The sequence below is a fragment of the Sipha flava genome, unplaced genomic scaffold (assembly GCF_003268045.1).
Source record: "Sipha flava isolate LNK unplaced genomic scaffold, YSA_version1 124_pilon_pilon, whole genome shotgun sequence".
Taxonomy (NCBI): Eukaryota; Metazoa; Arthropoda; class Insecta; order Hemiptera; family Aphididae; genus Sipha; species Sipha flava.
Genome location: NW_020271750.1, coordinates 1,798,892 through 1,866,534, shown reverse-complemented (window position 1 = coordinate 1,866,534; position 67,643 = coordinate 1,798,892). Strand labels below are relative to the sequence as shown.

At 29.1% G+C, this 67,643-nt stretch overlaps 7 protein-coding genes and 1 pseudogene across 12 annotated transcripts; 3 read left to right on the top strand and 5 right to left on the bottom strand.

Moving 5' to 3' along the window:
• Positions 1-3,276: 3,276 nt before the first annotated feature.
• On the top strand, positions 3,277-4,656 carry LOC112694201 (glycoprotein 3-alpha-L-fucosyltransferase A-like; the record flags this gene model as incomplete). Its single annotated transcript, XM_025569604.1, is given in 2 exon segments — positions 3,277-3,698; positions 4,024-4,656. Coding segments are annotated over 2 exon segments (729 nt in total), but the record flags the coding sequence as incomplete, so codon positions are not given.
• Positions 4,657-10,582: 5,926 nt separating this feature from the next.
• LOC112694179 lies at positions 10,583-12,102 on the bottom strand (annotated as a pseudogene).
• A 675-nt stretch (positions 12,103-12,777) lies between these two features.
• LOC112694199 (glycoprotein 3-alpha-L-fucosyltransferase A-like) lies at positions 12,778-20,162 on the top strand. Its single transcript, XM_025569598.1, has 4 exons — positions 12,778-13,314; positions 13,437-13,741; positions 18,652-19,082; positions 19,253-20,162. The coding sequence occupies exons 1-4, from the start codon at positions 12,939-12,941 to the stop codon at positions 19,557-19,559; spliced, it is 1,419 nt and encodes a 472-aa protein (XP_025425383.1). The 5' UTR covers positions 12,778-12,938; the 3' UTR covers positions 19,560-20,162.
• A 573-nt stretch (positions 20,163-20,735) lies between these two features.
• On the bottom strand, positions 20,736-26,741 carry LOC112694200 (probable vesicular glutamate transporter eat-4). 4 transcript variants are annotated; one of them, XM_025569601.1, is made up of 10 exons: positions 26,408-26,441; positions 26,013-26,065; positions 25,510-25,591; positions 24,430-24,533; positions 24,218-24,341; positions 23,906-24,080; positions 22,010-22,224; positions 21,657-21,903; positions 21,256-21,383; positions 20,737-21,181 (listed from the first exon to the last, which is right to left on the bottom strand). In XM_025569601.1, the coding sequence occupies exons 3-10, from the start codon at positions 25,534-25,536 to the stop codon at positions 21,023-21,025; spliced, it is 1,179 nt and encodes a 392-aa protein (XP_025425386.1). In that variant the 5' UTR covers positions 25,537-25,591; positions 26,013-26,065; positions 26,408-26,441; the 3' UTR covers positions 20,737-21,022. The 4 variants fall into 4 exon arrangements, with proteins under 4 accessions (XP_025425384.1, XP_025425385.1, XP_025425386.1 ...); XM_025569599.1 differs by lacking the exon at positions 25,510-25,591 and having other exon boundaries at positions 20,736-21,181; positions 26,408-26,741; XM_025569600.1 differs by lacking the exon at positions 25,510-25,591 and having other exon boundaries at positions 20,736-21,181; positions 21,657-21,897; positions 26,408-26,741.
• Positions 26,742-29,527: 2,786 nt separating this feature from the next.
• On the bottom strand, positions 29,528-36,838 carry LOC112694158 (zinc finger protein on ecdysone puffs-like). 3 transcript variants are annotated; one of them, XM_025569547.1, is made up of 9 exons: positions 36,634-36,838; positions 35,205-35,520; positions 35,060-35,128; positions 34,529-34,632; positions 31,649-31,688; positions 31,484-31,561; positions 31,141-31,392; positions 30,351-30,992; positions 29,528-30,028 (listed from the first exon to the last, which is right to left on the bottom strand). In XM_025569547.1, the coding sequence occupies exons 2-9, from the start codon at positions 35,514-35,516 to the stop codon at positions 29,615-29,617; spliced, it is 1,911 nt and encodes a 636-aa protein (XP_025425332.1). In that variant the 5' UTR covers positions 35,517-35,520; positions 36,634-36,838; the 3' UTR covers positions 29,528-29,614. The 3 variants fall into 3 exon arrangements, with proteins under 3 accessions (XP_025425332.1, XP_025425334.1, XP_025425333.1); XM_025569549.1 differs by lacking the exon at positions 36,634-36,838 and adding an exon at positions 36,377-36,540 and having other exon boundaries at positions 29,615-30,028; XM_025569548.1 differs by lacking the exon at positions 36,634-36,838 and adding an exon at positions 35,624-35,868 and having other exon boundaries at positions 29,615-30,028.
• Positions 36,839-37,838: 1,000 nt separating this feature from the next.
• On the bottom strand, positions 37,839-39,880 carry LOC112694178 (tigger transposable element-derived protein 1-like). The gene is made up of 2 exons (XM_025569569.1): positions 38,294-39,880; positions 37,839-37,874 (listed from the first exon to the last, which is right to left on the bottom strand). The coding sequence occupies exons 1-2, from the start codon at positions 39,878-39,880 to the stop codon at positions 37,839-37,841; spliced, it is 1,623 nt and encodes a 540-aa protein (XP_025425354.1).
• Positions 39,881-44,004: 4,124 nt separating this feature from the next.
• On the bottom strand, positions 44,005-64,093 carry LOC112694146 (TATA-binding protein-associated factor 172). The gene is made up of 33 exons (XM_025569532.1): positions 63,729-64,093; positions 62,565-62,619; positions 62,196-62,440; positions 61,960-62,109; positions 56,355-56,485; positions 55,648-55,839; positions 55,094-55,255; positions 54,903-55,038; positions 54,699-54,835; positions 54,051-54,316; positions 53,424-53,652; positions 53,210-53,365; positions 52,989-53,124; positions 52,542-52,885; positions 52,071-52,237; positions 51,868-51,985; positions 51,631-51,759; positions 51,389-51,445; positions 49,197-49,301; positions 48,745-48,904; positions 48,562-48,668; positions 48,202-48,469; positions 47,760-48,133; positions 47,550-47,701; positions 47,096-47,445; positions 45,628-45,728; positions 45,422-45,556; positions 45,179-45,327; positions 44,990-45,115; positions 44,768-44,930; positions 44,572-44,708; positions 44,427-44,508; positions 44,005-44,363 (listed from the first exon to the last, which is right to left on the bottom strand). The coding sequence occupies exons 2-33, from the start codon at positions 62,573-62,575 to the stop codon at positions 44,193-44,195; spliced, it is 5,346 nt and encodes a 1,781-aa protein (XP_025425317.1). The 5' UTR covers positions 62,576-62,619; positions 63,729-64,093; the 3' UTR covers positions 44,005-44,192.
• Positions 49,312-51,212, top strand: LOC112694147 (tigger transposable element-derived protein 4-like). Its single transcript, XM_025569533.1, has one exon. It carries the CDS (start codon positions 49,718-49,720, stop codon positions 50,453-50,455), a length of 738 nt encoding a protein of 245 aa, XP_025425318.1. The 5' UTR covers positions 49,312-49,717; the 3' UTR covers positions 50,456-51,212.
• Positions 64,094-67,643: the final 3,550 nt, after the last annotated feature.

The window sequence follows — 67,643 nt, the reverse complement described above, 5'->3', positions numbered from 1 at the left end:
TTTTTAAACATAACCTAACCAGCAAAGCTGCCAGTCCTAAGCCTGGAGAAAATGTAAAGGAAAATATTACTGCTAATTATATCATAGTTACAGGTAGTAGGACGGCATTCGGTTTTTAGTTATGGAACCATAGGGGGCCCGGGACGGAATTCGGTACCAGCCAATTTCTCAATTCTATAATAATTAAAAATAAACACGTTTCATAACAACCTGAATAATATGAGACCTTTTTTTATTTTACATATTTTCAGACATTTTGATATAAATACATATTTTTAAATATTTCATTAATATTTACATATTTTGTAAATATTTCACATTTTCCTACCATTTCAATACAGTTTTTATTTAATTTACAATTATTATATTGGAATTAAATGAAAGAAAATATTTCAAATCTTGATTCAGATATTGTAATTGCTATTACTTCTGATATTATGTAAATTAATAACTTGCAAAATAATTTAGCATATATTTCCAAACGATTTTTTTTCTTGGTTAAAATAATAAAATATTAGAAACATTAAATCTAACAATAGTTGAAAGTCTTGCGATAGTGGAAAATGCAGAAATTCAATGAAATTAAGTTCAAGGAGAATCCGGAGTTATAATAAAAATTAATTAAACTTCGTACTGGATAATACGTTGGTTTACAAAAAAATTTAAATTATTAGATATAATCTTATTAATATAAATAAAAATATGTCAAATTATATTGAAGTAACACCATCCGATATATTTGGTATGAAATATGCCCTATTAACCTCGGTTGACATTGAATACAGCTTCAACCGCTACGAGTTCACTATGAAATCTAACCGCCGTACATTAAAATTTGAAAATTTTTAAACGTACGTCTTACTCAAATATTCCGAAGAAGACAACAATGAAAAAGATTAAATGAATAATTAATAATTAAAAATTAATGGAAAATACCAGTTTTTTTTGTTAAATATTTTACGTTTTTTAATACATATTTTAGTAAAAATAAGAGTATAAATATTTAAATATTTTGACTTTTTTATTACATAAAAATCTATACCTACAAATAGCATACCATATTATTTGCCCTTATCTCACTCAATTACCCATCAGTATTCCCGTGTACCAACCATTTATAATCACTATATAAATGCTAAACTGTTTATCAATTACTATTATTTAATATTAGCCTTAATGGATTTATCACCATATTCATATCGATCCCAAAATTACAAAGTACATTTATCCAGCTTATATTGCATTCTCTCAAATCATTATATGAACGACATCGCTATCTAAATAACAAATTTTATATTATACCCTACAGTGTAGGGTATAGGGCCTATACCAATGGTCTTCAACCTTTTTTTGACCTGTGACCCACTTTTCTTACCAGACATTTTTCGCGACCCATGTAAATTTCGTTAGCCATGAAAACCAAATAAAAATGTTAAAATTGTTTAATGTATACCATTTTAGAAGTGCTTTTATAATTGAATAAATCAAAATTTATATATTTTAGGTTTTTAGGAAATATTTAATTTTTAATATAAATAATGAAACAAAAAAAAAATCCATGTAATGATACCGAAAAATGTATATGTTTTGATACACAAAAGAAATGACTGCAATATTTGTCCCGGACTGTTTTCACACGAAATACCTCCACCTCAGCTCAATTTAACACAATACAGTTTGTAGATTTATGAAATGTAAATAAGATTTATAAATTAAGTCGGGTAACTAAAGTGATGTTCCATGCTGAAGGCCGTCTCGGGTGACTGGATGACGTGCGGTTACCGCAACAAAAACGCAATGGTGTGTATTCAAGAACTGTGGCGGCGCAGGGGCGAAAAACGTACGTGTGCATCGGGCCTAAATTTAAGCCAAATAAACCATTTGTATAGATTATAAAATATAGAGGTCCTAACACTGTACATTGTGGGACTCCATAGTTAATTGGTAAAAATTACTCAAAATATTATCAACTCTTACAGCTTGATATCTTCCAACTAAAAATTACGAGAATAGATCAAGTGCTTTACCACGGATACCAGCATTTTAATTAAAATACTATGGTTTACCGAATCAAATGTTTTTTTCAGATCAAGAAAGATACCCATTACTTTATTATTTTTATCTAAGTTTTCCCTGATATATTTATCTGCTTGGACTAAAGCATCAAGTGTTGATTTACCTGACTGAAAACCATATTGATTATTTGGAAAAAAATTATTTTTTATTAAAAAGTTATACAAACGTTTTTTTAAAAATTTCTCAAAAATTTTACTAATAGATAATGAAAGTGAAATTGGTCTATAGTTGCCACAATCGTTCTTATCACCTGTTTTAAATAAAGTAATAATAATAAATTTTTTAAAACAAACGGGATAAACCCCACATTTTATTATTATTAAATATTAAAAAGAGAGGTAATGATACAAGTTTGGATAATCTTTTTAAAAAATAATTTGTCATTCCATATTCATAATATGAACATTCGTCTTTTAATAAGTTTAAATAGTTCTCAACTTCTTCGATTGAAATCGAATTTAGAAATAGTGAATCACTCACATGACATTTATTATTTAAAAACTCTCAATCTAATTTATGATAGTTATTTTTTTTATATTTTTTTGATATATCCTCACCAACATTAGTAAAGTAATCATTAAGAATATTACAGATTTTAAATTTATCGTCAACTATTTTATCATTTTTACTATAAAGCGAGGTAATAGGGATTTTGGGTTTATTTTTATTTTCAGTTATTTCATTAATAATACGACAAGTAGATTTTGTATTTGAATTTGCTTGAAAGATTTCATTTTGATAGTGTAGAATACGTGCTTTTTTGATTATAGTTTGAAGTAGATTTTTGTATTTTGAGAATTTAGTATCAAAGTTTAAATCAAAAGGCCTTTTTCGTTTTTTTTTGTACATTTTTTTTTTTTATTTATTGAAATTAAGATACCCCTTGTTATCCATTTCTTTAGTTAAATAAATGGTTTAGTTTATTATAATTTATTTTTAATTTTAATATTTATTTTTATTCCATATGCATCTGGATGATGTTAATGTTGGTGGATAAAGACCGAAATTTAGATATTAGCCAAACGCAATGGCTAAACTTGTGATTAATCGACTAAACTTGAGTTTAGCCATACTCCTAACACTAGCCGTAACATATAAATAAGTTAACTTATAGGTAGTAGTTTCTATCGTTGTTTGTAAATGAACTCGTATGTACCGCATCTGATAAAAATAATAATTCGAGTGTAACATTTGCTTCAGATATGGATTATGCATCATACCGAAGCTCCTTATTTGACATCAATTATGACAGATAGTAACGTATTCAATTGGACTTCAGATTATCGCAGGGACAGTGATATACCGAATCCGTACGGGTACTTTGTGGAATACAAACCTCCCCTACCACGGATAGAAAGAAATTATGCGGAGGGAAAAACCAAGAAAGTCGCGTGGTTAGTTTCGAATTGTAATCCGCACAGCAATCGTACGCTCTACGCCAACGAACTAGCGAATTACATTTCGGTCGACATATATGGTTACTGCGGAGTTCTCAAATGTCCTCGAGACAAAGATAACAGTTGCTTGAAAATGTTTCGAAAGTATTACAAATTTTATTTGGCTTTCGAGAATGCGCACTGTCGTCATTATATAACCGAGAAATTGTTCCGGAACGCGCTCAGGTAACTATTATCATTACGATGCACAATTTCTACCTTTACATTTATAATGATGCCTCTATGAATAACGGTAGTAAACAACAAATCGACTAAAGATCTCTGAAGCTTCTGAAAATAAGCATTTTAATAAAATACTTTCCCTACGAATTTCTTACACGTGGGAAAATAAATATTTTGCTGCAGTTATTCAAAGCTTAGATTCTTATAAAAAAATATTTCGGCTAATTACATATTGCTTTTTTTTTTTTTTTTTTTAATAATAACATATGCTGATCAACGTGTTCATCATTTTTTGAGTAACCGTGTTTTCTGTTTCGTTCACTTATAGTCATGACATGTTGCCGATCGTTATGGGACCGAGTCGCAGCGATTACGAATTGGTGGCGCCGAAGAACTCGTTCATACACGTGGACGACTTCGAATCGCCGAAGCTGCTGGCCGAGTACCTGAATAAACTCGACGAAGACGACGAGCTGTACAACGAGTACTTCCGGTGGAAGGGCACGGGCACGGTGATCAGCGAAACTAGATATTACTGTCGGCTGTGCGCCATGCTCCATGACGAAAAACGTTCACCCAAGTACTACGAAGACATCAACAAATGGTGGAATGGTTCTGGGGTGTGCATACGTTGACACGAAAACGTAGCTGTGTCCGGAATAACTACACCGAAGAAGTGGTGTGACACAGTATATGTAGTAGAGGGTCTATTCGGTTGAAATATTTATTTGTTGAGTGGATATGAACAACACTATTAATATTAATCACTTATATTTCACTATATATATACTATCTGAACCAGTAATACTTTGCCATTGTTTGATTTCATTATAAAATATTGCCCTGTCTGTGTATATTTATTCATCTGTGTAAATATAAAAATGGATGATTTGTGTATAATCTAGAATCTATAACTTGTTGTAAAAAAATGAAAGATAGCATACTGATTTTATTCCATTAATTTTCGTCGTATAAATTGATAATGAATAATATATATTACATTCTTGTATGAAAAATATTTTTAGTATTCCAATTGCTATGCACTTGAACAAACTTACAAAAATTATAACTGATGCTAACATTTAATGTAACGCGAGAGAATAAAATATATTTATAGTATTCAGATTAATTGTAGAGACGTACAGAGTTTTTGAAATTTCTACTCTGGAATAAGCAACACATAGTTGAGAGCAAACAACAAACAGTTGCCACAAAATAAAATACTATTAAGGATTTAAAATAAAAAGAAGAAATTATTCATGCGCATACTTTGGCACATAAATATGTTTTTTACACACAGTTAAAAATGAATCAAATGAACCGATTCCGTAGACCAGTGTTTTTCGACTTATTTTACCTAAAAAACTAGGAACTTGAACATTAACCTAAACCCTGGTTTCTTTATAATAAGATTAATAGATATCAGGTTTCAATATGTCAGACGATGTCCAAAACAATTATTGCATTACTATATAACAAATAAAAAAAATTATCTCGCATTGATTTAATGCTGATTCTTATAATTACTATGGTAAAATTTTTATTTTTTTATATGGTACTGATATCTGTCATATGTTTTTTTTTTCTAAAAATACTGCTTGAGGAAATTAGATACATGTCAAATAATTGTAATATTAATTAATTACGGTTTTTTCTTCCGTGTTACCAAGGAACCGAAAATCCCTTCAGTAACTTAAAGATTCTTCTCTGTGAAACACCAACTATTTTACCAAATACCATGTAAAAATCGGTTCGGTATTATTTGAGTTTAATAATCTTGAATACACTGAAATTTTCTAAATTGATTTGCCATTTCTTTAAAGTTATTTGTTTTCATAACGGTTTTAAAGTGTAACAATATGTCTACATAGGTACCTTTATCTAGGTTAGAAATAACTATAAAGTTACCAGAAACATCCTGATAAAGTTGGTTAGATGAAAAGAAAAAAACTACTAACAGACACCTACGGTAAAAGGTGGATGGAACCATCAAATAAATTACCTCCTGGCTACAACTTAGACTGGCCGGCATAGAAAACGTTGAATGTGTGTTAGTGTAGGACAGCCGAAAGGAATTTTAAGAAAATGGTGATATGGAGATCTATATGTAACATACATTTGATACATATGTAGACAAGAGCAGAAAATGTCACTTTATGCCCATTAGGACCAGGCCTATGTATACAAGAGGATCTCTTAATAAACAACCAAAATACGGTAAATACGGCTCAAAGAAAATATATAACCGATTTACACTATTATATACATTTTCATTAGTGTGTAATAGTGTATCATTTATATTTTACAATTTTTTATTTACTTACTGTTAATTTTTTTAATATCATTCTAGTTTGTTGCATAAATTACATTTTTTTTAATTTTAATTGTTTTATACAACATATATGCTGCAACAATACACATGGTTAGTCTAGAAATTTAAGCGTTTAATCGATATTAACTACTATTCAAAATTATACTTTAGACTTTTAGTGAGAACCTATCACTCGAAAATTTAATCACACAAAAAAATAAAATACTAATTATTGTTTCCGAAGACATTCCGCATAATCAAAAATACCACCATTGTTGAATTATCGATATTACCATGAGAGTGGTTTCATTTTTACACACGGAACGGTATTACACAAGCTAAGAATTTTTATGATATCAGATGTATTTGCTATTTTTTTTTTTATTTTTTTTTTTCATGTGAAGGCATTTAGAGGGGAAAAAAATATTAAACAATTTCTGTCAATATCGGATTTATAATAATATTTTTCGGATAAAAGTCTTAACATAAATATAAATTGTTATATTTTTATTTTTAAAAATGCTTAATTGATTGATAATTGTTGTTTTTTTGTTTTTATGACAGTTTGAACCGATGAACTTTGATAAAAATTAGATTTGTAAAAAATGTTTGATAATAAACATCCGAGTTGAGGTCATTACTACAAGCAAATTGTAAATATCATAATCTATATTGTTTTTGTAGTATCAATTGTCACATACGTGCTCAATTATGTTTCTAAAAAATAAGAGTATTTTAAATAATATATTTAGTGTTTGTAGTTGCATAATTTTAATTTACTCGTAAACTTTATGTTCAAAACGTGTGATTGTAAAAAAAAATTACCAAAATTAATTTATTACCTACACTGAAATATATTTTACCTAGCATCAGCGGTCTCGTTATAATGTTGCGTAAATAGGTTGAATTAAATATTTAAAAGAGTGATTTCATCGGTTAACATATCGTAACGTACATAATATGTGACAAATGTACATCGTAGGAACGTTGGGATCCTAACTAATGTGCTTCAGAATTTGACGGGTAGAAAAATTAATTGTTATCACGATTAATACGTGCCGCAACAAGGGAGTAAAGTGATTCCGAATCCAGTGTGAACATTCGTTTTGGATGACTTAATTAGTTGCAGGGTCAGTCCAAGCAAAAATAATACACTAGACAAAATCAAATTTTGTCACCTCCCCTCCCCCTATTTTTATGTGACATATCTAAATAAAAAAAATTTTTATTTTTTATTTTATGTATAATATTATATATAAAAAGACTTTAAAATTATTGCTAAAATTATTATTCAAAACCTATCACTAACGACTATCGGAAATCGCAGAAGTGATTGTGTGGTTATTTATACTTTTGGAATAATTGATAATGCACAGCGTGGACCATAATATACAGTAATATAATAACTTTAGACAGTATTATTTTAGTATATAGGTAAATAGTTTTCATGAATGAATTAATTCAAATATTTTTTTTATAAAACACCGATGGAACCGGTTGCATCCGAAAAAGGTCGATAGACAAAAACCGCACACTTTATCGGTCACTGTATAACAAAATACCCCTAACTTATAGTGGTTAAAACCGCATAATATTCTTAGTGTTAACTAACTGATAAGATAAGTTTATAAAATATACAGCAATAATCATGCTTAGAGTTGGCGGTATGTGAAATTTGCCCAACGATATTCGGTATGTGTTTACCTACCGGTTTTTATCGGTATACCGGTATGTCGGCATATATCAATAAATACCGTGTAGACGATAAATACCGCTCGTTCGGTAATTACCGGTCACTCGGTAATTATCATTCGCTCGATATTTATCGTTCGCACAGTAATTACCGCTCACTCAGCATATACTGCTTACTCGGAATATTCTGCTCGCTCTGTATATACTGCCCACTCGGTAAATGCGATTTAAACAATAAATAACTCTAATACCGTTTTTAAGCGACAAATTAATCGAATATATAATTTTAATATTATTTATGCTCCTAAGAATAAAAGCCCCCATTATGTGTCCAATTGTGTTTTCAGTGATTTATCTTATGATAATCAGATAATGTAATTTAAAATGAGCTGGTAGAGTTTGGTGCCCTACTCTCATTCTTTATAGTAGTTTTTTCATTCCTTAGCCGGTCTACATGAATAGTTCATAATAAATACTATAAAAGTATAAAATATAATGCCGTTTAATAAACGTTTGATTCATTTTGCGCTATCGACTATACTCTAAATGTATTTTTATTATACGCCATATGCCCTTGCGGCTTGCTGTGTAATTAGTGTATTAAATTGTCATATTTATTATTTTTGTCTTTCGATAATAATTACCAATCCACTGTAAATACCGTACGTTCGGTGTATATATCATGCATTAGAAATATATCTATAGTATATATTGAATATTCAGTAAATACCGATGAAACGGTAAATACCGAAAGATCGGTATACCGGTTAGTGTAAGATGCCAATACTTATAAATACTGGTAGGTCGAAATACCGGTGACTCACCGGTATACCAAAAATACCGCCAACTCTAATCATGCTAACTCGTTTTAATATTTCAATCACCACTTTGTGGTGATTTTTTATGTTTTTACATTTGTAATCACTTACAATCAATATTCATGCCAGCGGTTGAACTAATTTTCGGCGAGGAATAAAAATGTATGCAAGATACCCACCACCCACCCAAACTCCTAATCAATCTTAACAGCATTCAATAGTTACAATTAAATTTACCCGTTGTGGATCCTATGAAATTTTGTAAGGGCATCTGTTCCCCCCGTTGGCTCGGGTTAACTAACTTAGTGAAGTTAGTGCTAACTTTCTTTTCTGTTTTATTTTATCGTTGTAAAAACTACTTTTATTATTAAGATTGTGTTATACATTTATAATATAATCTAAATCTTCTCAATATTCTCTATTTGTTATGTAAAGATAATGTTTTATTCTTATTTTTTTTTTTTGTAAAACCTGTATTTATGTTTATATATATATATATATATATATATATATATATATATATATATATAGGAATTTATGACTCTACTCAATGAGACCAATGTAGTGGCCACACTCAAAATCCAGAGATTAAAGTGGGCCGGACATGTATGAAAGGCCGAAGGCCGAATAATACGGAACATGACGAAGTGAAAATCTAATAAAAGTTGACTCAGGGGAAGGCCAAGTGAACGTTGGAAAGACTGAGATAAAGAAAATCTTAGTGGTCTGAGTGTATTGAATGGAGAAAAAATAGCATAAAATTGAGTCGCACGAAGGAGAATTTAGTTTGCTATAATTTATTTTTTTAATTGTAGTGGGATTTAAAGAGTTACATTTAGTTATAATTATTTATCAAAGAATCGATATAAGTTAAAATAGAAGTACCCCATAGTGATCAGTAGGGAACGGATTTATATATAATAAAAATACATAAATATGTACATATGTATGTAAGTATAATTTATAAAATATGTACTAAAACCATCCAAATATGTAGGAAAAAAATTGAATTAAAAAAAAAAAAAATTATAATTATCAAATTATCAAAATGATTTGTTGCATTGAATTATTACAATATATTTTAAATTATCAAATATTAAATGTCGCCTATTAGATCTGAAAATATTTTTAAAACGGTTAAATGATCGTTCCACATCAACCTACGTCGGTTGATTAAAGCATATTTGAAAGGCATAATATTAAAAGGCGATAATTCCAAATTTTTAGAAGGGTGTCTGCCACTCATTATGTCATTGATTGATTTAAAATAAATATGGCCTGAAATTTTTTTCGGTAAAAATAGGAATTTTCTTTTTTACTACTTCTCCTATTGGTCCGTTTACGAGTTTTCATTTTGCAATCCTTGATTCGACAATTTGCATACTTTCATTCAAGGACATATTTTTGTTTCTAATTTTGTAAATGTATGTGCAATAAAACTAAAATTCACTGAGATGAAAATTAAATTAGTTTTCAATGTTTCATTTTGCATAATATTTTGAGCTTTTCTAATAGATAGAAATTCTGGAAAAAAATTTGAAATAATTTCTTGTATTTTTGTACGAAGAAGACGTATGAATGATGAAATAATAAAATATGTTTAAAAATATTTACAAATTAGTGAAATATGTAAAAATATGTAATTATACCAAAATATGTAAAAATATGTAAAATAAAAGTAGCATCATATTAATAGGAATGATTTAAATCATGAACATTTCTTATCAAATTTTAAATATCTCGTTTTAATAAAAATATGTATTTACATATAAATCCGTTCCCTAGTGATCAGTAATATCAATACGTATAATATAACTAGAAATAAAATTAATGCCTATATTTTTTAAAAATATGTGATCAATATTACTATTAGAACCATTCTGGCTTCTAGTTATACCATTTATACCAGAGAAAAAATATATTTACTCATTATGTTGAGATAATTAGTTATAATAGAATTATTCGACAAAATATTAATGTCAATATCTCCACGTATATAATGTAACTCACTATTGTTATTTATATTAAGGAAAGATTCAAGGGAATCTAAAAATAAATCAACAATGTAACTTGGTGATCTGTATATTCCATTAACCCGGTAGTTAATATTATTGAATGAGATGGTAATATCTCATGAATTACAATATTTAATTACATTATAGTTTATATAGTCTATAAATCAAGAGGTTAACACCAGATATGCAGCTATTAAATTTTCCTTAGATTGACTCTCAAAAACTAGTTGCCAAAAAGTTAGGTCCGTTAAATTAGCACCACCATATTCAAAATTTAAAAAAAAAATATACCAACAATTGTTATTTCATTTGTACACATTTGTAATCCTGATATAAACATTTGTACATCCCCCCCAAATGCCCCAAAAAACCAAATTTTCTCGGTGGTGCTAATGTAACGTTACATCAACACCCCACTTTTTGTACAGTAGACTTATGGCTTCCAAAATGGTACCAATGATTGTTATTTCGCTTGTACACATTTGTAATCCTGATATAAACATTTGTACACCTCCCCAAATGCCCCAAAAAACCAAATTTCCGCGGTGGTGCTAATGTAATGTTACATCAGCACCCCACTTTTTGTACAAGTAGACTTATGGCCTCCAAAATGGTACCAACGATTTGAAAATACATTTATTTTATAAATAATTTTGTACTTAAATTATTATAAAGTATAAACTAAAAATTCTACATCTGTTTTAACTGATGTTTTTGACGGTTCGACTTTGAGCTTCGTGTCATCGTATGTTTCCCATTAACCATTTTCTCTTAGTGTGCTAGCTGTGTAATGTCCAGTACTTGAACGAAGACCACTTCTTTCTCCACCGAAAAAATTGATTACACCTCTGAGATGGTATATTTTGTTATTTACCTTTAACAACTTTTCAATATCATCTAATTTTTTCATATTTAGTTGTGCAAAGTTTTGTTTTATCAAATCCATTTGTACATGTTCAATGTTTCCGGTACTCGTTGATGCTTCTAATCCTACAAAAAAAAAAAAAAAATTATCATAATTTATTTTATTTTAGGTTATAATATAATAAATAATATTATTTACCTAAAGGTACATAATGATGCCTCTATGAATAACGGTAGTAAACAACAAATCGACTAAAGATCTCTGAAGCTTCTGAAAATAAACATTTTAATAAAATACTTTCCCTACGAATTTCTTACTCGTGGGAAAATAAATATTTTGCTGCAGTTATTCAAAGCTTAGATTCTTATAAAAAAATATTTCAGCTAATTACATATTGCTTTTTTTTTCTATAATAACATATGCTGATCAACGTGTTCATCATTTGTTGAGTAACCGTGTTTTCTGTTTCGTTCACTTATAGTCATGACATGTTGCCGATCGTTATGGGACCGAGTCGCAGCGATTACGAGTTGGTGGCGCCGAAGAACTCGTTCATACACGTGGACGACTTCGATTCGCCGAAGCTACTGGCCGAGTACCTGGATAAGCTCGACGAGGACGACGAGCTGTACAACGAGTACTTCCGGTGGAAGGGCACGGGCACGGTGATCAGCGAAACTAGATAGTACTGTCGGCTGTGCGCCATGCTCCATGACGAAAAACGTTCACCCAAGTACTACGAAGACATCAAAAAATGGTGGAATGGTTCTGGGGTGTGCATACGTTGACACGGAAACGTAGCTGTGTCCGGAATAACTACACCGAAGAAGTGGTGTGACACAGTATATGTAGTAGAGGGTCTATTCGGTTGAAATATTTATTTGTTGAGTGGTTATGAACAATACTAATAATAATAACGATGTAACTGCTGTTTAAACCGTTATTTGTTGTTACCTTGTTGAAACCTGAAACCCTGTTAATAATGCAACACAATCGGTTAATAACCCCTATCAATAGATAAGATGGTTCCAGAATAAAAAAAATAGTTGTAAACCTTTACGGGGAGGGGTGGCAAGAAGTGTTACAAAGATCAGTTTCCCATTTAAACTGCTTAAAATAATAATAAATACGTTTGTATTTTAAGATTTCCGTATTAATTAAGAGTACATTGAATACAAAGATTGTATTTCGTAGATTTGTACCGAATCCAATGCAATTCGAATCGAGCTATACATATTATAGTTGCCCGTCGTTCTAATACAAGTCGAAAAATGTCCGTTAATGTTAATATTTTTATTGATAACGCCATCGTAATATATTATCAATCACCAGTATAAGAGATGTTAAATCATATTTATTTAATTTGAAAGTCATTTCAATTACTATTAAATAAATGCTATTTAGTCATATTTTATCTGTAATGCCTATAGTGGCCTAAATAAGATAAGAAGCTACTCTCAACATACGGAACTACCTATAGGTATAATACCGTATAACCGTATAATATAGTATGCTAACCGCTATGCGTTGTATGCGCGTGGTATGCAATCAGTTTTTTTAGGGAATTTAACTCTGGTGTCTGTTCGTGTTAATATTTTAACAGTTTTTATATTTCATAAAAACTCGCATCATAAACGGTCTTATCAATTTCGGAACATTTACGTTTCTCTCTCTCTTTTTTTATTTTTATTATTTTCATATGATTTGATCGACCATTCAAATCGTATAGCGCATTACGAGCGTACCAAACAGTGCAGTTCGACACACCGATCTATAGCTGTTGTCCAGATCATTGATGACCGTTCGAAAGAGATAATCGAAATGGAGAGGAAATATTATTTAATCGTAATCATGAACATAATTATATTTTTGATCATCGCGATCGTACTGCTCGTCGAAGCATATTCTTCAAAGACACGTAAGTTTTATAGTATATGTTTTTGTTTTCATGATTTTTGAAGTCTGATTTTAATTGCTCCCATTCCCACTTTCGGTTCTGCTGCTACAACGATTGATGTCTTAACCGAAATGTTGAAATAGATAACAAACACGTGATACCTAGATCGGTGTGGCCAGAAGACTTGCCCGATGGCGACAGGATCAGAGAGCAAATGTTCTACATACCATTCGGCTACCGACATGAGAAGGCGCCAATCAAACGGATTTTAATATACAACCATCTTAACAGCGATTTGAATAGGCCCAAACTCGAACAAGAAGAGTTCGCTGGATGTCCGGTCAGCCGGTGTTCGTTGACCGTAAATACGTCTTACGGTCCAGAAGTCGATGCAGTGCTTTTTAAACACGCTTACACGCGTCCGGAGTTCAAAAGGCCACCACATCAAGTAAACCACCGTTAATAAATGTTACGATTCCGATGTTGTTTTGTTAAGAATAAATTGAAAGTAAAGAACAATAAATCGTTCGTGTCGACGAAACGGCGAGTAAATAATACGTGTCAACAATTTACAGAATATTGTATCAAACGCGTGTATACACGTATACTACTGAAATGGTGGAATCGTATTTACGGTTTAGTTCCGTTGCAGTCAATTCGGACTGTAAGTGAAAGCTAAGTTAATTAATTTCAATTCCACTCAGATTCGGCTAGGCACGTAGTCAGAAAATATTCACTAGGTGGGCCCCCTCCTTCCCGACTTTTTATATTATAAAAAGGTAGTTATCAGCGTATCGTTTCTACAAATAAATAAGTATATAACCTAAAAATACCATGTTTTATCATTTTGCTCATATCTTTGTAGTTTTAGTTTTTTTTTAGCGCATTCGCTGAGAGGTGCCATTTTAAAATTAATTGAAATATTAAATATATAAGAAAAAATGTATAAATACTATAAATTGTACAAATATTAACGACGTTAGCATAAGTGCGGCGTGCGCTGAATGTGAAAGTGCTAACCAGCGACCATAAAACGCGATTCACACTGGTAAGACATGACACGACACGACACGACAAGACATTCGAGCAAAGAATGTTTTGTCGGTCTGTCGGTGCCTGTCGAAATCAATTTAGTTGAAATATACATATTTTTATGTACTCATAATTATTATATAATTATTATTTTATTACGCGTACATTATAATTTATATTTATTTATATTTATATTTTTTATTAATAATTGAGTACCTATATAATAATTTGTTGAGAAATTTCAGAGTGAATTGCGTATAAACTCGTCGTCGAACGCTTGATTTATATATATATAAAGATTATATAATATTATACAATGATATTATAATTATTATAGACGTAGTACATAGATACAGTATTTATATAATATTACGTGTCGTACAGTACTACTGTCGTTGCCGTCTTGCCGATGTCGGTCATATGTGTAATGGACAGATTTTTGTCGTGTCGTGTCGTACCAGTGTGAATCGCGCTTAATGTAATTCTATATTTTTATATGAATCAATATAATGACTAGGACCCAGAATTGTATGCATTAGCATATTTTTATATGTTAAACAAAAAAGTAGCTAGGTAAGACAGTAATTTGAATCTTAATCTAATATGTTGGTATGCGAAATTAAATTTGACATATTTTTGCATATTTGGAACATTTCAAATTATTATGCATACTTTAGCATTTTCTTGAAATATAATGCATGTATAAAAATATATTACGAAGTTATTAATATTATTATTTATTACTTAGCGCATGTACATCGTAAATTCCGTGAATCGTGCAGTTATATAATTTGATTTTTGTGTTATAATAAGATATAAAGATTGCTAAAAGTACCATTACGATAGTAACTCTCCACGTAACTTAAAAATATTATAAAAATTCGCTTAATTTGTTTAAATTGATTTTCGTTTGTGACTTTTTGTTTAGATGAGTGAGTGTTCAAAATACAATTTAATTTCAATACAACATACATTTTCATACAGCTTAATAAAATATATAAAATACAGTTAATATATTTTAAAGTATATTTTTTGTTAAATATTTATTATTTAATGGATTGTATGCATTTTAAAATTAAATAAATTTAATAAATAATAAACATACATTTTTGTTTGCATATTTTTGTATATTTTGAGTGCATATTTAAATGATAAGTTATCATTTCAATAAATATATGTAATTACATATAAATCCACGCCCTAGTAATTACATATATTTATTGAATGTGAATTTCTCAATTCTAATCAAAAATAAGCACGTTTCATAAAACCCTGAATAATATAAGACCTTTTTTATTTTACATATTTTCAGACATTTTGATATAAATACATATTTTTAAATATTTTATTAATATTTACATATTTTGTAAATATTTCACATTTTCATACCATTTCAATACAGTATTTATTTAATTTACAATTATTATATTGGAATTAAATGAAAGAAAATATTTCAAATCTTGATTCAGATATTGTAATTGCTATTACTTCTGATATTATGTAAATTAATAACTTGCAAAATAATTTAGCATATATTTCCAAACGATTTTTTTTCTTGGTTAAAATAATAAAATATTAGAAACATTAAATCTAACAATAGTTGAAAGTCTTGCGATAGTGGAAAATGCAGAAATTCAATGAAATTAAGTTCAAGGAGAATCCGGAGTTATAATAAAAATTAATTAAACTTCGTACTGGATAATACGTTGGTTTACAAAAAAATTTAAATTATTAGATATAATCTTATTAATATAAATAAAAATATGTCAAATTATATTGAAGTAACACCATCCGATATATTTGGTATGAAATATGCCCTATTAACCTCGGTTGACATTGAATACAGCTTCAACCGCTACGAGTTCACTATGAAATCTAACCGCCGTACATTAAAATTTGAAAATTTTTAAACGTACGTCTTACTCAAATATTCCGAAGAAGACAACAATGAAAAAGATTAAATGAATAATTAATAATTAAAAATGAATGGAAAATACCAGTTTTTTTGTTAAATATTTTACGTTTTTTAATACATATTTTAGCGAAAATAAGATCATAAATATTTACATATTTTGACTTTTTTATTACATAAAAATCCGCGCCCTAATGATAAACATCGCATAAATGCATGCATATTTCGTACGTTTTTAGTGCATATAATTCCGGGCCCTAATAATGATAGTACCCTCGCTCAAAGTATTTTAAAAATAGACATACAAGTATACAGTAGTCACTGACTAGATAAGATAAGAACAATGTGACATTGTAGTATAGTACCGGTATTTTGCTATAAATAACAATTATTTCCTAATCGATGGCTTAAATTTAGTTACAAGTTACATTACTTAGATTATAATTAAAACCCGATGTATTTGGTTTAATTTGCGTCATATTTAGGTAATATTAAAAATTTAGTAAAAATTAAAAGCCAATATTTAATAATGGGCCCCTCTGAACACTAGGTGGTCCAGCCTAAGGCCGGACACATATTAGGATGGGCCAGGCACACCCTGGCCCTCCCTTAGCTACGTGCTTGGGTTCGGTTGAGAACTGATTAAACATGATGTAATGTCTACTCGTCACAGAACTCAATATATTTTATTTATTATTATTATTTTTTTTTTTAATCACACTTTTTTACCCCGCGCAAACAAACGATAAACCTAAAAACCGTCCTCATGAACAAGAAGTTGTATAAAATATATTTACCCAATAACAGAAATACAGAAAACGTAAAAATATTAAATTCAAACTACAAGATGAAGAATATAATTTTTCAAAAATAACTTATCTATCGATTACAGCTATTTGTTTATTTTATTTATCATTTGTTTCATACTCGAATACAATCAGATGGTAACCGTTCTTAAACACGAGTGCTAAATCAGAATATTATCTCATTTTTACCGAAAGTAATGCTGTTCAACTATTCCTATTTTTTATTTGACAAATTAATATTTTTATCAAATCAATATTTTTTATCGTGTTCGCCATTCGCGTACGGTATCCGAAGTTCAGGATTTCATGGTTCTAACATCACAATTAATAAGCCACCGTTTATCGACACTGTTCATATGTCTTATGTAGGAGAAATACAATAGGTAATGATGTAAAAGTACGTAAAGAGGTTTTTGCTAACACATCGAAACGTGAACATGTTACGTAACTGATTAGTATGACGATAAAGAGCGCAACACAGTATACAAAGCGGACGATAATAGCGCAAGTCAATGTATTGTTATTATTTTATTTTACATACTTTTCATGTACTTAGTTTCTAAGACATACCACGATTTTCCAACATCATATTATAAATGTATTCTAGATATCTTTGAGTTGTGATCAGGGGTAGCTCTGGTGAGGGGACCCTAGGGGCCGCGGCCTCCTCCAAGCCCGTACCGTATTTATAAAAAAAATTATATTGTTAACAAAAAATGCATATTATAATATGGACTATATATATTATATATATATAATTACGACACGCGCAAGTATATAGATAGAGCCATAGAGGTATGACAGTTGAAAGGAGTTTCTCCACACTTCGGAGACTAAAAACCTGGCTTCGTTCAAGGATGACTGAAGATAGACTATCAGTATTATGTCTAATTAATGTATATCATAAAGTGGATATTCTAGTTCAAATAGATCACATTATTGATATTTTTGATAATTTTAAAAATAGACGACTTGAATTTGTGTTGTAAAAATTGTTGTTTTCTTTTTGTTATAAGATTTTGTAAAATTATAACTTGGCTCCCCCCTAACCAAGGCTCTGGTGCCGTCCCTGGTTGTGGTTATTATTATAAAGATTGGGCAAATATTTCAATTGTTTTCTATTCGTTGAGCGAATTTAATCTAGAAAAATGTGAGTTCAGTTTAAAGTTAAAAGTTACTTCTCTTTTATATCAATTGAAAATATTAATATTATATAAAGCTGTATTTATGTGCATTATTTCGATCCTTCTTGAAGTACCGGAATAGTGCATTCAACACTTCTACGATAATTATAATTCCTATTATTTTTATTAAAAACTAGTACACTATTCTATTTTAATCTCCGACAATTAAACTAGGATAACAAATAATATAACAAGATTAGAATTAATTGATTAATAGTGGCTGCGTATCACGGAAAACAGTTTAACTCGTTAATGATCAATCCTTCATCGTTATAACATTAGTATTCGACCTGCGATAGAGCATCTCCATATTGGCTTAACTAGGATCACGCTATAAAAGGCGTTTCGAGGCCGTGGTTGGTGGTCGGAGGGAGGGCATTATGATATCGTAACATTTGATTCCTTTATTTTTTTTTTTCTATAGATATGGATCCTATCGCACTCCGAATCTCCTTTCGGCACGGACGTGTTGAGCGACGCGGACGCGTTCAACTGGACCTCCACGTACCGCAGGGACAGCGACTTGCCGCAGCCTTACGGGTACTTTTGGCAGGACGCGCGAACGGAGCTCAGACCGCGGATGGCCCAAACGAATCATGCGGCGAACAAGACCAAGCTGGTCGCGTGGTTCGTCTCCAACTGCGCCGCGCACAGCAACCGCACGGCCTACGCGGATGAGCTCGCCAAGCACGTGCCGATCGACGTGTACGGCGACTGTGGTCCGCTGAAATGTCCCCGGTCCGCGCAGGACCAATGCTTCCGGATGCTGGAAGACGATTACAAATTCTACTTGGCGTTCGAGAACGCGCGCTGCCGGCACTACATTACCGAGAAGTTTTTCGAGAACGCGCTTAGGTGAATGCACGAAAAAAATTCCTAGGTCTATTTTTAAATTCGTTAAGGATATCCGACTGGAGAAGGGCCGTTTTAGGGAACTCTCACCGAGCTCCTTGTTTCCCTTTGTGTCAATAGTATGTTTAAAACGCGCATCGACGTAATGGAAAAATATATTGTTGTTCGAACAGACACAACGTGGTGCCGATCGTCATGGGACCGAGTCGCAGCGATTACGAGTTGGTGGCGCCGAAGCGTTCGTTCATACACGTGGACGACTTCAAATCGCCGAAGCTGTTGGCCGAATACTTGAAGGTTCTCCACGATAACGACGGTCTGTACAACGAGTACTTCGAATGGAAGGCCACGGGAACGATAGTCACCGACACCAAGTATTACTGTCGACTGTGCGCGATGCTCCACGACGAGCGACATTCGCCCAAGCACTACGGAAACATCAACGAATGGTGGATGGGCCCTGGGGTGTGCGAACGTTGACGTTAAAGTTATCTGTCGGTTCTTAACGATTTGTTATTATTTATTTTATATATTTTTTAACGTTTACTCTAGGCTTTCCCGTGAAGATTTACCGATCGTAGGAATACTTCCTATGATCTGATTTGAACATACCATCTATTTCTCCGATTATATTTCAAACGTATGTCTAATAATTGGGAATTTTTTAAAGGAATCGAAATCGATAGTCCAAATATTATCAATATAAATGTAAGAGGATTCGTTAAGACAACAGTAAATCCTCATGGGACACTTGGTACATAGGTATCTGAGATAGGTTCTAGCCGCTTGAATAATTATAATTATATTGAATAATTATAAACGTTAATAAATAATAATAAATCATTCGTGTGGCTTGTAGGTATAATTAATTTTAATGAATCGTTAAAATTTTGTTCGTCTGTTGTTCTGTTGAAATAAAATAAAATCACTCTGACGAATACGCGTAAACGGTGCGTTTGATTTCCAATTTTTAATACAGTTAATGCAGGACACGTTTCAGAACGGATTACTATTGATGGATATTATTGTAACTATAATTGTAATTTAAACGGGCTAAAATCCAATAAATGTTGTGTACATACATGTAATTATGATGAATACATAATAAAAAAATAAAATAAAATAAAAATATAATATTATCAAGTTATAAAATGGGTTTTAATTGACAGTGTTATGATTTTTCTCACGACACAAGATTAAAAACGCTATAACTGCATACTCCTATGATACATATTATGTACTATTTTATAATTATTGTCTTTATTAAGATTTCAATTTAGTATTGAAAATCAAACTTTTTTATTTATGAAAGCAAATTAAATTTAATAATATTACTTTTGATATTATTTTATTTTTTTATAGCTAACCAAATAAAAACACAACTGTTATCATGCTCTAAAAAATGACTAAAAATGTACACTGTAGAGTAAAATTGAGCTATCACAGCTATCACACTAACACGTAATACTAACATAACACCACAATATCAATTGTGTACGATGCGAATTATAATTCCATACAATTATATAGGTCACATATGGTAATATATCATGTATACGATGTGTGATTGTACATTATCGATTATATATGATATTATGAACTTGATTCATCTAAATTTTACACGAAAAATAGAAGAAAAAAAATGTATTAAAACGTTTTATATAATTTATTACTATTGGTGTACATTCGGTGAATTACTTACCGTTCCGAGTTATATATGTATATATTTTTAGTTTATTTATAAAAATAATTAAAATCTATGCATACATTTGCACAATAAGTAAATTTTTTTGACAATACGAGTAACAAATGAAATCGAAATGAAAACGTAAAAGAGGAGGCAACAGAAGAATCCTGTACATGAGAAAACGTATGACCACAACAATATTATAACATTATTATGTAACATTATACAAGATACATTTGAAGTTAATTTTTTACTATTATACAAAAAGATTGTTCCACCGGTGTCTGGATGACGACATTCCGTTATTAGTTGTGGCCCATGATTGTGACACGCCCGAAGCGTAAACGGCATAAAATATCGCTGCTGCGATGTACGCGATGGACACGAGGGCACTGATTTCATATGCATGCAGTATCTGTATGAAAAATTCGGATTCGAGTTTTAAAAACGTGTTACGATGTAATGAGATCTCATGTTCCGTGCTCATACCTGTTCGTAAAGGTTCACGTGAAAGAATGTGGCGAAAAAAAGGTGGCAAATATGCTTGACGGTTTCCATAAATCCGATCAGCAAGCTGGCATACCTCGGTGAAATATCCAAATGGTTAACAACGAATCCTATATTATTACGTGCAGATATATAATTATGTGTGTATAATTCGATGAGAGAGAAGGACTGAGACAACAGGGATTTATCGGAAAATGTGGGAAACGGATAGGGCGGTTTTGGTCGGATAGGACAAGCTTAAATTTTTGCAATGTCCCATTTTATATCTTTCTCTTTCTCCCTATCATTCTTGATTTTCTTGATCGATCCAATGATCGACCATAGTTTAATATGACTCTAACGTAGTACGCGTGTTTCCACTGGCAATAAAAAATTCGGCTCACCGAAACAGTAGAGAACTCCGATTGCGTTGTATACGTCCACAAACCAGTTGAAATGCTTCTCTACGTCATAAGGGAACGAGAGATACAAAAGATGGAAAGCAGCACGTGAACTGAAAAACAGACAGCTCCAAAATTTTCTGACGCACGCGGTGGAAAAGCAATTGATTTCCGGAAAGAGTTCGACAAGGAAAACGACGAACAGTATCGAAACGCTAATTAGAACATTGACGCTCCGTCCTTTCTGTTGCTGTGCAAATACACACTATTAATAATATGTTACATACATTTTATAATAAAATCGTGTTAAAATTGTATCCATTCACGATTCGGTTAGTACAGACTTAGGTACTTACGATTTGAGTCGAAATTAAAAACATATAATCAAACGAATAACCCAAAGCTTCGCAGATGTTTGCCACTACAATGGCATGGACAGGCTTCGAGGAGCATATCGACTTCCAAGGGATGTTCAAGAGCTTTTGTGTTGCCGACAAATGGTGTGCTCTTGTATTTGTTTTGCGAACCACGTACACCCATAGAATACCCGACCACAACAACCCGATTGCTCCTAAATATATGAATATATAAAGTGTGTTGGGTAGTTTAGGCTTTTATAATACAAGTTCAGACCCATGAACATATGCTGATTAAAAACTTTAAGTTATTAGTAGGGCTCGGATTTCAATGCAAAATGCATTTTTTTTTGGACAATCTTATTCAAAGTACATAATTTTTATGTAACATATATTTCAAAACCAAAACTTTAATTTTGTAAAAATATTATATAATATACCCATATAGACGATATTTTTACATATTACAAATTTTAAATATAAAGAACAATTTTTTAAAGGGATCTTCTACCCAATCAATATTGACACGTTGAAAACTTATGTACAGTAGTTGGAGTATACTGCTGTGAATATTTTAAATTTATTAAAATAGTTATCAGTAAATTTAAAGAAAATAATGCCATAGCCATCAAAAAAGCGAAATATTTAGTGGCAGCCAAAGAAATGTAATCAAATTTAATATTTATAAAAGCTAACCGTGGAAATATACTAAGCTATATAACTTCTAAAGTTATACCTTTAGTTGGGATAATTGGTGTCGTAATTTATACCAAAACTTGTGATTCAAGTAATTATGAAAAAGCAATAAAGAAAAAATTTGAAAATATCTTAGAAAATAATTGTGGTTATACTATAATGGAAACAATTTCAAACATTTTAGAAGAAAAATAAATCTCTCTAACATACATATCAGAAGAATTAACACCAAACGATATTTACCACTTCAAATATACTTCTCAGTCAATACCATCGTCGCCAGTCACAAATCAACATTTTCAATTTTCAGTTTTTTTTTTTAGTAAAATTATATATTATCTAATAATCTATTAATATTTATTAGTCTAATAATAGAATAAATTTAAAATAAATATATTTGTCGTTTTTTAAGTGCATTTTTGGCTGTTTTTTAGTGTATTTTTATTAGATTTTTAATGTATTTAAATCCGAGCCCTAGTTATTAATTATCGAGTACTATAATTATTCAGTTAGTTGACTTTTAGGGCATGAGTAAAATGTCAACTAAACTTAATGGAAAAAAAAGAAAGGAAAATGAAGTGCAGTACATTTTGACCAGTTTACTAAACATCTATCAAAACCAGCGGCAGATTGGCCTACCGGGATACCGGGAAAGTTCCCGGTGGGCCAGTTATAAAAATAATGTATTTAAGTATATTGTATTTAATTGTAAGATTGTGATAAAAACCTAGTGTAAACGTGATGTAAACAGTTCTACAAGCATTTAATCCATGAATAAAGGAGACTTTTATGGAAAATTATTATTATTGGATGGCGGGCCGATCATGCGGTAATTTCCCGGGCCGAAATGTTTAGCCGATCCGTCGCTGATCAAAACGTTCACTTTATATATTTATAATAAACATCATATGTACACATACTACATATACTTACTTATACTTATTATAAATACTTCAACTTCTTATTATATTTAAACATTTTTATTTTTCACTTATAATATATTGAAATTAACTTAGAAAAAAATCTTAATCATAACAATATTGATATTTCAAACTACCCAAATTGTTACATATAATTATACATGGCCATCTGTTACGTTTAAAAATTGTTGAAAAACTAATAATTTAATTATTGTATCCTTTTTCGTAGATTAGATTTGCACAATAATTTGTGTGCACTGTGCGTGTGCGTTTCACTCACCTATCGCGTAACTCAGATATTTCAGGTCGTTCACGGTTTCCAAGTCGAAAAAATAACTATAACTGTTTTGATATAGCGCATAGTACAGAACTATTGGAACATGACGTATTGACCGTCTCCCGAGCGGCAGCGGCCACGTTGTCCAGATGCCGTGGAACGCCGGAAGTGCCATGGCCTATTTGGGATGGGCAACGACCAAATAATTGTAATATTCCGCCATATTTATACACTTATTTATACGAATAGGTATACAACGTTTTGGGGGGAAGAAAAATAAAATATAAAAAAAACGAGGACCGGTTGATTTCTTACAATGGTCATGAACTGACATAAAATAATCACAGAAAATGAATCGAAAACGATATGACTCGTATCGGCAATCGTCAGTCCCAACAAATGAGTGACGGACGACAGGGCGACAGAAACGGCGAACATACTGAAAACGATGGAGACAAATAATGATATTATTTTACCTACGCACGTTGCAGTTTACTAAATATTGATATTACCGTAAATCTAATTACTTGTGAGCTGGATATATGCAAGCCAAAATACCACTAGTCATACTGGCTACGGTAGATGCGAATCCAATCATGAACAGAATCACCCAATGGTTATTGATCTCCGCCTAGAAATTAAAAACACAAAGAAAAAACACATTATATTTTTTTAGAAGATTCACGTTTGATAATGCCATACTACAGAATATTACACCTGGTATGAATGACAATTTCCTTTTTTCATTGGAATACATCTATAAGTACAATATCTTGATAAATATTTTTAACCTTACTAATAGCCTATTGCAATTTGCAGTCGTTTTGGTAAATGTATACATAAATTATGGTATTTGTTTGTACGTTTTGTAACAAGTCGTACGAATAATTGTGTTTTTAATTTTTTTTTTTTTTTTTGTTAATAAATAGAGAGCGTACAAACATCGATAGTAAAAAATATCATTGCGATCGCATTCTGGATCAGTAAAGATTTGATCTATTACTCTGAGGGTTGTTCAATTTGTATTTAAGTATACAACGTACAATATTCTAGTTATTTTAAATTATTTTCTATTGTTTTTTCTTCTTTTTTTTGTCTTTGAACTATTGTACAATGTTATTGTTTCCGTGATGTTATATGTTTGGTTAAAATATTATTATAACTATTGTTGTTTTTTAGGTGGGTTAAAATAATGCAAAGTTAGTCCGTCTAAACATGTTATATAAAGAAGAACTGACAAATATCATATGACGGTTGTTGACCCTCTTAAGAGTGCTTGCAGAAGGAGCAGGATGGGCCATGCCTCCCTTCGCTGTTCTGGCTATTGTTTTCATAGGATATATTTTTATTAATATTTTTAGTATCTATATTTTTACTGATTAGGAATTGAAATTAAAACAAATCGATAATAGTGATTATAATTTGCATAGATAAAAAAAAATCTTTTATTATCTATTATATTGTAATGCACGGACGATTAGTAGTTGAGAATACGATACATCTATTACATGTTGCGTTGAAAGGTTTTTTAGGTTTATATTATAATATTATATTTTATTTTTACTACCTAAATTATTAATAATGTTTTATACTTTGTATTAACTCACTAAAAAAAACTTAAAATATGGCTTCATAGTTCTGTTACTGAAAACCACTTGAATGGGTTGGCATTGTTGAATATTTACAAAACTATTGCACAAAATAAAAAAAAAAGAAAAACAATAAAATTATTTACTATGAAGCATACACTTTTTATTTAATGTCTAATAATTTTATAAAATGAATTGATTAATACAATGTTATTAATAATTAAGTGACTTATGAGTTATAAAATGTGATTTCGGTGCTCTCACAGTTATATATAATATATTATATTATATATTGTAATATATTTTATATTTATGTACATATATAAATATATATATTATGTGTTGCCCTTGACCCCCCCCCCCCCAGATGAAATGTCCGTGGGTGCAGTTGGACCACCTATTTTACTCTAAATAGAAACTATTTTATAACATCACATAGCGTTTGAAAATATAAAATACTAAATCATTTTATACGTACAATAAACTCATAATATTTTATGTAACTGATTTAATTCACTTACTCGATCGGTCCATAAGGTCCAAAACCTATATTGTTCCATGCATACAACTAAGCCTACGACAAAATGAATGTTAAAAATTTGTTGCAACGCTTGTTGAATTCTAAATAAGATTTCACAAAAACGAAATAAAATGCAATTTAGTGTGGTTCGCGTTGATCTTGATCAGCATTCTGAGAGATGCGAAAAAAAAGGAAAGTAAGAAAGGAGTCTATAAGAACGGCGGTAATACTCATTGGAATTCACTACTAAATAATATATAAGACGAAAGTGAAAAATCATGTGCCTAGTCAATTTTCACTGGACCTAGCCACGCTACAGTATACTCGAAAAGTCACTGAATTGCGTTTAATCTTCGTAAGCATTATACGTTTTAACATAGCGTATATAATATGTACCGACGAACGAAATGAAAGCTACCGCGTATGACCCGTTCCAGTAAGTCAATTTGAAACGGATGCATCCGTCTCTAACACCGGACAAAAACGAGGTTTCGGACGACGAACACCATATTTTGTCTGACGTGGGAGAACGTCCGCTGGCCGGACTTCCGTCATCGTGTCTCGTCGACATATGATTTTTATAGATGTGGCAGAGGACGGCTAGTGGTGCGCACAGAAACGACACGCGAACACTGAACGAGGTAAGTACGGTCGCGTCCGTATTTTAAAAGATTACGTTTGAGCAAACAAATCTATTACACTCGTTTGAATCGAACGGAATAAAAAATACGGCCACGTAGATGAGGAGAAACGGAAATAATGTAAAAATTATAAAATGTATAATACTAATATTGACACAGTTGCGCGGCGAGCATATGCGACCCTAATTATTAATATCTTTACTATCCTCTCTTTCTCTCTCATTCTCTTCCGTCGTCATAATGATAATAATCAGAGTCCACAATTTGCAATGTGTTTCACTATACACTAAATTTGTAATAAATGTTAACAGCCTAAGAAGTAATCTCCAGTTAAAGATGGTCCTTATATCTTCTAAAAATTGAAAATTTTGTAATACTCAAAATAGTAGATATCATTATGGGCCTTGATACCAATATATTAAAAAACTGAAAATTAATAATTTACGATGCACACTGCAAGTTAAAACGAGCCACACGATTGTCTATAGTTGTATAGATTCTGAACGATAAACGTATAGCTTTATTATAATGATATTTAACTAAATTTTTTAAACATTTTAGACAAAAAGCTAACGCTGTAGTGACAGATTTGAACTAGTGTTGGGCATGAAATCTGATTATTTGAATTATCCAGATATCCAAATATTCAAATCTGGATAATCCTGATTTAAAGAATTGTTTTTCTGGTATGACTATTGATTATTTTTAATTGATTGAAATGAAAGTTTAAGAACGAGTTCAAATTAAATGTTGAAGAAATTAAATTTATAAGACATTATTATACACGGATCATTCGACCGCAAAATCGAGTTAGATATCCGAATTAACTGCGAAATCCGGATATCTAAAATCAGGATTTTTAAAAGCCTAATGTACCCATCAGTTCATATTATTAACTACATGATAAGCAACCAACGTGTTCATAAAAGCTGACTATAATAATCGACCGAGCAACCCCATTTTGTACGAATAACAGCAGAGATAAAAACAAGTTGTACAACTATCGCCGTGAAATTATTTATTTTCTCTTACCCTACTACCGATGAGAATTTCCACGTTTGACGCACGTACAAGTTTGGCTGCAATGAATTGTTACGTCCTATAAATGAACATTTTTAATTAGGACAAAAATTGCACGGAATCCGGAATGATTTGTAAATAATAATATCATAAAAACTATAGTTAAAAAATAGCTGTCCAATTCAACGGATCAAGGTCGTTTTCGGTGAAAAAGTAAATTCCAATGGTGTGAGAAAAAAATACTAAAAATCGTTATCATACGCTAACGGTTCGGTCCGAGTGAAACTTACGAATCACATAGAATCCGTCCGCGATCATCAGATTTGTGATGGCCGGAAAACAGTGCGACACTAAGTCCTGGGGAAGTACAAGTGCTTATTTTTTGGATTGGTGAGGGCGGAATAATCTTATTCAACATGATTAAGGCTTAAATGATGTGCAATCAAGCGCATAGAGCTACAGTACAAGTATCAAGTACATAGGGTTAATCGTACATCTTAATTCGCGGTTACAATTTTCTTTTTTTTGACTGGAGGGGCGATCATTCTTTCCGATCTCAAAATAAATTACTTGCCTGCTTCACTCGCCTAAGGTTGATCAGCCGTAAGATATTTAAGTTAACCCAAAAGAAGTAATTGATAATTTAGTAAAACTATCAAGACAATAAGTTTAAATTAAAATTAAAAAATAAATAAATATTGTAAAACTTTGAAAAATGCCATTTTTTTTTTTTATATAAATGTAACTAATAGCCCATTTTCATATTAAACTATCTCCCTCCATGAAACAATTCTACGTACACTACTGTACTTTGTCACTGGTTGAAGGTAACATTTAGTTAAATCTTATAAATGTAATGTCTACTAATAACCAAAAGCAAAGACCAAAAATAATCAGAGGTATTATTATTTGTTTATAATTGTATATAAATATATATGTATGTATACATATGTATATATACATACATATAAATACAGTATAAAAGTACAATTCCCTTAAAAACTGTTTAATTGGCTAACAGTTTAGTGAGTAAAAAAAAAATGTAGCTAAGGTTATGACAATTAGGATATAAATTAAATTATACAAAAAAATTAATTATATATTTACTAATAAGTGAAATACACTCGTTTTACTCGTTAATGTAGATTATTATTAAACATGCATTATAACACACCAGTATTTACGGTTAATACCTAGTTAAAATATACAAAATAAAGTGTTTTAATTATTATTATGTTATTAAAGGTAAAATATTTTTTGTCCAATGCAACAGTTTTTTGAAACACATAAAATAATATATTAATCTAATACAAGTTACTAAATTTGAACTAGAACTAAAAATTAGGTCATAATATATTATATAATATTAAATTATGAACAATATTTTTATATTGTGACAAAAATCAAATCAATTAAATATGAATATATATTGTATTTTATTATTATAAAACTTATAAGTGATGACACTATTTATCTATTTTAAATTACATACTTGTAAATTTTAGCGAATAATATAATTTTAGTTTATGACTTAATTATTTTATAAAATAATTATTTTACTATATATAAATATATATATATATAAAATTAAATAAACTAGAATACTAGATTTGTAAAATTGTCAATTCCAAATAATACACATTATATAGATTTTTAATTCTGGGTATATAGTTGTAATGAAGATATAGTATTGAATTTTTGAAGGCTAAATTTAATGGTAAAATAATGTATACCACCAAATATTACTAATCTGAAAGTATATTGATAACGTTAACTATTAAAATTATTATTAATTGTCTAATGATATTTTAAATACACATAAACGATGTATTTATCAATAAATAAATAAAACAGCTGAAAAATTATGGGATACTCTAATTAATAGTGATAATGAAAATGTATAGAATCTTGTTGAAATTCACAAGTTATAAATTTAGTGATCTTAACGACTTGATCTTCCTCTTCTAGCTACTCCACGTCCACGACCACCTCCTCTACCACGTGTTGGAGTAGTTTTAGTTGCGGAAGTAGGAGATTGAGTTTCTTTAGCCGGTTCTGGATCTGCAACTTCTGTTTCTTCAGCTTGAACTGCAACCTCATCATCAGCCACATCAATTACAGGTATATCAACTTTAATCTCTTGAACATCCTCATCCTCATTATCATTATCTGCTTCATTTACAGTTTCTGATTCTTCTGTACCATTTTGTTCAGCTACAGGTTTATTATTTTCTGGTTCGTTCAAACACACTCTTTTCTCAGGCTGTTCACCTTCAGTGTTCTCTGTGTTCACATCATCATTACCATTTTCTTTTTTGTCTTCTTTCATTTTACGCTTACGATTGTTTATTTTAGCCTAGAACAGAAAATTTGAATAACATGAGAAAACTAAAACTTAAAAATTATTATTTGAACTATTTAGATGTAATTTTCATTTGCACTAATAGCTAAAGTACCAAAACTTTATTTTCATTTTCTATGACTATTATACCAAGAAAATTCTACTTTTATAGTCATTAAAATAAAATGGTTCCCTCTTGGAGAAGTTATCCTGCATGAAGAAAACTACAAATGCCTTGAATTTAAAATAGTTTATAGTAATACTATGAAATTTAAATTATTAAGTGCAATACATACATTTTATAAATTAAGTAAAAATATAAATGTATTATACTCACATGTAATTTTGTAATAGAAGTTAAGTTAATATAATGTGAAGCTGTCTGACAATGCAACTCAGCTTCTTCATCATTCTTCATAAACATTGCACATATACGACACACGTGCCCTTCGGTTTTTACAACAAGTTCACGACCAACCACATTAGCAGGATTATATTTTTCCTCTTTTTCCTTCTTAACCACTGTTGTTTCTTCTGTTGTAGAAACATTGGTAGTAATATCTTCTTTCCCAGCAGTAGTCTCATCTTTAACATCATTTTCTTCTTTATCATTAGTTTGTTTTTCTTCTTTGTCAACTTCATTGTCAGTTTCCATTTTTGTATCTTCATTATCTCCAGTTTCTTTAGTAATAGCTTGTTCATCTTTGTCATCATCATCTTCTTCTTCTTTTATTTCTTTATCATTAAGCATATCTGGTTTTGATGCTACAGGTATTACTTCAGCTGGTTCTGAATCTTCAATAACAATGACATCAAGCAATTCAAATTCATCGTCTTTAAGATCAGGATTGAATTGACGTCGCTGTTCTCCTACTTTACGCAAATGATCTGCAGACAATTTATGATCATCCCATTCCAAACGAGTATGGAACAATGTATCACACATTTTGCATTCCGGATGAAGAAATTGTTTCAATTTCTATATAAATTAAAAATATATAATTATTGATATAAAATAATAATATTATCAATCATTGAACTACACATTGGATTAAAATTTAAATTAGCAAGAAAAGTACAAAAGTAAATAGTATCATTTTGACAAAATATACTTGGCTATAACTTACACGATGACGATCACTCTTACGATGTCCAGTCAATGGTCCATAAAAATTGATATTGCACATAGGGCAGTAGTTACGGAACAATGGTTTTGCTTTGCCCTTATTTTGAGCTTGCATGCGTTCTAGATCAATTTCTCTTTGATTTTCAGCAGCTTTTATTTGATGACGCATTAACTCAACTTGCATTTTGTATCCTTCATCCAAGTATGTCATCATTAATTCATGTGGACGACCACGGACATGTTTTTCAAATGACTAAAATATAATTATTTCAGTTAATGTTTTTAGGTATATATGATAAATAAGCCAATATTATAACATTAAAATAATATTTCATGTCACTTACAGCACCATCCCACATGTGCTTTTGACAAACGTGACAAAATAACACAGCAGTTGGAATACCATCATAATCCACATGTTCCTATGAAGTAAAGTAATATAATCGTATTAAATATTTGAATTTTTTTAATCAAATACGAGTATATTATAATGTATATATTTTATTTACTTGTTCAGCTGTATCTTTCTTGACACCATTTGTTTCCTTACTAAAATGTTATAAAAATTAAAATAATATTAATAACATTTTCTAAAACAAAATATTATACAAATTTAAAAAATTTTAAGAATCCTAATTGAAAAAACAATAATTTAAAAAATAAAAACATTTGTAAATTAAATAAGCAATTAGTTCCTACATTTTTGGCAATTTCAGTTTCAATAGATATTATACAATTGTTTACTCCGTAAATAGATATAATAAAACTATTCCAAACATTTTAGAAATCCTAAATATTAATATTAATCAATTTAGATATTTATAAAAATTAAGTACAGTAGAATACAATTCCATGTACACTTCTAACCACACAATTCATTAACATTAGTAAAAAATTTTTAGAAACATGGTACAGAATACCTTCATTTTTTCTAAATAATATTTAATAATTTATAATTTTAATAATATCTAGTAATAAAAGTAATTAAAAGAAATATATCATAGTAATTATAATTCTCGTACTAAAAAAATTACAAAAATTTTATTTTGATTATGTATTGTTTTTTTATTGAAAATATGTGATAATTTTTAATACCTATCACAGGGCAATAATTAATCACTACAGATTATATTAATAATAAAATAAGAAGAAAAACATTATTTTGTAAGTATAATAAATATTTAAATTAGTGATGGGTGGAATCCTGATTTTTAAATCGAACTGAACTTGAACCGAAATTTAAATTATTTTTTCGAACTCCAACTGAACCGAACTTTCATATTTTCTATCGAACCAAACCTATTATGATTTTAAGTCGAACAGGAACTCAATATTATTTATCATATACATTGTACCTACCTACAAATTAAATCAACTATAATTATTAATTACTATTGTATTATTAACAATTTATTTACATTTTGATAATTTCTTATTATTATTATTTTTCAAAACCAGTATTGTGCTCTCTCGTGTTGTCTTGTAGCTTATAAAATATTCATTGAATATTGAGTATTAAATATAATATGACAATACAATCAGTACATTTTAATAATATATAAAAAAAGTAGAAATAATAACAAAAATTCACAAATATAGAATGATAAGTAGAATTTATAATGCAAGACGTAAGTTGTAAACATGTTTTTATTAACAGCACAACAGTCGCGGTATCGGAATATTACCATGAATTTACCCAAAATAGATTTTAACCTCTATGATAAATATGATAAAAACAAAAATAGCTAATTTATGAATGTAGATACACTGCCTCTATTGAAGATAAACTTATTAATGTTTTAGTCGGCGGAGGGTGAATGTGTAACATGCGACTGGAAAAATAACATTATTATAATAATAGCATTACTATAAATAATGCATAACGTGTCCCTTACAGATTAACACTTTCTATCGCCAATAGTCCAATTATTTCTAAATAATCATTATCAATTTTTATTTTACAAAAATAAATTGAAGAATTGTACAATTCAATTCAAATCGTGGCCAGTAAGTCTGGTTCAACAAATAACTTCAAGCACGATTTTCGAACAATAAAAGATGCTTGATATTTCAGTTCGATTTTTTTCATGCAGAGTTCGAATTTCGAACCGAACCCTTGATGTTCGGATTCGAGATTCGAACAGTTCGATCCATCAATAATTTAAATATATTAATATAAAGACATGGACATTTAATATATAAATAAATTTCAATAAGTAAACCATACTTATTTCTGTATATTTGAAACTTTTAATATTAATATTTTATTATTAAGTTAAGTTATTAAATTGAATTACAATAAACCATTAACAAAATGATATAACGTATAATAATATTATTATATATAATATATTGTATAAATATAATTAGATTTAATTTACATAAATTATAGATGTATAGAAAATATTTAATTAAATCAATTAAAAAAACCTATTACAGAACAATTAGATAAATATTTTTTTATTTAACCAATACAATACATGGATAGCCAAATTATGTATCTTCCTGATAGGCAAATTACACTAATCTGGGCAAAATAAATGTTAAAACCTTATAAAACCTTAGACATTATTAAAAAAAAAATCTAAATTTAAGATAAAATCATTATTTTTCAATTTTATTGTTTAATACAAATAACTTGAAGTTATAAACATATATTTTTAAAGTACTATGGAAGTTCAAAGATAAATTTTGATTGATATTAACTTGGTAAACTATTTTTAAGTATAAAAATATCTGAATTCTCAAATGAATGTAATAGTAGAAAAAAAAAAAAAATATATTTTAATCCATAGAATTTAAGTAAAATATTTTATAAAAAATATAACTACCACTTTAATAGTACATATTAATTTTATTTAAATAAAAGTGATGATAAGAAAATAAAATGATTTTGTCTTATAAATTAAAGTTTGATTAAATTAAATATTTTTTAAAAATTACTGTTTATTAAATTCTGCACTTAAAAAGTAAGATATAATTTAAATTACTTCATAGTAAATATAATTAATTAATACCTAAAATAAATAGTTACAAACCAATGTACCTTATAAATAAATACATTAAATACTTACTTGATGCACTTTATAATAAAGGGATTATATTTACAATTATTATAAAATAGGTTTATGAATTAGTTATTCATATTTATTAAGAAAAAAAAATTATGTAAAAAGAAGAAAAATAACAAATCATAAGGGTTAAAATAGTAAACAAATAATAAATCCTACTTCTTCTTATATTTCAATAAAATGGAATGGAATATATGGGCGGATAAAATAATTTAACTGAAGAGGTTGCCAAATGCTTGTAAAAATAGCAGCGAAGATATATATAAATATATATTTATATAAATCCGGAATAATAGATTTTATGAAATGAATCCTTACCTCTTGTCATTTTTATCCGCTTCAGGTTTAGAATCCTTTTTCTTATCGTCCTTTTTTGGAGGAGGTCTACGATTGCGATTATCAGGCCTGCGCCGGTTTTGGTTCTGGCGGTTATCAAACAACCGATCAATTATTGTGCCAGGAACAGAGAGATTCGATAGAGCACAACAAATGAAAAACAAACTCAGATGAGATTATGAAATTTGTTCGATAATTCGATTGCCAGCAAAACGAATCAGCCAGCTCCAGAATTCTAATTGCCAACGGCAACAGGCCAAACTCAGATTAGCTAAAACGCTCAGCAATATATAATTGGCAAATCGAAACCATTATTATAGAAAATTTAGATATACTATAAATATTTTTACATAAGTACTGTACAAAAACCTAGTTTGAATAATTCCCTAAAATTTACTATTAGGAATATTTTACAACCTATTCAATTTTTTTTTCTTTAAATTTGCTAAGTGTTTATAATTGTTTTTCGCTAGATCTTAAGTAATATAAATTTGAAATAAAACCTAGTTATACCTTAAACGATTCCTGTCTTCTTATCATTCCAGGATTTGGACCCCAATTTTGGCCACCTCCATATCCACCCTAGAATATTTTATTTATATTTATAATAGCAACAAATATAAATAATAACATAATAAATTATAGGTTTATTTTTTACCTGATTAGGAGCTAAAAGCTTTGATAAAAGATCGCTAGCAAGAGCCATTTGATTAGGATGAACATTGGGCATCATTCCACCTCCAGGAGAAACACCTGATTCCCAAGGGCTCATCTTTGGATTTCTACCATAATTATTGTAATTGTTGAAACGGCCGCCACCGCCACCACCAGCATTATAATTGCCACCGCCACCACCACTTCCATAGTTGCCAGGGCCACTGAAATTATTGCCTCCACTTTGACCATAGGAATTTCCATAGTTTCCACTATTTCCTCCTCCATAACCACCACTTCGACGATTATATGACATTTTTCTGTAAATAAATTTTATTTTTTTAATAATTAAATCTATTAGAAAAATATAATTAAGTCATTAAAAAAAATGTATGATTCAGACAGTAAAGTATTAAATCTCACAAGGGTAATTTAGACTTTTTCACAAATACAGTAATATTGTATGCTTGGATAGACAACTATATAACGGTCAGCTTATAATAGAGAAACCTTGATCGCAGTAAGCCAAATGACAATTGGACGAGTAAACACACTTGACCCTTGGAAGGTTTTACAAGTAGATTTGGTAAAATTTGATTATTACGAACAATTGAAACGCACACGTTTCTATACCAAAAAGAACGATTTTAGGCATGATAATGATAACACACACGAAGTGTTTTAAGTACAAATAATAATCTACTCGTCACGCTAAAAAAAATGAAAAAGTGAAAAAACGAAAACGAAAGAGTAAATAAATAAATCGATCAACTGCTATATCGGGAGAAAATAGTAAATAACGATGTACAATAAAATTACACAATTATACTACATAAAAGCGCGTTGACATAACGTGGCACGCGTCGGTCAGTGAGTCTAATGAACCCCCCTCCCACTGAACCGCTAACCCACCTATGCTAACTGCTGTGGAGAAACGACTATGAATTCAACGATTCGACCTAAGTAGCACATAGGTGAACTCACCTCCGTCCACCCGGGTGGAAAAGATTACTATCAGACAAGCAAGTTAGGGACGGCATTGAACCTATTACATGCCGGTAGCGGAACGAACGAGGCTTATTACTTTCCAACAAAATAGTGTTTAGATTGGCGCGAACAAGACAATCAAAACAACGATTGCGTTACATCGTAATAAATAAACGTAATTATAATGACCGTTTACGTTAGTTCGGAAACTGCGATCGCCTGAATGATAATAGACGATCGACCGGTGGCGAGACTTCGCGACGTCAAAATGTTTTACGACGAAACCACGAAACGGACGAAGAATTTCCCATTCCATCGACGAAATGGACGTCCACGAAAGAACGATAATGAAATGTGCAAGCCAACAACAATTACCAGCGGCCACGGTCGCCAACAGCGGTGACGACGACCGGGACCGCGAACGGCGTAGTTAACGTAATACTCACAGGTGTCCGTGGACTGTTGCGGCGAAGACGTTTGAACTTGGAACGTGCAAGACGAGGAACGGCTCTTCTCGCGCTTTACGGTCAACGGTTTGCGTTTAACGATGGTGAATGGAAACGGGCCAAACGAAACGGCACGACGAAAATTCGACTACGGGAAGCAAAGACGCACGTACGAGAACCGCAGCTAAAATGGTGGAAACCGACGCCGAAAGCAATAGCGGGACCGCGGCAGTGTGACCAACCGTTGTCGCGTGAGAAACCGTCGTCGCGGGAGAAACCGGCGCGCGCGGAACGCACACCGCCATCAACAGCGGTAAATAATAGTATAATATTCATTGTTATTCACCTCACCCGTTCCGGCACCGATCAATCTCATCTCATGCGTTGATCCACCGGTCGCCGCCGCCTTCGCACCTACTCCATCACGCCCGTCGAACTCCGCTCCCATCTCCATCACAACGGGGAAGGTGCGCATTTTCTGCGGTTCAAAAATCCGATGGTAGCGGTACGCCGCGCCGGCAACCACCTATTGCTATCGTTCTAGAAATGGGATTAATCGTACAACTAGGTGAACTATTCAGTCGTTTATTGTTCACTAAAATGAAAAACTTCATCGTTCATATGTATAATATATATTATGTATTATATCATTCATCGTTCTCCGTATCGACAGGGCTGTCCAAAGAGGAAGGGACAAAGGGACTATTTTTCCCCAGGCCCCATTGTTGGAATATTTTTTAGGGGGCCCCATAAAGTCTTGATGTATAATAATTAATAATTAAGCCTCGATTACACCAAGCAATTTTACACGCTGCGTGTCGGCAATTAAAGTCGCGCGTGTGTGAGCGACTTGTCCGATTACATTGAGCGATTAAATTATAAATAATACGAATAATATTCAATTATATTATGTAAGTATGTAATGCAGTACATGAATTTAAATGAACTTGATTGGTTAAGGTTTGAAAAAAATACGTTTGCAAGAATTTTGTTATTCTCAATGAGTATTTTGTTTATCATATCTTATTATTATGGTCGAAGGACCCCCAAATTAATTTAACCCTGGACCCAAAAAACCTTTGGACGGCCCCGACTATCGACGATACGAGAAACTAATCGTTCACATAAATGAACGATTCAGTGATTCAGTCGTTTCCAGTGGCGTAGATACAATTTTTTTCTGGAGGGAGGGTTTAAGAGTCAATTCATAATATTTTTGTAGCATATCTTAATACTACGTCCTACATAATAATACTAAATTTAAAATAGTATTATTATAAGTTCCGTATTTAATGAAAATTATTTTGTTACTCAATTTTTAATATAATTTTACTATACAGTAATCCCTCGTTATCCGCGGAGGTTAGGTTCCAGGAAAGTTGCGCGGATATCGAAACCGCGGATAACGAGACCATAAAGCAATGTAAAACGGGAAGTTAGGTTTTATTTACATACAATTTTTAATTTTTATTAGACATTTTTATTTATTTTTATTTTTATTACACAAAAAGGTTAATATGTTTTACAATTACATATTATGTATTTATTTTTTTAATATAATTTATTAATTATTTATACATACATACATAATATATTAGGAAGGATGAAAAAAATTTGTAATTGATGTTTGTTTCCTTTTGTTTTCTATGTCTTTGCGAACTTCTTCGTAAGGCACCAGCAATTCTTGGATTCCTCTTTTGAACTTTAATGCTCTTTCAGTGAGTGGATCCGTCATAAGAACTTGTTCAGTTAGTTGGTTTGCTAATGAAAAAATCTCTTTGATTGATTTAGAGGAGAAATCCGGCTTCACAGGTTCTTCTTCCTCTTCATCATCCTCCGATTGTTTTGGTTCGTTCGGGGTTTCGGTAATTTCTTCTAGATCCTCCAATGTAAGTTCCTGATCATAGTTAAACATCATTTCTTCTATGTCGTCTCTATTTACCTCATCAAAACCTTTTACGTTCCGAGCAATTTCTACGATTTGATTCACCGTGGTGTTCAGATTGTCAATTTTATCGCTTTTCAACACAACTTCTGGCCATAATTTTCGCCAACAAGCATTTATAGTCGAGGGCTGAACTTCATCCAGTGATTCTTTGATATTGACGAGACATTTAGCGATGTCATAATTTTTCCATCCTTGTGTAACTGTAAGTTCTGGATCTTCTTCTAAGTTTTTTAATAGACGTTGAAAAGTTCTTCGTACGTAATAGGCCTTAAACGCTGCAATCACCCCTTGGTCTAATGGTTGAAAAAGTGAGGTAGTGTTTGGAGGCATAAACATGACTTCAATGTCAGAATGTTGAAATTTTAATGAGGGGGGATGGCCAGGGGCATTGTCAATTAGCAATAAAGCTTTAAAAGGGAGATTTTTTAATTTTAGGTACATCTCCACTTGAGGAATAAAACAGTTTGTAAACCAATCACTAAAAATTTGTGCAGTGACCCAAGCTTTATTATTTGCTCTCCAAAACACTGGCAAGTGATTCATGTCTTTAGATTTGAAGGCTCGTGGTTTAAGTGATTTATAAACGACCATTGACTTTATCATGAAACCACAAGCATTAGCACAAAGCAATAAGGTGAGTCTGTCTTTAGCTGCCTTGAATCCCGGTGCTGTTTTTTCATTTTTTGATAAAAAAGTTCTTGATGGCATTCTTTTCCAAAAAAGACCTGTTTCGTCTGCATTGAATACCTGTTCGGGGGTGTAACCACCCTGTTCAATGACATTTTTTAACTCTATAGGAAAATTTTTAGCTGCTAAATGGTCTGCCGAGGCAGACTCGCCAACTAGTTTGACGTTGTGAAGGTTACACCGATTTTTGAATTTTTCAAACCAGCCTTTGCTTGCGAGGAACGACGAATTTTCGCTATCCCCCTTTGATGAACTTGTAAAATGTTGATGAAGTTGTTTAGCCTTTTCTCGTATAATTATAGAACTGAGAGGAACTTTTTTTTGGGTCTGGTCTTCAATCCAAATATTTAAGGCTTTTTCGGTCTTCTCTACCATAACATCACGCGTGATAAAACACGTTTTACTGGAAATAGGGGCACTTTCCATAACACTGCGTCGTATTGCCACTTCATTTTTTCTTATTTCTCGAACACTAGACTCGTTCATTTCGTACTTCCTAGCAAGTGACGCTACGGTATCACCACTTTTTATTTTATCCAAAATTTCAATTTTTTGCACAAGTGTCAAAACTTTTCTTCTCCTTTTCATTGAAATTTTAGGTTGAGAAGCCATTTAAAATGAAGTATGTATGGTACTGAATTAATTACAAATATAAATTAAATTAAATGTAGTAATATTTACATACAACCGTACACGTGTCACGCACTAATATCAACCAACAACTGAACAATTTTAAGATATAACAAATTAACCGTACATATTAAGGTATGTACATTATGTAGCTTATCTGTTATAATAGTATGGGTATAATAAAGATAAAATTTCATCGTATGTATAAATAAAATGTTATCGCCGACCCAACCGTGGATAATCGAAACCGCGGATTAAAAATCCGCGGATAACGAGGGATTACTGTAATATGTAAATATTAATAAATAATAATTTAATATCATTAAAAAAAAAAAATCTGGGGAGTGGAAACCCCTTACAATCCTCTCCCCCGTAACTACGCCTCTGGACGTTTCATCGTTCATATTATATAATATATTGTATAACGTAGTGTTTATATTGTGTTCTCCGTACATACGGGTATACAAAGGCGCCAGGTTTTAAAAAACTTAATGCGTACCTTGCCCGACCTTGGTATCATAGGCATAATGCACAATTTGGGGGATGGGGCTTAGCCCCTGGTCGATAAAAATGTCCCTATAAAATTAAAAAAAAGCATGGAATTGCTTTGGGGGCTAGATACAATTTAATCTTCAAAAATTTTAATTTTAGCTCTCCAAATTGCGCCTATTGGTGTTATGACTTTACTACTTAACTAAAAACTTTTTTTATCGATTTTATTAATATATATAAATATTAAATAATACAATATAATAATATTAACCATATTGTACACTGAAAAATGCAAATTCATCATTGATTAAAAAATATTATATTAATTAATAATCATACAACAAAATAAATGTGTACTAAATTAATAGCTTATTTATAAATAATAATTAGTAAAACAAAAAAATTAATTAAATTTGCCGGTTTACATAAAAAATGTGTTCTGACGTATTTTAGTTGAATTTATAAATGAGTTAGCTATTTGATCAATATCTTCATTACGCTTGACATGCAATAAAGCAATATCGTTAATACGATTTTGTGTCATTGTAAACCTTAAAAATGTTTTTAATCTTCGTAGAGCTGAAAAAGATCTTTCCGCAGTACAAGACGTTACTAGAACCGTAAAAATAATTTTTAGAAGTTTATTAAACTCTGTTAAAATACATCCAAGCGAATTACCCGATTTAAATATATCTATGGTATCTTGTGTACTGTTTATACTAATTTTTCTTGATTTTAAAATATCTAGAAACACATCTGTATACAATTGGAGTTTTTCTTGATTTAAATCAATCCCATATAAGGAACTAACATGTGTTACCAATTTTTCTTTACGAATTATAAATTTTTGAAGTTCGCATAAATGATTAATTACATTTTTTTGAAATCGGTTATTTAATAAGTATAATGTAACATCTAAAAGTTCGTAAAATGTAATTTTGTATTTTTCTCTAACTGTGAAAATGTATGCCCTTCTCTATAATCTTGAAGTAATTTCTTAGTTTTTTTTATTCTCAGTTCATTTGGCTTTTTCAGTTTTAGACTACTAGATTTTACTAAAACTTGTTCCCATAAGCCATCAAATCCAGTATCTCTTAGTTGTTGAATATATATGATAATGTTTTCAATTGTTCTTCTTGAAAACTTAAAGAAACTTGAAAACTTACAAATTAACTGCCAAGATGTAGCAAAAGAAATAAGATCTTTGAGCTTTGGCTGATCAATAAAGGGTAACAGTTCACATATTTTAACAAACGCATTAGATGATAAGCCATTTTTCTTGTATCATCGAACCTTTGAGGATCGAAACATTCTAAATCCGTATATAAAATCTGATAAGATAAAAATTGTACCTCTAAACTATTTAAAATAGTGTTCATTGTATAATTAAATATTTTTATACGTCATATCGTTCATCTGGTTTTGATATTTTTAAGAAAGTTTTGCTTGATTCTCCAATAACGTCATTGGTATAAATATAAAATAGGTAAGGGGGAGTTTTGGGTGTTCAAACAACCCCCTGAAACAGTTCGAGTTGTCATTGATTCTTTCAATTTTCTTAGCCAAAATGCTGAGATGAAATTTAACCTAATATTTATTACGGCTTCAAAAACTTTAACTAATGTTGGTGGCACAATGAGTGTACCAAGATTTTTAAAAAAAAAAAACAAATTAATGGAGACAATTATTAAGATTTTACGCCGGAAGAATAGTATAGAAAAGCACTTTTATACTATGTTTTGATCATCAATGACATATTTAAAGGGAGGGGATAGAGGGGGCGATCGCCCCAAGCTGCATTTTTTTTAGGGACGGCATCAGATTTTTACACATTCCATTTTATGTTAATGAACAATATAAATTGGTTAATTTTTTTTTTATCTAAGATAATATTCTAAGATTGGAAATATTTATGGGAGGGGGGGGGGGACAAAAATTATCGACGATAAACCTCTCCTTCAAAATGTAAATAAGTTACTTACGATCGAGAATGACCTATGAACGATTAAACAGTATGGCTATATTAAATATTGAATCAGACATCACAAAAAGTTTATAGTAAGATGGTATAACCAATGAGTATGGTTCCTTTAAAATTCGTAAAAAAAATATGTATATTGTAAATATTGTTTTATAATAATAATAAATAAACCTATTTTATATTTGTGATTAATTTATAAAGATAACATAATGTTTAAAATTTAAACTGTGCTTTCTTTTTCTAACAAATAAAAATTATTTAGTGAAAATTTTTGATTAAATAATCAATGGGAACTGGTTCCATCAGAGAACACAAAAAGTAAATACATTAAAAACAAAAATGTAACAAATAAGTTAGAAAGCGCTTGAAAAGATAACGATAACGTAAAGGCTGTTATACGGCCTACGGGTGGTTACTGGAAGGTAAGCTCCGACGCGCTCAGTAGGAGGAAAAATTTAAATAATTTTTGTTGGGGGGGGGGGGGCGGAAAAATGTTAGCACCCGGGCGCCAAATTTCTGTAACAAATTTAAAAAGTAAGTTTGAACAGCATTATGATTTAATTTTATCTTTTCAAAATATTATGCCGAATAAAGTGGTTTTTACAAATAAGAAATATGTTATTAATTTATGGGATTTTTACAAGACAATAATTTCGGATTATCAACAGTTTAATTCGGAATATTTACTGTGGAAATTCAAATGGGTAAGAGAAAAAGAAGATTGTAGACCATCCTCAGTATTTGAAGAATTTTTAAAATGTGATTCTGAATTTTTTCCAAGTATAAAACAAATGTTAACTATTATTTCTACACTTCCCGTATCAACTACTATTACAGAAAGAACTTCTTCTCAACATTACGTCGTATTAAATCATATTTGAGAAATTCGGCAGGAAATTAATGATTAACTGGACTTGATTTGCTAAGCGTTCGTTGTGACATTAATATTGACCTGGAAGAAGTAATCAATATTTTTAAACTTTAACTAAGAAAACAAGGTTTTATCTTATAATTTTTTTCATATTTTTAAATTTATAATTTATAAGGACAAAATATTGTATTGGTATTCAATTGTATTAAATAAATAATTCATATATAATTTTAATGTTTTATAGCACTAATATAAATATAGACCAAAACTCCCTTAAAAAATATTTCTTACCTACGCCCATGCACTGATTCATTATTTACTTTGGCATTCGGTGTAGTGTTTGGATAGTTGCTGACACAATGAAATGCAACAGTATAGGTTAGTAGGTCACGCGCGTCCATTGTGGATTAGTTTTAAATTCATCTACGTTTGGGATTATATATTTAGAAAAATGCGTTCCCTTAGAAGTTTGCAAAGATACTGTTTAACTACCTCGCTGATAAATTTTTTAACAAATTTCTTAAAAAAACAACTCAAGATTTTTCTGTTTGCTCCACTAGCCACAAAACTAAAATTATGCGTATGCATTGTAATTACGTTTTAGACATTTTTGTAAACCAATTTCATATAAGGCCAGCATTTCAGTAAGTTTACATGAGTTAGTTGTGGTGTCTCCATAAAAAACTCTTATCAAAAAGAGGAAAATTTAAGATTTTTGGAAAATTTCCAACAAATATTAACAAAAATATTACAAATAATCACTTCAATACAAAAGCATTTATTAAATGAGTACAAAAAATTTCAAACAACTATGGTTAAATAACTACAGTATAATTACAATTTAAAAGCCTAATTTTTGGTTTATTTTCACTAGACACTTTCAACTATAAGTTATAGAAAAGAAAAGTAAACATAAAGTTTATATACAACATTTTATTCAAACTGTACAATTAAGTATCATTTAGTGTTTGAATAAAACTATTTAAATCATATTCATCATCATAAATCTTGGTGTCCCAAAGTTCTGGCAAAGTTTCAAGAACAGATTTAATGGAACCACTTGAAGAACTAAGTTTATTTTTTTCTTTCGATGGATCATCCAAAGAAAATAAATCTAATAACTAAAAAATGAATTAAATTAGTTTTGGATTTAATCAAATTATTATACAGTATTAAACTATTACTTTATCAGTTCCCATTGTTTGAAGACTTGAATTTTCACATGATATAACTGTATTAGCAGTTTTTAGCTTAAATTTTTGAAAGCTAAAATATAAATTTAAAATAATAGTAACTTCAAAATTAAAATATATTTATTAAAACACATACTTCATTATTTTTTCTTCAAGTGTTGATCTAGTAATTAAACGGTATACATTGACTACCTTTTTTTGACCAATACGATGTGCTCGATCCATAGCTTGTAGATCTCTCATAGGACTCCAATCATGTTCTACAAATATTACCTACAACCAATTTTACTTAATGTTTTAATTTTATTTTTAAGATAATGAATATTTCATACAGTATCTGCTCCAGTTAAATTTAGACCTAAGCCTCCAACTTGAGTAGTCATTATAAGTGTATCAATTGATGGATCAACATTAAACCGATTAACGAGTGCATACCTTTGAGATACAGGCACACTACCATCTAGACGAAGATAACTAACATTTGGCATATGAACTCTAAAAATATTTAATTTATTAGTTTATATCTAAATTATATTAAATACAGTATAACCTACTTGAAGAGATCATTTTCAATTATATTCAGCATAGATTTCAGTTGACAGAAAATTAAAGCTCTATGTGGGCTTATTACAGATTCATCATTGTTCGTTAATCCAATACCACAGTCTGTTAAAAGTTGTCTAAAATTAAAATATATATAATTATAGACATTTTTTTTTTTTAAATAATATAAAATCATTTACTTGAGAGCTGGTAATTTGGCAGCATGTTGAATATCAGTTAAACTAGAATTAGATTCTGAAATTTGCTGAAGTATATGAGAATATTGAGGATGTTGTGGAGTTAGTACAAGTTTTGGATGATTACATACATTTTGTAAATAACGCAATGCCTATAAATAAGTTACTTTATTAATATTAAAGTTTTATTAATTATAATATACAGTAAAAATATAAATAGTAGTATGATAAAATCTTAAAACATACCTGTAACATATTATTTTTAATTAAAGAGTGAGAATTGTTAGGTTCGTTAGAGTCTGATAATTTCTTATGTATATGGATTCTTGAAAAGTCTTCATAAAGTTGTTGCTGAATAGGACTCAAATCACAATAGTAATCCTACATATAAAAGTATTATTAATAGAATGTTTGATTGATTCTTTTAAATAAAAAAATATATTTTTATTTACCTGAGTTATTTTAGGTGGCAGATCACTTAACACATCTTCTTTCATTCTACGTAACACAAAAGGTAAAACTTGACGATGTAATGCTTCCATAGCTAAAACTCCTATAAAATATAAACTATTTGTTATTAGAAATGCAAACAATTTTTTTAAATATAATAATTTTAAATTTAAATAGATAAATTTTATTTTTAATTCATAAGTCTTGAAATAAATAAGAAATATTATGGAATTTTATTATTTATCCAATATTCATTAAAATTAGAGTGAAGTAGTTTATATCAATATATGAGAAATGTAGACCAGTTTTTAAAACTGAAAGAAAAAATTGATAAGTTGAATAAACTACAAAGGTGGTTAATTGACCAACAAGATATATTATATATAAAAATAATATTTGAGTATTAGAATATATTCATATTTATTAATTTTGTAAGAACCCATGATAGACACTAGGAAATTTAAATGAGATTAAAACATCAAGTATATATTTTGGGCGTTGAACCACTTTTCACATTAAAAAATAAAAAACTTATAGAAAAATAAAAGAGCTAATATTTTATGTTCTAATTAGATTAATTGCAATGCATTTCTAAAAAACATAGTCTAAAGTAAAAATGGATAAGAAAAATTAAATTGTGTTTAGGTGAGAAATATTACAAAATATTTTTGAATCAAAAAATAATTTCAAAACTTATGAGCGATAGGTTTTACACATAACTAAAAATGATCTTATAAGGTTAAATAATTAAATAAATATATATATTATTTATAAAATAAATATTAGGCAAAATGGCAATACTGAAGAGCAAAAGGATTGAATGAAGAAAATGTATGCCTGGCCTCCAGCATACAGAAAGAAAAATGTTAAAAATAATTTTACTTAAGAAAAGCCATATAAAAAGAGGCGCTTAGGAACAAGACAATGATGGTGCAAATGTAAAAACAGAACTTGATAGAATATATAACAAATAAAATTGATACAAGGTTATTTTGAAATTCTATTAAGTACTTATAAGATTTTAATTATTATTAATATTTTATGATATTAGAATGATCACAACTTAAATGTGTTGGATACAAGATTATTTCCATAAATTAGAAAATAAGCATTAGTATATTGACAAAAAAAAAAAAAAGAATGTTAAGTGTAACAGCATTGTTATAAAACAGTTTCTGAAATAAAATCTGAATCATATATGTAGCAGAAGTCATAGATTTTCAGCGATGAAAAAACGTCATATATATCAATAGATTTATTGAAAAATTCAATCTTATATGATCAGAACAGATGTATGAATATGAGGAAGAAAAATTATCACCATATAAATTTAAAATATTTAATCAAACATGTGTAGAGTTGTTGAACACAAACATATTTGTTAACAATTATTATTTAGCTTAATATCATTCTAATTACTAAGTCCTTTTTTTATAAAAAATTATAATGTAACACTTAAATATAATTTACCGGCTTCTTGTTCTTTAGATGAACACTTAGCATCTCTACTAGCTAATATTGGTTTACTATATTTTGCAGAAAATTGTTTTTCTGTGCCTAAGAAACCAGGCATTAAGAAGTCAAATAGTGACCATAACTCAAGAACACTATTTTGAATTGGAGTTCCTGATAAAACTAATCGATGATTTGCTTTTAATTGTTTAATAGCTTGACTAGCCTTAGTTTTCCCATTTTTGATAACATGACATTCATCTAGTATGCAGTAATTGAATTTTATTTTTGAAAAAAATTCAATATCCTTGCGCACAATATCATATGAAACAACAAATAAGTTATATTTGTCAGCATATAAGCGTAATCTGAAACATTGTGTAACAAATTATTAAAAAAAAGATTTAATTAAGTAAGTTAATAAATAAAAATATATATTGAAGATCTTTAAATAAAGTAATTTTTTTTTTACTTTTGTCTTTCTAAAGGCAAACCAGAGTATTGTAATGGTTTTAGTATGTTATTTGGAATAAACTTATGTACTTCATGAGTCCAGTGGCCAATTAATGTAGGGGGACAAACAACTATAGATGGTAAAGGAACTGAATCTGGACTTTTGGTTTCCTATAAAATGTTTGTATAATATAGTAGTTTATTAAATTATAATTAATTTGTTCATTACCTTATACTTTTCATTTTTATTGTAATGATCACTAGCAAGTATACACAATGACTGTATGGTTTTGCCTAAGCCCATATCATCACATAAAATTCCATGTAACTTGTACTTATTCAAAAAGGCTAACCAATTCACTCCAGTTTGTTGATAGGATCTTAATTTAGTGTTTATTACTATAGGAACTTTGAAATCATTTATTTGATTAGGATTAAAAAGTTGATCTAAAAATGTTCGCTGTGATTGAATTAATGTATTCATTTTATCACTTAAATTTGGCGGAGTAGGTACACTGCCATCAAGTGGCATTAATTGAATAAGGTTTGCAAAACATTGAGATGACATTTTACGAACATTTTCTTCTTGATCACTTAGACGGCCTATAATAACGATACCAATATTGAAAAATATTAATATTGCATATCAAAATTTATAAAATATATTTTACCTAAAAGTGGGATGACTAATAATACAATATAAGGAACTATTTCAAATTGTAATTTCTCAACAATACAAACAACTGCTTCAATAGCCCCTTTTCGTTTTACATCAGAATCAGGTGCATCAAGAAGTGGCAATACATCTTTTACAATAATTGTCATAGTGGTAACAGAATTCAGTTCAACAGATGCAGCTAAACAGCGAGCAACTATATGCCTGACTGCTGAATATGGATGAATAATAAGCTTGGTAAAAATTGGCAATAACTCTAAAAGCTACAAAAAATAAATTATTGCTTAGTAATAAAATAAATGTCAAAAAAATTAATATTGTACAAACAACAGCATTAAGATAATTTTATTATTACCTTCGTAACATAACATTTATGCATTTTTGAACATACAACTTCAAATACTTGTAAATTTTTAATTAATTCTTGTGCTTCTTCATCTTTATCTTTAAAGGTATTCAAATCTATAATTTAAAATGAACAAATAAAAATAATATAATATATACGGTTTCATGATTTAATTTACAAAATATAATTTACTTGGATCATTTTCCGGAAATTTAATATTTTTTATACTATTATATACTATTTCGAAAAGTCTAGGTAGTTTACTTTGTAGATGTTCTCCAAAACGCAAGCAAATAGTTTGTAAGGCATATAATGCTCCTCTCTTTTGAATATTATTACTTAATTTATGTTCCTGTAATATATAAGTGTGTTGACTAGATTATTACAGTAAATATTTTATAAACATTTTTTTTCTTCTTGTATAACATAATAAAAAGTTAGTTACGGGTAAAATTATGTTCACTAGTTTAATTTGATATACAGGGATTTAAATGAATAATATTAATTATTAATTTAAATAATAAATTATTTAATTGCTGAACTTATTTTAATCTAAAAGTAGCCATTGATGCACAACTTAGTGTATAACTATTAAATACAATGAAATTAAAGTATTAATGAACAAAATATTTTAATATAATAACCTGGTCTTCATCGCTTAACACAATTTCTACATTTATATCACAGTGTACTGGTGGTCTTCCTGAACCTCGCGGTCCATTACGTTTCATTAACAATTTTTCAGCATTCTGTAACAAAATAAATCACAGAGTAAATAAATATTGACTGATAAAATAAAATACAGTCGACTCTCGGTAACTCGAACCTTGATAACTCGAAATTCTCGATGTCTCGAATAATTAAAATTCCCCTTCAAATAACAATTACACTTAATGTTTAAATAATCTTGGTAACTCGAAAATTAATTTGACAAATTTTCGATATCTCGAATTTTCTTATCCAAATTTAGTACTAAAAGTAGTTTATCAAGGCGATTATTTTTCGCCTATCACTTGTTTTGTAAAACCCGACCATTATAATCAACTAAATGTTTGTAACTTAAACCTTAATAATTTCATACAATAGATTTCATTTTTAGTTCTATGCCGTTTGTTCGTTTAACCGTTTATTGAGCGAGTGTAACAGTGTTAAATCAGTGGTTATTATGGCTCAAAAAAGAAAATTAACAACATTATCACTTGCAGAAAAAGTGAACTTACTTAGAATTATTGAAAAAGGTGAAAAGAAAAAACAAGAAATAGCCAAAGATTTTGGAATTCCAGCGAGTACATTATCTACAATAATAAAAAGTAAAGAGGTAATTTTGAAAAACTTTAATGAAAACTCGGCAACTCGAAAAAAAATGAAACCAGGAGAATACTCTGATATAGAATCCTGTTTATTAAAATGGTTTCAACAATGTCTTGACAAAAAAATTCCAATAAATGGACCCATTCTACGAGAAAAAGCTGAAGAGTTTGGGTATAAGTTGGGGCATGTACATTTTAAAGCCAGCAGTGGATGGTTAACAAATTGGAAAAACAGAAATAATGTTGTTTTTAAACAAGTTTGTGGTGAAAGTGGCGCTGTAGATGTACAAAAATGTTCCGTATGGATAAATAATTTACCGAAACTCATCGAAAATTATTCTCCAGACGATATTTTTAATGTTGACGAAACAGGATTATTTTTCAAATGTTTACCTGAAAAAACATTTATGTTTAAAGGCCAATCTTGTTCAGGTGGAAAACATAGCAAAGAAAGAGTAACACTTCTGTTAGGGGCGAATATGTCGGGCACGGAAAAATTAAGACCACTTTTGATTGGTAAGTCGAAAAAACCACGATGTTTTAAACAAGTAAAATCATTGCCATTAGATTATCATGCGAACAAAAAATCCTGAATGACGTCTGAAATTTTTAATTTGTGGTTAATGAAATTAGATAAAAAAATGGTCACCGAGAAAAGAAAAATCTTACTTTTTATAGATAATTGTACTGCACACAATTTGACTTCAACTTTAAATGCTATTCAAGTGCAGTTTTTACCTCCTAATACTACGTCTGTATTACAACCATTAGACCAAGGCATAATAAATAATTTTAAAATATTTTATCGAAAAGAAATGGTAAAAAAAATTATATCGGCTTTAAATGGTAACAATCAAATCATAATAAACATATTGGATGCTATACGGCTATGCGATAAAGCATGGCGACACGTAAAAAAAGGAACGATTGTAAACTGTTTTACAAAATCAGGTTTTAAAACTTCAATTGAAAACGATGAAAACACTCCTTATGATCCTTCTGATGATAATAACGATGAATGGGATCAATTAACGGAGAAAATAAATATTGATGAAACCTTTACATCATACGTTAATGTCGATGAAAATTTGGATATTTGTGGAGAATGGACTGAGAACGATATTATCTCCGATATATTGGACGAAGATAACCAAGAAGAATTCGAAGACCAACAAGTACAATCCACCATTACAAATAAAGAAGCAACACTTGCATTAGAAACATTACGTAAATATATTGAAGGCAATGAAGGTATGGAAGATTTATTTAAGCCACTCGATGTTTTAGAAAATAGAATTGAGAACAATATAGTGTTAAATAAACAAAAACAATTAACTTTACACCAATTCTTTAAAAATAATAACATGTAAATTTTCTTTTTTATTTCGTTAATGTAAATACATATTATATAAAAATAAAAACATACTTTTTAAAAGTTTTTGATAACTCGAAATTTTTAGTAAGTCGAATTTTTTTTTTTCCCCCTTGAACTTCGAGTTACTGAGAGTCGACTGTATATATCTTACTTGTAAAATTTTTTGGTGCATGAGAATCAACTGATATTTTCTTTTGTCATCAGTACCCTAAAATAAATGAAATATGTATTAGTTATATGTTCTTATGAAGATTAAATATAACACTTTTAAATAAGTGATAAATATAAAAGAAAAGTTGGAACTTGAAAATCAAAGAGATAAAACATAATATTAGTTAACATATTAAAAAAAAAATACAGTTAAACTATATGGCATGTTTTCCAATCACTTACTATTTTAGGTGTGAACTCTGGATCAACACAAAGAAAAGAACATAAGTTATTAATTATTGTAGTGTTAGGGCATGAAGATCGATCAACACATAAGTCCATCAAAATAGCCAAATGTTCAGCAGACAAGTGCTAAAAATATCAAAATAAATATATACTTATGGATAATTTAAAATATAAAAATCAAGAGAAATATGCATGTTAAAATAAGTAGATATTTTTACTAATATGTAGTATTACTTGTAACATTTCATTTGATTCTTTTTTTATAGACTCCATTAATGGCTTAACAATAGGGCGTATTTTTTCAGGTAAACACTGAAGCATAGTTAATGCACATGCTATTGATGCTTTAGTTCTAAATAGAAATAATATATAGAACATATAATTATTAATTATCAAAGTATTTTATTCAAAAATATAAACTAACATTAATTACTTACGACACAGTTAAAGAAATGAGATCTGAATTTATTTGTTTATGTGATTGATTTAAAGAAAGACGTCTTTCTTCAAGTTGCTCAATTATTTTAGGTCTAAGTTTTAACGATGAAATTAAGAGTTTAGTTTCTGATCCAGTAAGTAGTTCAATATGTTCCAAAGTTACAATCTTTAACAAAATATAAATATTCAAATATATTTTTTTCTTAAAATAATTAAAAATATATGATAAATTATTTCCAATTAATTAGAATAAGAAATTATTTTTAAAGTTATTTGTACTTAAAATTGATAATATATATATATATATTGATTTATATTAATTTTACTTAAAATTGTAAGTTTGAAATTAAAACATTAAACATGATGTTCTAAAAATAATAATTTTTTGTTTAAAACATCACCGATCAACATTTTGTAAATAATACTAAGATGTAATAAAAATTTCATGTATGTACTAAAATTTATCTTACTTGGCTTAATTGATGTGGAGTTGTCATATTATAATGTTTCAATGATGCAAGAAAGTCATGTGCATCTTGTATAAGTCTTGTAATTGAGTATGACATCTCATCATAATAGATAATACGGTTCATGCATTCTGTTAATTTTTCAGTTAATATTTTTGAAGCTACATCTTCTAGTTTTTCTAGTTTACACCAATTCGATATTACAATAGAAGCCATTCGTTGTTGCATACCCACATTAGATTCTAGATTACTAATTAGTAATTTTGTATAGCATGTAACTGGCGAGTCATTTTCATTTACATAACATACATTAGGTGCTGGTTTTATAATAAAACAAGATAGTAAACCTAAACATTTTAAATTTAAATTATAAATATATATATTTATATAAATTTTACGAGAACTTTTTTGATTCTTTGATAAAAGTATTTTAAATGAAAATAAATATACCTAACATTTCTGCTCCTAAATGTCTAGCTTTAATTGCATTTTTTTCTCTTAGATCTACAGGAATAGTCTCATTTCCACCAATATAGTATTTGATATCCATACCGGTTTCACAAGTTGGATTAGATACATTATCTACCTTAAAAATATAAAATTAATATTAATTTAATTCTATTTATTTCATCAAGAATATATATATATATATATTAAGAAAGAAAACTTACTTTATTATGTCCAGTTGAAATATATGGTATGATAGTAGAATTATCATATGGGATTTTTTCTGATTGCATTGTCATTGCCAACCATAATCCAATGTAAGGACAAGCAGCATTTAAAAGGGCTGTTAGGCTACTATTATTTATCAAGTTACTCCAAACCTAATAAAAATTAATTAAGTTTTATAAATTATTTGGATTATTAATATCTTATCAATACCTTTTTAATAATTTTTTGTATTTCTTCATCAGGTTCAACCATAGCTCTTTGGAAAATATGCCTCATAGAGTTTTGAAGTAATTTAATATCTTCAGCACTATCAGAATTTGTAAGTTGTTGAGTTGAAGTTAAAGTCATTAAGGATTTCATAGTAGCTAATCGCACTTGAGTAGCATTGTGTGATAAAAATGACCAAAGTCGAGGTAATACATGGAGAATTGGTTCATTTCTAAAATATATTATTAAATATTTATTTGCTTTTTAATATCAGTTTACTTTCTTGTTATCTTTGAATACTTATATATATATATATATATATATATATATATATATATATATATATATGTATAAATATGTCACAATTGAGTTATCTGAGACTTACATTTTGTACAACTAAGGTTAATTGTTAGGTTATAAATGTGTAATATGAAATTATTGAGTATAATTAGGTAACTACTCAAATACTATATAATATGTATTTATTATAGCATTTATCATTAAAGTAAATTTTAACTATATTTGAATGTAAAACAATGTGTTATGTTATTAGAAATAGAGCCAAACTCATGGCAATAAATAATAGTTGGGATAACAGGAAAGTACTAAATTAAGTACTGAACAACTTACGTCAATAATTTCCCAGATGGAAGACTAAACAATGCAGCTAATAAGGTCATAAAGTTATTACAAGATGCCGTTAAATCATCTTGAATAGCCAACATTTGCCATAAAATAGATATTACATCGGACACCCATTTTTCATCACATCTAATCATATAATCGACTATTGGTAATAAAGCAGATGCAGCTACAGCACTAACATCATCTACAGTATCCATAAGAGACTTGGATATAAATGGAAACGATAAATGTAATATTTTTTCAATGAGATCCTGAAAATTAAAATGTAATATGATTATAGAAAAATATGTAAATAAAGGTTTATTTTTAATTTTAAACAATGTTAAACACATTAATTTAAAAAAAAATAAGTCAATTGGTTTGATATTATTTTGGTTCATAATATGAATATCATGACTGAGGAAGTCACCCATTGATAATAACCTTACATGAACATTAATTTAAGCAAATTATCTTAAGTAAATTATTTAGTTTGTTTAAAATCTAAAATGATAATGTAAATAAAGGAAAAATACATATAAATCATTTTTGATAAATAGTAAACCAAAAATGTTAAATGTTTATAACTCAACTGTAATGAATCTGTAATCAACTACATAGAACACTGAATTTAATCAAATATGTATGACTTACTTTTCTAACAACTAGTAGATATTTCAATCCCAGTAATCCACCATGTCTGGTTGTCCAATCAGTGTGTTGAATAAGTGTTATAAGTACATGAATTATATTTAAAACATTTTCTTCAGACATTAATTTAACAACAAATCCTAAAAATGACCATAAACATAAATATACAAAATTAATTTTACTTTTTTTAAAAATGGTATTATATACCTAAAGCTTGAGCACATGTTTCTCGGACAGGCGCTACAACTTGATCACCAAGAAAATCACCAAAATGATCTAATGCAAGGACACATAATAGTCTTAAGCCAATATCTTCTAACCACGCTTGATGATGAGTTTCCATCTAAAATAAATTGTCAGTTTAAAACAATAATTATTTAAAATCTGGATGAACATACTTGATCCGACGGTAAATTACTAGCTTTTCCAGCTCCTCGACCATGATGTTTAATAATTTCACGGATAGCAGTTGCAGCACCATGACGTATTTCCCATTTTGTATTAAATAAATCTCTAAGTAATGTGTTCATGAAATCTTTAAAAGGCCAATCAACTTCAACCTTAATATTAATAACAATAAATAAAATAATAATTTACTTATAAACTAATAAAATATTTCTGAAATTTTCTATAGTCTATATTTTAAACACTATAACTTTGTTAAAAAACTTTAAGTTTATTATTATATTATATATTATAATTCATTTTTAGCGACAAATCTGATTTGAATAAGTCTGTTAAAATGAATTTATACAAATAATATTTTCTCATTATAAGCATTATTAGCCACTTGATAGTATTTTAACAAAGTTTTATAGAAATAATGAAGAATATATTTCATATTAATTAACTAAACTTTGTTAAAACTATAAATTGTCTAACTAATAAAATTACTTACAAAAATGTGAAATTTAATAATTATTATACTAAAATATTATAAAATTATTATTACCTCTTCACTATCATCAATTAATTTAATCTTTTTGTTTAAATTTGAAGTCCCAGTGAAACCAGCATCTAAAGATACAGATCTGACTAGTTTATTATTCAGTTCAGCTAAACGAGCTTTCCGTCTATCACAATTAGTTTCTCTGGAACTTTTATCAATATCAGGATTTACATTTATTACATCACTTAATTGTCTCTAAAAAAATAGATATTTGAAAATATTAAAAAAATTAATTGGATTATAAAAACAAATAATATAAGTAAAAAAGATAAACACTGAGTAATTGTTTTAAGACAAAATGTAATGTGAAAACTTATTAATATTTTACATTTATTTTTCAATGAATTAATTTAATGCAATACATAAAAATTGTATTTATAAGGTAAATATGGTCATTTTTAAGATTTGATCTGTGATCATGTATTTTATTACTAACTTTTTATACAATATTCAAAATGAAAATAGTTCACATATTTTTTATATCATTTACTAAAAAACATATTTTACATCGGAAATATAATGAAAATTATTAATAAATAATATAAATACAAAAATAATACAAAGCTATTATGGATAAAAAATGAGATATATTTATATTATTTGGGCTCTTATAAACAAAAATTTAAAACATATTACTAGGATTTAAAGGATCCTATCTACTCTGAATATAGGACAAAAATAACAATTTTAAGTATATAACTATTATTTACTTTTAAGTTGGTTTTACAAGGTGCTGATAAAATCATTATATCATCTGATGTGATAATATCTGAACCAATAATTTCTAGACCCAATGTTTTGTTAATAATTTGCTGCTGATCTTTGATAATTTTTTCTGAATCTATAAAATTAGAATTATAAATTATAAAATGTATTAGTTTATTTTTAAATTTAGACTCTGATACAAGTATAATATTGTTAAAATATTATAATTACAACTGAGAATAATTATGTATAGTAAAATAACTGAAAGGTATGTGTAAACATTATATCATAACTTTAATATTTTTTTTTTAATATTAAAAAAAAAAAAATATAAAAGAACCTGTAATTATGTTTAATAATAAAAATAAAACAGCTTGAAAGTTTAATACATAACTATTGCTATTTTATTTTATTTGATAATAATTTTTGGAAGTTTATCAATTATTTTATTCAGAATTGAAATTAAACAAAACAAACCATTTTTATAAATAATGATGATATTAATAACAATTTTATGGATAATCATTTACACCAAAAGTTTAACAGAGATATACACTATAAATGTACAGTAACTTTTAGATCTCAATTAGTGTGAAACACAGACCCCTAGCTATAACTTAAATTAATCCGGGACCCTTTTTTTTTGTAAATACTCAACTTTTCAATTTTGTATAGTTATGAAAATAAAAAAAAATGTACAATTTATTTTAATTTGACAAATCTTTTTGTAATATTATACAAACACATTTTCTAAAAAAAAGTTTATATAAAAATATTTATTTGATTAACACTTGATTTTACATACAACATTATTGCAATCACCTTTTACAATTTAATTATGAATTACTTAAATTATTTTTAACATTGATTTTTGAACTTTATGAGAAAAATGAAACTTTTTTTTTATGTTCATAATTTTGTTCAAATTCGGCTGCATACTTGATATTTTCATTCATAAATTAGTGTCAATATTAAGTCTATTACGATATTTTTTTTTCGTGTAACAGTAGATAGAAAAAGCTTGTTCACATATATATGTTGTGCAAAAGGGAAATTTAGGTCCCCTAAAATCAAAACGTGGAACTCTGAGGTCTGCGGACTACTAATTGGGAAACACTGGTATAGACCATTACTTAAAAATGTATATAAATAATATGACTAATATAGAAAACTAAGTCATAAAAATAACACTAAAAAAGTTTAAATTTTCAAAGAAAAAAATTATTAAATACATAAAATATTATAACAATATATGGAAGCATTCAAGTATTATGTCAGTAGATTAGGAAGAGAGGGAAGCTAAATTTTAAATCTGATGCCAACATCATATTCACTAAAATTTGAATTAATGAGTGAAAAATGCATAAGTCAATGAATTACTGACAGTATCGAAGACATGCCATCTTGTTTTTTTTTATTTTTATACATAGTTGAAAAATTAGTATTATAAACAAAAGGGAGGGGACTTTAAAAAATGTTGGTGTAAAATAAGAGAGGTAATCTACCTGACATATGGAGAGAGGAGAGGAAATAAAAATGTGCTAATAAAATACTTGAATGATCTCAATATTAACAAATTAATGAAGTTGAAAAATGAACCGATTTTATTTCTGAGCAAATAATATATTTATGTATAATTTTAAGTAAGTTCTATTTATAAACGATACGATAAATGCACATATTTTAACAAAATAAAGCAATAATGTGTTTAATAAAATTGTATTGAAGGTATTTCATTCATATAATAAAATATGTAGTACTGGTTGAATTTCTATTTTTATAGTTATACTATATATATATAAGGGTCATATCAAAATAATCACAATATATATATATTTTAAAGTTTAATACGCTTTTGTTATTAAAAAAAAAAAAAATATTACAGTATATTACATATTAGATATTTAAAAGTTTTCCCTTAAAAATCAAACTGATCATAGTTCATTGACATTAGAAAACATAATATTCAAAATCAGAATTGTTAGTACATACAAAATGTAAATAAAATCCACTGAATTTTAAATTAAAGTATTGATAATATGCATGTTTATTTTATTTAATATTGAAAACATTAAAATGTATTTTTAAAGCAGCATCAACAGTAACTATTAGTTACTGCAGTTTTTATTGTTTTTAAATTTTTTATATTTTATATTTTTATTAACTATTAGTTTTTACAACAATTAGTTGTAAAAAAAAAGAAAATGACTTTATTTTGAATAATAATTAACTTACAACTAAATTTTAAATTATTATACTATTTGATTATAAATATGCACTACATTTACTTATGATAAATTTTAAATGAGTTTAAATAAATTTTTATATTTTTGGTTGTTTTAGGAAAAATTGTGAATTTTGATAGATAAGAAAATTAAATATCTTATCTTATAACTAAATAATAGTAATTTACTGTAGAATTTATATACAATTAACTACTGATAGTTTGTTAAAATATTTTTTAACTGTAATATCACACATTGCCTAAATTATTATATACAGTAGAATTAGCTTATAAAAATCTTCAAGGGACCTAAAGAATCAGATCATTATATCCAGATGACGAAAACATTACCAACATGAGATATAAAACCAACCAAATACACGACTAGGAATCGTTTTATCGGGAATATCGTTGTATACGGCATCATATTAAGCGGATTCTACTGTGCAATGTTTTTATTCAAATAAATGATGATTCATGAATATATATATATATATATTATAATATTATATATTATATTATATTATTAATCGATCAGTTCTTCTAAAACATAGATTTATCACTAAATATTAAAGTTGAACGAGTACCTTATTAAGTAGAATTTTTTGAGTAGAGTACTCGATACTTGACTTGACTCAACAAAAAAATAATTTATAATCGTAAATACAAGTACTCGGTTTTAGTCAACTTTAATCGAGTACTTGATTTGAATCAAGTACTCTAATTTCACTACTTTATTGAGAAATATATATATATATATATATATATATATATATATACATAACTATAAATAAATGGGATTAAAATATTTTTAATGAAACACATCAGGAAGGTAGATGGTTTAATAATTATTAATAAATAATAATATATTGTTATTGCTTTGATAATTTATTATCATGATAACAACATATTTTATACAGATTGATAACCATATTTTTCTTGAGTACTTGTCATTTATCAATTACTTGAATTTTGATCTCAACTCGTCATTAAAAAGAAATGTTCGTCCAACTCTACTAAATATCCACAAATAATTATATATATATGATAAGAAATTATTAAATGTATACTTTCTTCTTCTTCTACTTCCCTTTTCTTCCAAATATTTGAGGTCAGTTATCTTTGTGTCCAAAACTTCCACTTGTAATGATTTTCTACATCCTCTACATACATAACAACAATATTCTCAATCATTCTTAATTGTATCCAATCGTTTCTTTTTTCTCTTTTCCCTTTGATGTTAATTTTCATACTCACTCTTACTACTTTTGTTTTCTCTCACCTCATCGCCTGCTCAAACTATCTTAGTCAATTTTCTCTCTTCTTGTCCACTATCAACATTACACCAATACTATCCCTCGAATATTAGTTCCTTATTCTATTTTCTCTTGTCACTTTACTCATCCATATAAGCACTCTCATTTTCATAACACTTGTACTCTGTTCTATTCTCCTATCAACCGCCCAACACCCCGAACCCTATATTATAGTCTCACTACACTCCTGTAAAATTTATCTTTTATTCTCATTGGAATTCTCTTATCATACAAAATACCCAACACTTTTCTCCATTCAGGGTTGGGCAGTATCAAAGATACAATGTATATTGTATCTTGTATCATGATACATTTTATGCAAGTATCATGTATATTTTTTCCCAAAAGATACAAGATACTATTATTGTAAAAATTTGTACTGAATAGTACCAAGAAATAAAAAAATTTTCGTCATGGATTGTATTTTTACGAAAAATAACTGTCCAGATGCGATCGAGCCGAAATGAACAACGAAAACATTAACTACACAATGTTATATCTTGTAAGATAATTTGAAAATTACGGTCATACAGATAAGCACTAAACTCAAATTTTCATAAAATATGAATCCATACATATATATATATATTTTTTTTTATAGATATGGCTGTAATTGTAGTAGGTCTTTCCACATAGAATAAAAAATAAAATCAGAAGTATAGATAAGTAATTTTAATGGGCTATTACTGGTGTATCATTTTATTCATTCTATCTTCTGTGTGACATTCTCACTGTCAGTAAAATAATTATAAGGCCATTCACATTTTTTTCATATTTTATTCTTTTATATTTTAATTTTAATGGATTATTTTACTGAACAAAATATTAAAATTCCGCCATCATTGAATGGAAAATATTTTAAAATTGTATCAAATGAACAAAATGGTTCTGATTATGCTCTAAAAGTATTGTGTATGATATGCCAATATGTTAAAAAGGAAAATAAAATAATTTCTGGATCTCTTAAATTTATTACAAATTTTCAACTGCATATGAAAGTAATGAACCTATTATTATTTATTATACTGTATATTAAAAAGTGTTTTACGGTGAACTGAAAAAGATGGGTTTCAGATTACATAAGTGACCACAAAAAAAAAAAAATAATACAGAATTTGTGTATACATGCTACCGAAAAAATATTTAATGAATTTAGTAATCATGAATCCAGTAAAGATTCCGAAGAAAGTGTTTTTATATTTTCTTCTCAAATTGAAAATAAACAGCAATCAAAAAATAAGCTTGAATTAATCACTTATTTTAACGACATTAACAAATCATTAAATTATTTAAATAACTATCCATCTATAAAAAAACTATAAATTATAATACAAGTCTGTGTTCATCTGCTCCTGTTGTGCGTTTATTTCCATTTGCTAGTTTTGTGCACTCACCCAGTAGATCTAATCTATCAGACAAAATGTTTGAAAAATTAATTTTTCTTAAAAGAAACCAAGATTTTATTGATAAATATAACATTTAATTTAAAACCATAATCCATAAGACCACAACCAATCTACTCATATATATTTATTTTTAATCATAAATACATAACCAATTATACACATGTATAACTATAATATAATATAGACTATAATTTATAGTGATATATTTTATAATGTGTATTGATTTATTGTATTATTTAATATTTATGAATTTATAAATACCTACTGTATATAATACTATAAAATATGGACTGTATAGTGCATTGAATGAACCTTTTACGTTTAAAAGTTAATAAAATTCAATTGGAAGAATAAAAGTATCAATGTATCAATGTATCTTGTATCTTTTCTACATTCACAGTGTATCTTTATCTTGTATCTAGATACACTAAATGCATGTATCATGATACTTTTTTTTAAGTATCTTGCCCAACACTGTCTCTACTTCATTCAACCACACTTAATCCTGTTTTACATCCATGTCAAAGCCATTATTTTGTACAAATGTATTAAATATTTAAAGTTTTTGACTTCACCTATCATATCACCACTTATTGTTATTGATCATCTTATGTCAATTTAAAAACATGATTAAATTTATACTAATTAACTAAAATACACATACCATTTTCTGAAGTAACTAGATTGTGTAGCTCAATATCTGGAGAAGCCATTAAAGCAGAGCAATTGTTCATAATAGAGGTTAAATCAAATGTATCAAATGATAATTTTCCATCATTTTCTTTTTCATCTACCAATAAATCATTACAGAGTTCTGAAAATTATATGACATAATAATGAACACGGATTATAAAAATATTTTATATCTATAAGATTATATATAAATATTACAATCCACACCTAATTTAACAGGCGGTAAACCACTAGGACACCAAGGAGGAATTTGTTTAACAACAGCTTCAATGGCTTGAGAAGCAGCTATACGAGTTTCCCATGATGAACTTCGTAAGTATGTAGATATTCGTTCTAATAAAGGTTTAAGTTCATGGGGATGTAATCTCACCACTTGTCCTAGTTGGTTTGCAGCAGCTTTTCTTGTAACTGAACTACTTCCTGTTTCTAATAGTATAAAGAGTCTATCTAACCTGTAATAAAATATAATTACTATTGTACTAATAATAAAATAATTCATTTAAAATTGAAATATTACATAAGAAGTGGTAATAATGTATGATTTTAACTGTATTTTTAAATTAAAATATAAATTACCTAGACGTCATTTTGATGACTGATGAATTTCTGTGTTAGTATTCAAAAAAACAGCCTGAAAAAAAAGATAGAGATGTTATTAATATTACAAATTGAAAAATTATTATAGAATTATTGCGCTGTAATTAATTAAGACTAAGGCAAAATAAATATTATAAAATATTTTTTTTAAAAGATTATAAAAGGTAGCAAAATTAATATTTGTTGTCTTTTAAATAAATGTATGCCTATCATATTTCCAACATACAATATCAACTAGTGTCTAGTACTTATTAATATTTATTTTGATTTCTTTTGGATATACATTTTCCAGAATAAAAAGTATTTTTAGTTAAACATACAGATACAATTACGATTTATGTTTATTATTAATGTTTATCAAGAATGAGTAATGTAATAAAGAAATTTAACTATAGGTATATATAAGAATATATATATGTATATAGGTGATATGAGTTTAATCTCGACTTTTTTTTTGTGTTATAGGTATATAAAATATATTTTTACATGTATACATTCTATTGATATGAAAAATATTAACTTTATGATGTCATCGAGACACTGTAAAGGATCGGTCTCAGATTAAAAAAAACATGCCTGTATGTACTGATTACAAACATAATATAATAAAAGATTACACATTGTCAGCGGCTGGAAAACCATAATTTTATTTGTAAAAAATACATTAGGTGGATAATAAAAGTGATAGTGTATTTTGATTTCCAAATGATCCGAGCCATCACCCCTAAGAGTCGACAAAAGTTTAAAAGAATTTGATGTTATGAAAACATGATCGGATGGGTATGTAGTTCCTTATCGAGGGGGAAAAATACAAGATGATTAACCCGCTGCGACAACGGACCAAAGGCGCATGAACGTGTAGTTATGTAAATCTGCCGTAGATGCTGGAAGTTGTGTAATGACCGCGTTACACAACAAAAGTAGGTCAAAACGAGACGAAGTCGTTACCAACGATGGACGGAGACACCTAATCCGGTCGAATGAGAGGTAGGGATATGTCCATGAGCATGGGGAACACCTTCAAGTCGACACAATATCGTATAAGTTGCGAAATGTCCGAAAAAATAATAAACACGGCTTACGTGCCCTTATGGGCATCCGTGGGAAGGTGACGGAGGGATGGGGCTGTAGTCGGATGGTTACCTGTTGGGCGACTCATTATTCGTGTGTTGCGGTTCAAGGTTTTTTTTTTTTTGGGCACATAACGATCCGTACTACGTCATCATTATCGTGTTGGCGACACGGGTGGGCAGATTTTGGCGAATAGAACTGGTGGTGGCGGCATCGGCGACGGTAGTCCGGGTGGTTGTGCCGATGGTCAGCGCATTTTTCTCGAGCGACGGGTCGTCCGATCTGGCGAAACAACGCAGGCGGTGACGGTACAACGGCGTTCAAACTTTCGTGGCGGCTGCCAATGGTTACGTCGGCGCGCAGATGGCGGCAAACAACAACACGAACAACGACCATGTCGACCGGATGAAAGGCACATTTATACTGGCGGCCATTAGCACGGGGAACGATGCTTTAACGACCGCGCCGGCGGTAAACAAACGCGTTTGGAGAACGGCCGATCAGCTGATCGCACGGCGTGGCAACGTTCTCGCAGTCAGCACGTGATCGCTGGCCGCACGCAGCCGCTGCGTACTGTTTTTTTTTCTTTCGTCGTGTTCCGTTTCGATTTGCACTGCGAATTAGCCTGCTTACACCGTGGTTTTCGCAATTCCCCGTCTTTTCACGTCTGTTCATTATCGCGATTAATTTAGCGGCCAGAAACGGAAGAATATTATATCCAATGCTTGGATTGGAAAAAAAAAAGAACAGTAAGGGGATGCAAAAGTATAAAAAGTATGTGTGCCCCGAGTAGTTAAAAGTACTATTGTTGGGCGAGGGGCTTTGTTTTCCATACCCCTCCTACTGCAACCATATTATACATTACACAGCAATAAATTGTGTATTTCTTTTTATTTAAAAATTAAGAACAAATAAGTAGGGCTGAACGAGCAAATACACTAAATATACGCCTCGTAGTGTTGTTTAGTTATACGATCAGGGCCGGATCTTAACTTTTTAACACCCGGGAAAATTAAAAATATACGCTCTTTTCAAGAAATTTCAGAAAAATGACCAGAATCATTATTTTTTTTTTTTTTTTTATGAAAAATCAAGCATACTCATATAGTAGCATGAGCACCAACCATTTATAAAGACGTTTGTAATACACTGGACCAATAAATTATTTATCAAAAATTATTTGAACAATTTTAGCTTAAAAATCAAAAAAAAATTAGTTTTTATATAATCAACTAATCATGTAATATTTTTATAAGCACTTCTTAATGGTATATTTAAATTTAAAATCTATGGTTAATATTTCTAAGTTTCAGGTTTAGAAAAAATAATATTTGTAATAATAACATTTATAAATTATTTATTAACAAATCTAAATTATTTATTGCTTACTTTTAAGTTTTAACATAAAAAGCTTTATGTAAATGAAACAATATTTATATATTTTAAATTTTTGTTATGGTTACACTCAAAACTTTATAATTACTACATGTCTACATATTATGTATCTACTTAGGTAAGGAAAAACTACAATTAAAAAAAAATATAACTAAGTACTGAAAATTAAAATAGTATAATGATTACCTATAACTTATGTATTAAATGTATAATATACTTTTTTTTTTTTTTTTTTTTTAATTATTACAATAAGGTATTCCTAGCTTACGCTATCTATACCTAGAGATGAAAGATAAAATACATTTTGGCGTAATTAAGTGCGATAAATAAATAAGTTACAATTTTACATTAGATGATAACAGTAGTTAGAGAATTAATTAGATAGTGTCTTGAGGAATTAGGTCATGTGGGCGACCTCGTTTGAGACGGCGCTGTGGAGGTGGTCTGGTGTTGATGTGGTAGTGCATTGAGCCTATTGACCTATGGATGGATTCGGAGAAGCTCACAGCCGTGAGCTTGATGTGGTCTTGAATGGTTGAAATTTTAAGATCTTTGTGTATGCTTGAGTTCCTTACAAACCATGGGGCGTTAGTTATCGTTCTTAAGACTTTGTTTTGAAATATCTGCAGTTTTTTGAGATGAGTTTGTGCGCAATTACCCCAAACAGGGCAGGCGTAAGTGATTAATGGACGTAGTACTTGCTTATAAATAAGTAGGGAAAGGTTTTTTTGTAGGGAAGACTTTCTGTTTAAGATAGGGAAGAGCATCCCTAAACGTTGATAGGCTTGTTGAAGTTTAGTTGAGAGGTGTGGCCACCAGGTTAATCTTTTGTCCAATGTTACACCGAGGTACTTGACGGATGGCTTCCATGAGATTTATAATATACTAAAATATATTATTCTAAATTTTCCAAATTTACAAAATGTTAAACTTAATATTTAAAACTTTATTTTTCTGGCTTTGATTGCAGAAAAATTATCAATAACTGAATCAAAATCAACTGTCTTTGTGATCTCTTTTTCGATTGACAGAAGTGACAAGTTAGTGAGTTTGTTTTGGTTCATCGTGGATCGTAAATACGTTTTTATTAATTTGAGTTTACTAAAACTTCGTTCACACGATGCGGTTGTACAGGGCAATGCTAGATACAAACGAATAGCAATACAAATATTTGGGAATATGTTAGTCATTGAGTACTCGTGTATTAACCGGCGCATACTAGTTGGGTCCCATGATTCAGATTGTTCACTAATTGGGTCCCGTGTAAAATAGCCTACTGTACGAGTTGGGTCCTGAGTAAACCAGTCTACTGTACTAGTTGGGTCCCGTGTAAACCAGTCTACTGTACGAGTTGGGTCGCATAAAAAACATTTTCCTTCCCATTTTTACAGACTTAGGACTATCTATAATAACATCTATAGTTACTACAGGTATGGTTAAAAATGTTTTGTTTCTAATTTTTTCCTGATTTACAATCGTTCGTTGTCCATCTGATTTTTAATGATTAATAATATTTTAATTTAAGGGTTGAAATTTATAAGACATAGTTTTTACGAATTCGTAGCAATTAATTTTTTTTAATATTTTTTTTGTCATTTTTTCTTTTACGAATTCTTCCTTAGATATTATACAGTTTCTTCTTTTTCCTTCTTGACTTCTCATTTTAATATAAACATCTATTTGAATATTTTTTAAAACGTGTATAAATTGATATAAATTTGGGTGAGCAGAATAAAACATAGAATTGAAGTGTGAGTGAAAGGATTCACATGCGTTTGTAGTTCTTATTGTACTAGGCTTAAATTCAGACCATAATCTTGAAGGGAACTTAGCGTCAGAATGTATATAATTGTTTAATAAATATTCCGTGAATATTTGTAATCGTTCGTCATCTGGTTGATTATTATTTCAACGGTAGAAAATACCTAATCTAAAATATTATTTTCGTACTGTATATTACTACGATAAGATATCATTTTATTGCCAGAAAGTACGTCCTTAATCCATATTCGTACTTTATAATATTATATAATATAGTTATTTTATATAATTGTATAAATACGTGGACCATGGACCCAATTCAAACGCATCATTTGATACGCCTGGACCCAATTCAGACAAAACATTTTATTCCCACGGACCCAATTCGTACAAAATTTAAAACTAGTATTATTTTCGGACCAAACTCGGATGCAGCCGTATTAACTCCAGAATGTTTAATGGAGTTTGATTTTTAAGGTCAGGTAACATACCTAATGCAAGGTTTTTAAAGTTAATAATTTCCGAAGTAAAATCTGAAGGTTTTAAATCGTTATCATATTTTATGGCTAGGTCAGCAGCAGCTTTAATTAAATAATTTGAATTTCTTTAGCTCCTTCTTTCAGCTCCATTTAAAAATCCAAAGTCAGAAGATACTTGATTAAGCTTTTCAAATCTCCAGTTCATATTCATAGTTAATACAAACATTTTTTAAATTAATAATACAAGTTGTTTTTGAAGTCGCATTCCAGTCGTCTGTAGATTCTTCAAGATCCTATAGTTTTACTCGTTTTATTCTTTTTTGAGGAAAAACAGTTGCAATACCCATTTTTT

What these genes read in the sequence shown, in the direction of transcription:
- LOC112694199 (XM_025569598.1), top strand. Translation starts at nt 12,939, where the DNA reads ATGCAATCAGTTTTTTTAGGGAATTTAACTCTGGTGTCTGTTCGTGTT. An exon ending in AGCATATTCTTCAAAGACAC is followed by an intron (nt 13,315 to 13,436) that starts GTAAGTTTTATA and finishes ATGTTGAAATAG; the next exon opens with ATAACAAACACGTGATACCT. An exon ending in TTTTTCGAGAACGCGCTTAG is followed by an intron (nt 19,083 to 19,252) that starts GTGAATGCACGA and finishes TTGTTCGAACAG; the next exon opens with ACACAACGTGGTGCCGATCG.
- LOC112694200 (XM_025569599.1), bottom strand. Translation starts at nt 26,582, where the DNA reads ATGTCGACGAGACACGATGACGGAAGTCCGGCCAGCGGACGTTCTCCC. An exon ending in TATGTCAGTTCATGACCATT is followed by an intron (nt 24,081 to 24,217) that starts GTAAGAAATCAA and finishes CATCCCAAATAG; the next exon opens with GCCATGGCACTTCCGGCGTT. An exon ending in CGGAGTTCTCTACTGTTTCG is followed by an intron (nt 21,384 to 21,656) that starts GTGAGCCGAATT and finishes GTAATAATATAG; the next exon opens with GATTCGTTGTTAACCATTTG.
- LOC112694158 (XM_025569547.1), bottom strand. Translation starts at nt 35,516, where the DNA reads ATGTCATATAATCGTCGAAGTGGTGGTTATGGAGGAGGAAATAGTGGA. An exon ending in AGCTTTTAGCTCCTAATCAG is followed by an intron (nt 35,129 to 35,204) that starts GTAAAAAATAAA and finishes AAAATATTCTAG; the next exon opens with GGTGGATATGGAGGTGGCCA. An exon ending in GTAAGAGTGATCGTCATCGT is followed by an intron (nt 30,993 to 31,140) that starts GTAAGTTATAGC and finishes TAATTTATATAG; the next exon opens with AAATTGAAACAATTTCTTCA.
- LOC112694178 (XM_025569569.1), bottom strand. Translation starts at nt 39,880, where the DNA reads ATGGCTTCTCAACCTAAAATTTCAATGAAAAGGAGAAGAAAAGTTTTG. An exon ending in TGCTGGTGCCTTACGAAGAA is followed by an intron (nt 37,875 to 38,293) that starts GTTCGCAAAGAC and finishes ATTATTATGTAG; the next exon opens with GACGTAGTATTAAGATATGC.
- LOC112694147 (XM_025569533.1), top strand. Translation starts at nt 49,718, where the DNA reads ATGGCTCAAAAAAGAAAATTAACAACATTATCACTTGCAGAAAAAGTG.
- LOC112694146 (XM_025569532.1), bottom strand. An exon ending in AATCAAATGAAATGTTACAA is followed by an intron (nt 51,760 to 51,867) that starts GTAATACTACAT and finishes TGATATTTTTAG; the next exon opens with CACTTGTCTGCTGAACATTT. An exon ending in ATTGAAAATGATCTCTTCAA is followed by an intron (nt 44,931 to 44,989) that starts GTAGGTTATACT and finishes AAATATTTTTAG; the next exon opens with AGTTCATATGCCAAATGTTA.